We start from the raw sequence: 72089 nt of genomic DNA, 5'->3' as shown, positions 1-72089 counted from the left end.
CGTTGTGTTTGATGAAACTAACGGCTCTCAAGAAGAGCAAGTTGATCTTAATGAGATAGGTGATGAAGAGGCTCCGTGCATAGCGCTAAGGAACATGTCCATTGGAGATGTGTGTCCTAAGGAATCTGAAGAGCCTCCAAAAGCACAAGATCAACCATCCTCCTCCACGCAAGCATCTCCACCGACTCAAAATGAGGTTAGAGCTCAAATTGATGAAGTAGAAGATCAAGCAAATGAGCCACCTCAAGATGATGGCAATGATCAAGGGGGAGATGCAAATGATCAAGAAAAGGAGGATGAGCAAGAACCAAGGCCGCCACACCCAAGAGTCCACCAAGCAATACAACGAGATCACCCCGTCGACACCATCCTCGGCGACATTCATAAGGGGGTAACTACTAGATCTCGTGTTGCACATTTTTGTGAACATTACTCGTTTGTTTCCTCTATTGAGCCACACAGGGTAGAGGAAGCACTACAAGATTCGGATTGGGTGGTGGCGATGCAAGAGGAGCTCAACAACTTCACTAGAAATGAGGTATGGCATTTAGTTCCACGTCCTAATCAAAATGTTGTAGGAACCAAATGGGTTTTCCGCAACAAGCAAGATGAGCATGGTGTGGTGACAAGGAACAAAGCACGACTTGTGGCCAAGGGATACTCCCAAGTCGAAGGTTTGGATTTCGGTGAAACCTATGCACCCGTAGCTAGGCTTGAGTCAATTCGTATATTATTGGCCTATGCTACTTACCATGGCTTTAAGCTTTATCAAATGGACGTGAAAAGTGCCTTCCTCAATGGACCAATCAAGGAAGAGGTCTATGTTGAGCAACCTCCCGGCTTTGAAGACAGTGAGTACCCTAACCATGTTTATAAGCTCTCTAAGGCGCTTTATGGGCTCAAGCAAGCCCCAAGAGCATGGTATGAATGCCTTAGAGATTTCCTTATTGCTAATGGCTTCAAAGTCGGAAAGGCCGATCCTACGCTCTTTACCAAAACACTTGAAAATGATTTGTTCGTGTGCCAAATTTATGTTGATGATATTATATTTGGGTCTACTAATGAATCTACATGTGAAGAGTTTAGTAGGATCATGACACAAAAGTTCGAGATGTCTATGATGGGGGAGTTAAAGTATTTTCTAGGATTTCAAGTGAAGCAACTCCAAGAGGGCACCTTCATTAGCCAAACGAAGTATACTCAAGACATTCTAAACAAGTTTGGGACGAAGGATGCCAAGCCCATCAAGACACCCATGGGAACTAATGGGCATCTCGACCTCGACACGGGAGGTAAGTCCGTGGATCAAAAGGTATACCGGTCGATGATAGGTTCTTTACTCTATTTATGTGCATCTCGACCGGATATTATGCTTTCCGTATGCATGTGTGCAAGATTCCAAGCCGACCCTAAGGAATCCCACCTTACGGCCGTAAAACGAATCTTGAGATATTTGGCTTACACACCTAAGTTTGGGCTTTGGTACCCTCGGGGATCCACATTTGATTTGATTGGTTATTCGGATGTCGATTGGGCGGGGTGTAAGATTAATAGAAAGAGCACATCGGGGACTTGCCAGTTCTTGGGAAGATCCTTGGTGTCTTGGGCTTCAAAGAAGCAAAATTCGGTCGCTCTTTCTACCGCCGAAGCCGAGTATATTGCCGCAGGCCATTGTTGCGCGCAATTGCTTTGGATGAGGCAAACCCTGCGGGACTACGGTTACAAACTAACCAAAGTTCCTCTTCTATGTGATAATGAGAGTGCAATCCGCATGGCGGATAATCCCGTTGAGCATAGCCGCACTAAGCACATAGCCATTCGGTATCATTTTCTTAGGGATCACCAACAAAAGGGAGATATCGAGATTGCATACATTAATACTAAAGATCAATTAGCCGATATCTTTACCAAACCACTTGATGAACAAACTTTTACCAAACTTAGGCATGAGCTCAATATTCTTGATTCTAGAAATTTCCTTTGCTAATTTGCACACATAGCTCATAAGTATACCTTTGATCATGTCTCTTTTATATATATGCTATGACTAATGTGTTTTCAAGTGTATTTCAAACCAAGTCATAGGTATATTGAAAGGGAATTGGAGTCTTCGGCGGAGACAAAGGCTTCCACTCCACTCTACTACTCATCCTTCGCCGACGCTCCGCATCATCTCTCCATCTTTGGTGAGAGTAGTTCTAGAGGGCTCTAATGATTCCGTTTTTGGCGATTCATGCCAAAGGGGGAGAAAAGTAAGAGACCAAAGCAAAAGGACCGCACCACCACCAATTTCAAAAACTTCGTGTTTCCAAGAATACTATCAATTGGTATCCTATTGTGTTCAAAAGGGGGAGAAAGTAGTATTTCAAAAAGGATATATCAAAACCCTCTTGAACACTAAGAGGAGGATCTCATTTAAGGGGAGTTTTGTTTAGTCAAAGGAAATGCATTTGAAACAGGGGGAGAAAATTTCAAAACTTGAGAATGCTTTGCAAACTCTTATTCATTTACCTTTGACTATTTGCAAAAGAACTTTGAAAAGATTTACAAAAGATTTTGCAAAAACAAAACATGTGGTGCAAGCGTGGTCCAAAATGTTAAAAATAAAGAAACAATCTATGCATTTCTAGTAAGTATTTATATTGGCTCTATTCTAAGCAACGTTTGCACTTACATTTACGCAAACTAGTTCAATTATGCACTTCTACACTTGCTTTGGTTTGTGTTGGCATCAATCACCAAAAAGGGGGAGATTGAAAGGGAATTAGGCTTACACCTAGTTCCTATATAATTTTGGTGGTTGAATTGCCCAACACAAATCGTTGGACTAACTAGTTTGCTCTAGTGCATGAGTTATACAGGTGCCAAAGGTTCACACTTAGCCAATAAAAAGACCGAGTATTGGGTTCAACCAAAGGCAAAGGGACAACCGAAGGTACCTCTGGTCTGGCGCACCGGACTGTCCGGTGTGCCACCGGACATGTCCGGTGCACCAGAGGTCTCCAACTCCGAACTGCTCACCTTCGGGAAATTCCAGAGGCAACTCCGCTATAATTCACCGGACTGTCCGGTGTACACTGGACATGTCCGGTGCTCCACGGAAGAGCAGCCTCTGGAACTCGCCAGCCTCGGGAATTCATTTCGGCCACTCCGCTATAATTCACCGGACTGTCCGGTGTACACCGGACTGTCCGGTGTAACAGCGGGGCAACGGCTACTACGGCGCCAACGGCTACCTGCAGGTGCAATTAATGCGCGCCAGCGCGCGCAGAGGTCAGACACGCCCATGCTGGCGCACCGGACAGTCTACAGTACTTGTCCGGTGCGCCACCGGACATCCAGGCGGGCCCAGAAGTCAGAACTCCAACGGTCGAACCCAACGGCTTTTGGTGACGTGGCTGTCGCACCGGACATGTCCGGTGTGCACCGGACTGTCCGGTGCGCCATCGAACAGACAGCCTCCACCAACGGTCAAGTTTGGTGGTTGGGGCTATAAATACCCCAACCACCCCACCATTCATTACATCCAAGTTTTCCACTTCCCAACTACTTACAAGAGCTCTAGCATTCAATTCTAGACACACCAAAAGAGATCAAATCCTCTCCAAATTCCACACAACGCCCTAGTGATTAGAGAGAGTGATTTGCTTGTGTTTCTTTCGAGCTCTTGCGCTTGGATTGCTTTCTTCCTTCTTGATTCTTTCATTGCGATCAAACTCACTTGTAATTGAGGCAAGAGACACCAAACTTGTGGTGGTCCTTGTGGGAACTTTGTGTTCCAAGTGATTGAGAAGAGAAAGCTCATTCGGTCCGAGGGACCGTTTGAGAGAGGGAAGGGTTGAAAGAGACCCGGCCTTTGTGGCCTCCTCAACGGGGAGTAGGTTTGAGAGAACCGAACCTCGGTAAAACAAATCCGCGTGTCTCACTTCATTATTCGCTTGCGATTTGTTTTGCGCCCTCTCTCGCGGACTCGATTATATTTCTAACGCTAACCCGGCTTGTAGTTGTGATTATTTTTGAGAATTTCAGTTTCGCCCTATTCACCCCCCCTCTAGGCGACTTTCAGTAGTCACTTGTTCTCTCTCCATCCAAGCATATGGGAGATAGTAGAGAGTGGAATGCAATTTGATAGTAGTGATAGTCCCATGTTTATCAATGAGCAAATTCACAAAAATGCACAAGCTACTACTGTTCTTCTAGCATCATTGTGCAGGGATGAATACCATAAGGTGAGCGGCTTGGATAACGCCAAGCAGATTTGGGACACCCTCAAGATCTCACATGAGGGGAATGACGTCACCATGCTCACCAAGATGGAGTTGGTGGAGGGCAAACTTGGGAGATTCGCAATGATCAGGGGCGAGGAGCCAACCCAAACGTACAACTGGCTCAAGACCCTCGTCAACATAATAAGGAGCTATGGAAGCACGCGATGGACGGACCACGATGTCGTCCGCCTAATGCTAAGGTTGTTTACTGTCCTTGATCCACATCTTGTGAACAATATTCGTGAGAATCCTAGGTACACCAAGATGACGCCCGAGGAGATCCTTGGAAAGTTCGTAAGCGGGCGGATGATGATCAAGGAGGCAAGATACGTTGACGATGCGTTGAATGGCCCAATCCAAGAGCCTCAAACCATTGCTCTCAAAGCAACGAGAAGCAAGGAGGCGCTACCTAGCAAGGTGGCACAAATTGAGGTGGCCGGGCTTAATGATGAAGAAATGGCCCTCATCATCAAGCGATTCAAGACGGCACTAAGGGGTCGCAAGGAGCATCCAAACAAGACCAAGACAAAGGGGAAGTGCTCATGCTTCAAATGTGGTAAGATTGGTCATTTTATCGCTAACTGTCCCGATAATGATAGTGACCAGGAACAAGGGAACAAGAGGGAAAATAAGAAGGCGTACAAGAAGGCTAAGGGCGAGGCACACCTGGGAAAGGAGTGGGACTCGGATTGTTCATCATCCGAATCCAACAACGAAGGACTCGCCGCCACCGCCTTCAACAAATCGGCCTTCTTCCCCAACGAGTATCACACCTGCCTCATGGCAAGGGAAAAGAAGGTAAGCACTCGTGATACTAGTACCTACGCTTCCTCAAGTGATGAAGAATCTAGCGATGATGAAATAGACTATTCATGTTTATTCAAGGGCCTAGATAGAACTAAGGTTGATAAGATTAACGAATTAATTGATGCCTTGAATGATAAAAATAGTTTATTAGAAAAGCAAGAGGATCTTTTGTATGAAGAACATGATAAGTTTGTAGAGGCACAAAAATCCCTTGCTTTAGAAATAAAAAGGAATGAAATGCTTTCTTGTGAATTGTCTACTTGCCATGACTCTATTTCTAGTTTAAAGAGCATAAATGATGATTTGAATGCTAAGTTAGAAATAGCTAGTAAAACAAACTCTCGTGAAGAACAAGTTGTAGTTTGCAATAGGTGTAAATTTTTTAATGTTGATGCTTGTAGCGAACACCTAGTTTCAATTTCTAAATTGAATGATGAAGTGGCTAGTCTTAATGCCCAACTTAAGACTAGCAAGAGTGATTTTGATAAACTAAAATTTGCAAGGGATGCCTACACGGTTGGTAGACACCCCTCAATTAAGGATGGGCTTGGCTTCAAGAGGGAAGCCAAGAACTTGACAAGTCATAAGGCTCCCATCTCCATCAAGGAGAAAGGGAAGGCCCCTATGGCAAATAGTGTGCAAAAGAACCATGCTTTCTTATACCATGATAGGAGATATTCTAGGAATGTTCATCATGATAAAAGTTGCAATAATATTGTTTCACATGCTTATGATTCAAATGCAATGTTTGCTTCAAGTTCTTCTATGATGTATGATAGAAGTTTGGCTAGGAAAAATGTCATTCATCATGTGCCTAGGAGAAATACTCATGTGCCTAGGAAAACAAGTAATGAACCTTCTACAATTTATCATGCTTTAAATGTTTCCTTTGCTATTTGTAGAAAGGATAAAAACGTAGTTGCTAGAAAATTAGGGGCAAAATGCAAGGGAGATAAAACTTGCATTTGGGTCCCTAAGGCTATTTGTACTAACCTTGTAGGACCCAACAAAAGTTGGGTACCTAAGACCCAAGCCTAAATTGCCTTGCAGGTTTATGCATCCGGGGGCTCAAGCTGGATTATCGACAGCGGATGCACAAACCACATGACGGGGGAGAAGAGGATGTTCTCTTCCTACGTCAAGAACAAGGATCCCCAAGATTCAATCATATTCGGTGATGGGAACCAAGGCAAGGTGAAAGGGTTAGGAAAAATTGCTATTTCATCCGAGCACTCTATTTCTAATGTGTTCTTAGTTGAGTCGCTTGGATATAACTTGTTGTCTGTGAGTCAACTTTGTAATATGGGATATAACTGTTTATTCACCAATGTAGATGTGTCTATCTTTAGAAGAAGTGATGGTTCATTAGCTTTTAAGGGTGTACTAGATGGCAAACTTTATTTAGTTGATTTTGCAAAAGAGGAGGCCGGTCTAGATGCATGCTTAATTGCTAAGACTAGCATGGGCTGGCTGTGGCATCGCCGTTTAGCACATGTGGGGATGAAGAACCTTCACAAGCTTCTAAAGGGAGAACACGTGATAGGTCTAACTAATGTAACTTTCGAAAAAGATAGAGCTTGTGCAGCTTGTCAAGCAGGTAAACAGGTGGGAAGCTCTCATCATGCCAAAAATGTGATGACAACATCAAGACCCCTGGAGTTACTTCATATGGACCTCTTCGGACCCGTCGCCTATCTAAGTATAGGAGGAAGTAAGTATGGTCTTGTTATAGTTGATGACTTTTCCCGCTTTACTTGGGTATTCTTTTTGCAGGATAAATCTGAAACCCAAGGGACCCTCAAGCGCTTCCTAAGGAGAGCCCAAAACGAGTTTGAGCTCAAAGTGAAGAAGATAAGGAGTGACAATGGGTCCGAGTTCAAGAACCTTCAAGTGGAGGAGAATCTTGAGGAGGAAGGAATCAAGCACGAGTTCTCTGCTCCCTACACACCACAGCAAAATGGTGTGGTAGAGAGGAAGAACAGGACACTACTAGACATGGCGAGGACGATGCTTGGTGAATTCAAGACGCCCGAACGGTTTTGGACGGAAGCCGTGAGCACGGCTTGCCACGCCATAAATCGGGTCTACCTTCATCGCCTCCTCAAGAAGACTTCGTATGAGCTTCTAACCGGTAACAAACCCAATGTGTCTTACTTTCGTGTATTTGGGAGCAAATGTTATATTCTAGTGAAGAAGGGTAGAAATTCTAAGTTTGCTCCCAAAGTTGTAGAAGGGTTTTTGTTAGGTTATGACTCAAATACAAAGACATATAGGGTCTTCAACAAATCATCAGGTTTGGTTGAAGTCTCTAGCGACGTTGTATTTGATGAGACTAATGGCTCTCCAAGAGAGCAAGTTGTTGATCTTGATGATGTAGATGAAGAAGACGTTCCAACGGTCGCAATGCGCACCATGGCGATTGGAGATGTAAGGCCACTAGAACAAAAGGAGCAAGATCACCCTTCTTCCTCAACAATGGTGCAACCCCCAACTCAAGACGATGAACAGGCTCATCAAGAGGAGGCGTGTGATCAAGGGGGAGCACAAGATGACCATTTAATGGAGGAAGAAGCACAACCGGCACCTCCAACCCAAGTTCGAGCGACGATTCAAAGGAATCATCCCGTCGACCAAATATTGGGTGACATAAGCAAGGGAGTAACTACTCGTTCTAGATTAGTTAATTTTTGTGAGCATTACTCTTTTGTCTCTTCTATTGAGCCTTTCAGGGTAGAAGAGGCCTTGCTAGATCCGGACTAGGTGTTGGCCATGCAAGAAGAGCTCAACAACTTCAAGAGAAATGAAGTTTGGACATTGGTGCCTCGTCCCAAGCAAAATGTTGTGGGAACCAAGAGGGTGTTCCGCAACAAACAAGACGAGCACGGGGTGGTGACAAGGAACAAGGCACGACTTGTGGCAAAAGGTTATGCCCAAGTCGCAGGTTTGGACTTTGAGGAGACCTTTGCTCCTGTGGCTAGGCTAGAGTCAATTCGCATATTGTTAGCCTATGCTACTCACCATTCTTTCAGGTTGTTCCAAATGGATGTGAAGAGCGCTTTCCTCAACGGGCCAATCAAGGAGGAGGTGTACATGGAGCAACCCCCTGGCTTCGAGGATGAACGGTACCCCGACCACGTGTGTAAGCTCTCTAAGGCGCTCTATGGACTTAAGCAAGCCCCAAGAGCATGGTATGAATGCCTTAGAGACTTTTTAATTGCTAATGCTTTCAAGGTTGGGAAAGCCGATCCAACTCTTTTCACTAAAACATGTGATGGTGATCTTTTTGTGTGCCAAATTTATGTCGATGACATAATATTTGGTTCTACTAACCAAAAGTCTCGTGAAGAGTTTAGCAGGGTGATGACTCAAAAGTTTGAGATGTCGATGATGGGCGAGTTAAGCTATTTCCTTGGGTTCCAAGTGAAGCAACTCAAGGATGGAACCTTCATCTCCCAAACGAAGTATACGCAAGACTTGATCAAGCGGTTTGGGATGAAGGACGCCAAGCCCGCAAAGACTCCAATGGGAACCGACGGACACACCGACCTCAACAAAGGAGGTAAGTCCGTTGATCAAAAGGCATACCGGTCTATGATGTTACTTTATTTATGTGCTAGTAGACCGGATATTATGCTTAGTGTATGCATGTGTGCTAGATTTCAATCCGATCCAAGGGAGTGTCACTTAGTGGTCGTGAAGCGAATTCTTAGATATTTAGTTGCTACGCCTTGCTTCGGGATCTGGTATCCAAAGGGGTCTACCTTTGACTTGATTGGATATTCAGACTCCGACTATGCTGGATGTAAGGTCGATAGGAAGAGTACATCGGGGACGTGCCAATTCTTAGGAAGGTCCCTGGTGTCGTGGAGCTCTAAGAAACAAACCTCCGTTGCCCTATCCACCGCTGAGGCCGGGTATGTTGCCGCAGGACAGTGTTGCGTGCAACTACTTTGGATGAGGCAAACCCTCAGGGACTTTGGCTACAATCTGAGAGTGCTATCCGCATGGCGGATAATCCTATTGAACACAGCCGCACAAAGCACATAGACATCCGACATCACTTTTTGAGAGACCACCAGCAAAAGGGGGATATTGAAGTGTTTCTTGTTAGCACCGAGAACCAGCTAGCCGATATCTTTACCAAACCTCTAGATGAGTCGACCTTTTGCAAGCTGCGTAGTGAGCTAAATGTCTTAGATTCGCGGAACCTGGATTGATTTATAGCATACATATGTTTTATGCCTTAATCATGTTTCTTAATGCATTTTGTTGTTTATTTATGGTGCTCAAGTTGTACAAGCACTCCCCGGACCTCACAAGTCCATTTGCAAGTGATGCACAGATTTAGGGGGAGATGTGCTACAACTTGACCCTTTGAGACTAACTGTGTGCTTGAGTTTGCTTAATTTAGTCTCAAAGGAGGTTTGAAAGGGAAAAGGTGGACTTGGACCATGCAAGACTTCCACTGCACTCCGATGAAAGAGTAACTAATTCCAAGTTCATCTCTGTACTCTTATTGCCTTTTTACTCTTAGTTGAAGATTTTTGTGAGGCAATGAGGTTAAAGGGCCAAGATTGATCCTGTTTTGGTGCTTGATGCCAAAGGGGGAGAAAATAAGGCCAAAGCAAGAAATGGATCAGCTACCATTTGAGAATTTTGAAAATAGTAGAATAGAGATTTTGATTTGTCAAAAATCTCTTGTTTGTCTCTTATTGTCAAAAGTTGGTCTCTTGTGGGGAGAATGGTCGATTATGGGAAATAGGGGGAGTTTTTGAAATCTTTGATCAATTCTTTTTTGAACAACTCTCTTTATGCCTCAACAAGTGTGTTTGACTTAGAGATAGGGAATTGAGTTTGATTTGCAAAAACAAAACCAAGTGGTGGCAAAGAATGATCCATATATGCCAAATTTGAATCAAAACAGTTTTGAGTTCTCATTTGTATTGATGTTGCACTTCCTTTAGTTGCTTTTTATTGTGTTGGCATAAATCACCAAAAAGGGGGAGATTGAAAGGGAAATGTGCCCTTGGGCCATTTCTAAGTATTTCGGTGATTGAGTGCCAACTCAAGTGGACTTGTGTTAATCTAGGCAAAGTGATGGACAAAATGCAAATCAAGTGAAAAAGGTATGTTTCTAAGACTTAGTACATTGTTTTGGAGACTAATGTATTGTGTCTAAGTGCTGGAAACAGGAGAAATCAAGTTGTAAAAGAGATGGCTTTATTCAGCCAAAGACAGCTCGGTCTGGGTGCACCGGACTGTCCGGTGGTGCACCGGACAGTGTCCGGTGCGCCAGGCTAGCGTCTGTCAACTGGCTGCTCTCGGGAAGCAATTAACGGTGTACGACTATAAATCACCGGACTGTCCGGTGGTGCACCGGACTGTCCGGTGAGCCAACAGTCGGCCGGGCCAACGGTCGGCCGCATAATCCGCATGCGACGCGTGGCAAGAGCCAACGGTCAGAAGGGGCACCAGACTGTCCGGTGTGCACCGGACAGTGACCGGTGCGTCAACGGCTCCAAAGCGCCAACGGTCGGCTTCGCCAAAGAAGGAAAGAAATCCGCACCGGACAGTGTCCGGTGGTGCACCGGACTGTCCGGTGCGCTAGGCGACAGAAGGCAAGAATTGCCTTCTTGAAATTCTCTCAACGGCTCCTAGCTGCCTTGGGGCTATAAAAGGGACCCCTAGGCGCATGAAGGAAAACAGCAAGCATTCTTTGAGCATTGTTGATCATTCACACTTCATTCTTGCGCACTTGTTCGACATTCTTAGTGATTTGAGCTCCGTTCTAGTGAGAACCTCGATATATTATCTTGAGCTCAAGTCTTGATCTTGTGTGTGTGTATTTGCTGTGTATTTGAGTGTGTTGCTTCCCTCCCTTACTCTTGTGCTTCATTGTGATTCTTATTGTAAGGGCGAGAGACTCCAAGTTGTGGAGATTCCTCGCAAACGGGAAAGAGTAAAGTAAAGAAAAACACCGTGGTATTCAAGTTGATCATTGGATCACTTGAGAGGAGTTGAGTGCAACTCTCGTCCGTTGGGACGCCACAACGTGGAGTAGGCAAGTTCTGTACTTGGCCGAACCACGGGATAAATCCTCGTGTCTCTTGTGCTTGTCCTTATTGTGTCTATTGTGCTTCACAAGAGCTCTCCTCTCTACTCACTTGATTTCATTGTTCTAAATCTTAATCAAGTTTGTGGTGTTAAGTTTTAAGTTTTACAGGATCACCTATTCACCCCCCCTCTAGGTGCTCTCAGATTTTAATGTTGATGCTTGTAATGAACATTTAATTTCCATTTCTAAATTAAATGATGAAGTGACAAGTCTTAATGCTCAACTTAAGACTTGCAAAAGTGACTTTGATAAATTAAAATTTGCTAAGGATGCCTACACGGTTGGTAGACACCCCTCAATTAAGGATGGGCTTGGCTTTCGAAAGGAAGCCAAGAACTTAACAAGCCAAAGGGATCCCATTCCCGCCAAGGAGAAAGGGAATGCCCCTATGGCTAATAGTGCTCAAAGGAATCATGCTTTCATCTATAGTGATAGAAAATTTTCTAGAAATGCTCATAGGAGTTATGCTTATGATTCACATGCTATGATTGCTTCAAGTTCTACTTTTGTGCATAGTAGAAATAGGCCTAGGAAGGGAAATGTCATTCATCATGTGCCTAGGAAAATGCATAATGAATATGCTACTGTTTTTCATGCCTGCAACACTGATTTTGTGCTTTCATATAAAAATAAGAAAGTTGTTGCTAGGAAGTTGGAGGCCAAATGCAAGGGAGATAAGACTTGCATTTGGGTCCCAAAGGACATTGTAACTAACCTTGTAGGACCCAACAAGAGTTAGGTACCTAAAACCTAAGCCTAAATTGTCTTGCAGGTTTATGCATCCGGGGGCTCAAGCTGGATTATCGACAGCGGATGCACAAACCACATGGGGGGGAGAAGAAGATGTTCACCTCCTACGTCAAGAACAAGGATTCCCAGGATACGATTATCTTTGGAGATGGGAACCAAGGCAAGGTCAAAGGCTTGGGCAAGATAGCCATCACAAATGAGCACTCCATCTCTAATGTATTTTTAGTAGAGTCGCTAGGCTATAATCTCCTATCTGTTAGTCAATTGTGCCATATGGGCTACAATTGTTTGGTTACAAATGTTGATGTATCTGTCTTTAGAAGGAGTGATGGTTCATTAGCATTTAAGGGTGCACTAGATGGCAAACTCTACTTAGTTGATTTTTCGAAAGAGGAGGCCGATCTAGATGCATGCTTATTTGCTAAGACTGGTATGGGCTGGCTATGGCATCACCGTCTAGCACATGTTGGGATGAAGAACCTTCACAAACTTCTAAAGGGAGAGCATGTGTTAGGACTAACCAATGTTTGAGCTCAAGGTGAAAAAGATAAGAAGCAACAACGGGTCCGAGTTTAAGAACTTACAAGTGGAGGAGTACCTTGAGGAGGAAGGAATCAAGCACGAGTTCTCCGCTCCCTACACACCACAGCAAAACGGTGTGGTAGAGAGGAAGAACAGGACGCTCATAGACATGGCGAGGACTGAAAGGGAATTAGGCTTACACCTAGTCCCTAATTAATTTTGGTGGTTGAATTGCCCAACACAAATAATTGGACTAACTAGTTTGCTCAAGTGTATAGATTATACAGGTGTAAAAGGTTCACACTCAGCCAATAAAAAGATCAAGTTTTGGATTCAACAAAGGAGCAAAGAGGCAACCGAAGGCACCTCTGGTCTGGGGACACCGGACACTGTCCGGTGCACCAGAGGACTCCAACTCGAACTCGCTACCTTCGGGAATTTCTCAGGCCGGCGCGCTATAATTCACCGGACTGTCCGGTGTACACCGGACAGTGTCCGGTGCTCCAAGGAAGCGCGGCCTCCGGAACTCGCCAGCCTCGGGAACGCGCAGCAGCCGCTCCGCTATAATTCACCGGACATGTCCGGTGTGCACCGGACTGTCCGGTGCATCCTCGGAGCAACGGCTATTTCGGCGCCAATGGCTACCTGCGATGCATTTAATGCGCGCGCAGCGCGCGCAGAAGGCAGGCGCGCCCATACTGGCGCACCGGACATGGAACAGTACATGTCTGGTGTGCACCGGACATCCAGGCGGGCCCACAAGTCAGGAGCTCCAACGGTCAGAATCCAACGGCATTGGTGACGTGGCTGGGGCACCGGACATGTCCGGTGTGCACCGGACTGTCCGGTGCGCCATCGAACAGACAGCCTCCACCAATGGTCAAGTTTGGTGGTTGGGGCTATAAATACCCCAACCACCCCCACATTCATTGCATCCAAGTTTTCCACTTCTCAACCACTTACAAGAGCTAGGCATTCAATTCTAGACACACCAAAGAGATCAAATCCTCTCCAATTCCACAAAAGGCTTTAGTGATTAGCGAGAGAGATTTGCCGTGTTCTTTTGAGCTCTTGCGCTTGGATTGCTTCTTTTCTTTCTCACTTGCTCTTGTGATCAACACTCAATTGTAATCAAGGCAAGAGGCACCAATTGTGTGGTGGCCCTTGCGGGGAAGTTTTATTCCCGGCTTTGATTTGAGAAGAGAAGCTCACTCGGTCCGAGGGACCGTTTGAGAGAGGGAAGGGTTGAAAGAGACCCGGCCTTTGTGGCCTCCTCAACGGGGAGTAGGTTTGCGAGAACCGAACCTCGGTAAAACAAATCCGCGTGTCACACTCTTCATTTGCTTGCGATTTGTTTTGCGCCCTCTCTCGCGGACTCGTTTACATTTCTAACGCTAACCCGGCTTGTAGTTGTGTTTATATTTGTAAATTTCAGTTTCGCCCTATTCACCCCCCTCTAGGCGACTATCAATTGGTATCAAAGCCCGGTGCTTCATTAGAGCCTAACCGCTCGAAGTGATGTCGGGAGATCACGCCAAGAAGGAGATGGAGACCGGCGAAAAGCCCACTACAAGCCATGGGAGCACTTCATCGGAAGAGTCCCGCACCAAGAGGAAGGAGAAGAAGAAGAGCTCCTCCTACAAAGGGAAGGAGAAGAAATCTTCTTCTCACCACAAAGAGAAGAAGGAGAGATCTTCCTCTCACAAGCCGCATCGGAGTGGGGACAAGCACAAGAGGATGAGGAAAGTGGTCTACTACGAGACCGACACCTCATCAACATCGACCTCCGGCTCTGATGCGCCCTCCGTAACTTCTAAACGCCAAGAGCGTAAGAAGTTTAGTAAGATCCCCTTACACTATCCTCGTACATCTAGACATACTCCATTACTTTCCGTTCCATTAGGCAAACCGCCAACCTTTGACGGTGAAGATTATGCTAGGTGGAGTGATTTAATGAAATTTCATCTAACCTCACTCCACAAAAGTATATGGAATGTTGTTGAGTTTGGAGCACAGGTACCATCCGTAGGGGATGAGGATTATGATGAGGACGAGGTGGCCCAAATCGAGCACTTCAACTCCCAAGCCACAACCATACTCTTGGCCTCTCTAAATAGAGAGGAATACAACAAGGTGCAAGGATTGAAGAATGCAAAGGAAATTTGGGACCTACTCAAGACCGCGCACGAGGGTGATGAACTCACCAAGATCACCAAGCGGGAAACGATCGAGGGGGAGCTCGGTCGCTTCCGTCTTCGCCAAGGGGAGGAGCCACAAGACATGTATAACCGGCTCAAAACCTTGGTGAACCAAGTGCGCAACCTCGGGAGCAAGAAATGGGATGACCACGAGGTGGTTAAGGTTATTCTTAGATCACTCATCTTCCTTAACCCCACTCAAGTTCAATTAATTCGTGGTAATCCTAGATATACTAAAATGACCCCCGAGGAAGTTATCGGGAATTTTGTGAGCTTTGAATGCATGATCAAAGGCTCCAAGAAGATCAACGAGCTTGATGAACCCTCCACGTCCGAAGCACAACAGGTGGCATTTAAGGCGATGGAGGAGAAGAAGGAGGAGTCTACACCGAGTAGACAACCAATTGACTCCTCCAAGCTCGACAATGAGGAGATGGCTTTAATCATCAAAAGCTTTCGCCAAATCCTCAAGCAACGGAAGGGGAAGGATTACAAACCCTGCTCCAAGAAAGTGTGCTACAAGTGTGGTAAGCCCGGTCATTTTATTGCAAAATGTCCTATATCTAGTGACAGTGACAGGGGCGAAGACAAGAAGGGAAAGAGGAGAGAAAAGAAGAAGTACTACAAGAAGAAGGGCGGCGATGCCCATGTTTGCCGGGAGTGGGACTCCGACGAGAGCTCCACCGAGTCCTCCTCCGACGAGGACGCCGCCAACATCGCCGTCACCAAGGGACTCCTCTTCCCCAACATCGGCCACAAGTGCCTCATGGCAAAGGACGGCAAGAAAAAGAAGGTTAAAACTAAATCCTCCACTAGATATGAGTCTTCTAGTGATGATAATGCTAGTGATGAGGAGGATAATTTGCGTACTCTTTTTGCTGACCTAAACATGCAACAAAAGGAAAAATTAAATGAATTGGTTAGTGCTATTCATGAAAAGGATGATCTCTTGGACTCTCAAGAGGACTTCCTTATTAAGGAAAACAAAAAGCATGTTAAGGTTAAAAATGCTTATGCTCTAGTAGAAAATTGTCAAAAACTATCTAATGAGCTAAGCACTTGCCGTGAGATGATTGACAACCTTAGAAATAAAAATGCTAGATTAAATGCTAAGGTTGATTCTCATGTTTGTGATGTTTCAATTCCCAATCCTAGAGATAATAATGATGATTTGCTTGCTAGGATTGAAGAATTAAACATTTCTCTTGCTAGCCTTAGAGTAGAAAATGAAAATTTGATTGCTAAGGCTAAAGAACTAGATGTTTGCAATGTTATAATTTCCGATCTTAGAGATAATAATGATATATTGCGTGCTAAGATCGTTGAACTTAATTCATGCAAATCCTCTACATCTAATGTTGAGCATGTTTCTATTTGTACTAGATGTAGAGATGTTAACATTGATGTTATTCATGATCACATGGCCTTAATTAAACAACAAAATGATCATATAGCAAAATTAGATGCTAAAATTGCCGAGCATAACTTAGAGAATGAAAAATTTAAATTTGCTAGAAGTATGCTCTATAGTGGGAGACGCCCTGGCATCAAGGATGGCATTGGCTTCCAAAGGGGGACAATGTCAAACTTAATGCCCCTCCTAAAAGATTGTCCAACTTTGTTAAGGGCAAGGCTCCTATGCCTCAGGATAACGAGGGTTACATTTTATACCCTGCCGGTTATCCCGAGGACAAAATTAGGAAAATTCATTCTAGGAAGTCTCACTCTGGTTCTAACCATGCTTTTATGTATAAGAGTGAGACATCTAGCTCTAGGCAACCAACCCGTGCTAAGTTGCCTAAGAAGAAAATTCCTAATGCATCAAATGAACATAGTCTTTCATTTAAAACTTTTGATGCATCATATGTGCTTACTAACAAATCCGGCAAGGTAGTTGCCAAGTTTGTTGGGGGCAAACACAAGGGCTCCAAGACTTGTGTTTGGGTACCCAAAGTTCTTGTTTCTAATGCCAAAGGACCCAAGACCGTTTGGGTACCTAAAATCAAGAACTAAAATTGTTTTGTAGGTTTATGCATTCGGGGGCTCAAGTTGGATTCTCGACAGCGGGTGCACAAACCACATGACAGGGGAGAAGAAGATGTTCTCCTCATATGAGAAAAACCAAGATCCCCAACGAGCTATCACATTCGGGGATGGAAATCAAGGTTTGGTCAAAGGTTTGGGTAAAATTGCTATATCACCTGACCATACTATTTCCAATGTTTTTCTTGTAGACTCTTTAGATTACAATTTGCTTTCTGTATCCCAATTATGTCAAATGGGCTACAACTGTCTATTCACTGATGTAGGTGTCACTGTCTTTAGAAGAAGTGATGATTCAATAGCATTTAAGGGTGTGTTAGAGGGTCAGCTATACTTGGTAGATTTTGATAGAGCTGAACTCGACACATGCTTAATTGCTAAGACTAACATGGGTTGGCTCTGGCATCGCCGACTAGCCCACGTTGGGATGAAGAATCTTCATAAGCTTCTAAAGGGAGAGCACATTTTGGGACTAACAAATGTTCATTTTGAGAAAGACAGGATTTGTAGCGCATGCCAAGCAGGAGAGCAAGTTGGGTCTCATCATCCACACAAGAACATTATGACAAGCGATAGGCCACTGGAGCTCCTACACATGGACCTATTCGGCCCGATCGCTTACATAAGCATCGGCAGGAGTAAGTACTGTCTAGTTATTGTGGATGATTATTCTCGCTTCACTTGGGTGTTCTTTTTGCAGGAAAAATCTCATACCCAAGAGACCTTAAAGGGATTCTTGAGACGAGCTCAAAATGAGTTCGGCTTAAGGATCAAGAAAATTAGAAGCGACAACGGGACGGAGTTCAAGAACTCTCAAATTGAAGGCTTCCTTGAGGAGGAAGGCATCAAGCATGAGTTCTCTTCTCCCTACACTCCACAACAAAATGGTGTAGTGGAGAGGAAAAATCGAACTCTATTGGATATGGCAAGAACCATGCTTGATGAATACAAGACACCGGATCGGTTTTGGGCCGAGGCGGTCAACACCGCCTGCTACGCCATCAACCGGTTATATCTACACCGAATCCTCAAGAAGACATCCTATGAACTCCTAACCGGTAAAAAGCCCAATATTTCATATTTTAGAGTTTTTGGTAGCAAATGCTTTATTCTTGTTAAAAGAGGTAGAAAATCTAAATTTGCTCCTAAAACTGTAGAAGGCTTTTTACTAGGATATGACTCAAACACAAGGGCATATAGAGTCTTTAACAAGTCCTCAGGACTAGTTGAAGTTTCTTGTGACGTTGTGTTGGATGAGACTAACGGCTCTCAAGTAGAGCAAGTTGATCTTGATGAGATAGGTGAAGAACAGGCTCCATGCATAGCGCTAAGAAACATGTCCATTGGGGATGTGTGTCCTAAGGAATCCGAAGAGCCTCCACATGCACAAGATCAACCATCCTCCTCCACGCAAGCATCTCCGCCAACCCAAAATGAGGACGAGGCTCAAGTTGATGAAGGAGAAGATCAAAGAGATGAGCCCCCTCAAGATGACGGCAATGATCAAAGGGGAGATGCAAATGATCAAGACAAGGAGGATGAAGAACAAAGACCGCCACACCCAAGAGTCCACCAAGCAATCCAACGAGATCACCTCGTCGACACCATTCTCGGCGACATTCATAAGGGGGTAACCACTCGATCTCGGGTTGCACATTTTTGTGAGCATTACTCTTTTGTTTCCTCTATTGAGCCACACAGGATAGAGGAAGCACTTCAAGATTCGGATTGGGTGGTGGCGATGCAAGAGGAGCTCAATAACTTCACTAGGAATGAGGTATGGCATTTAGTTCCACGTCCTAATCAAAATGTTGTAGGAACCAAATGGGTCTTCCGCAACAAGCAAGATGAGCATGGTGTGGTGACAAGGAACAAAGCTCGACTTGTGGCCAAAGGATACTCCCAAGTCGAAGGTTTGGATTTCGGTGAAACCTATGCACCCGTAGCTAGGCTTGAGTCAATTCGTATATTATTAGCCTATGCTACTTACCATGGCTTTAAGCTTTATCAAATGGACGTGAAAAGTGCCTTCCTCAATGGACCAATCAAGGAAGAGGTCTATGTTGAGCAACCTCCCGGCTTTGAAGACAGTGAGTACCCTAACCATGTCTATAAGCTCTCTAAGGCGCTTTATGGGCTCAAGCAAGCCCCAAGAGCATGGTATGAATGCCTTAGAGATTTCCTTATTGCTAATGGTTTCAAAGTCGGAAAGGCCGATCCTACACTCTTTACTGAAACTCTTGAAAATGACTTGTTTGTATGCCAAATTTATGTTGATGATATTATATTTGGGTCTACTAACGAGTCTACATGTGAAGAGTTTAGTAGGATTATGACACAGAAATTCGAGATGTCTATGATGGGGGAGTTGAAGTATTTCTTAGGATTCCAAGTGAAACAACTCCAAGAGGGCACCTTCATTAGCCAAACGAAGTACACTCAAGACATTCTAAACAAGTTTGGGATGAAAGATGCCAAGCCCATCAAGACACCCATGGGAACCAATGGGCATCTCGACCTCGACACAGGAGGTAAGTCCGTGGATCAAAAGGTATACCGGTCGATGATAGGTTCTTTACTCTATTTATGTGCATCTCGACCGGATATTATGCTTTCTGTATGCATGTGTGCAAGATTCCAAGCCGACCCTAAGGAAGCTCACCTTACGGACGTAAAACGAATCTTGAGATATTTGGCTTATACTCCTAAGTTTGGGCTTTGGTATCCTAGGGGATCCACATTTGATTTGATTGGTTTTTCAGATGTCGATTGGGCGGGGTGCAAAATCAATAGGAAGAGCACATCGGGGACTTGCCAGTTCTTGGGAAGATCCTTGGTGTCTTGGGCTTCAAAGAAGCAAAATTCGGTCGCTCTTTCCACCGCTGAAGCCGAGTATATTGCCGCAGGCCATTGTTGCGCGCAATTGCTTTGGATGAGGCAAACCCTGCGGGACTACGGTTACAAATTAACCAAAGTCCCTTTGCTATGTGATAATGAGAGTGCAATCAAGATGGCGGATAATCCCGTCGAGCATAGTCGCACTAAACACATAGCCATTTGGTATCATTTTCTTAGGGATCACCAACAAAAGGGAGATATCGAGATTTCATACATTAATACTAAAGATCAATTAGCCGATATCTTTACCAAGCCTCTTGATGAACAATCTTTTAACAAACTTAGGCATGAGCTCAATATTCTTGATTCTAGGAACTTCTTTTGTTAAATTGCACACATTGCTCTTCTATATACCTTTGATCATGTCTCTTTCATATGCTATGACTAATGTGTTTTTCAAGTCTATTTCAAACCAAGTCATAGGTGTATTGAAAGGGAATTGGAGTCTTCGGCGAAGACAAAGGCTTCCACTCCGTAACTCATCCTTCGCCGTCGCTCCAAGAGACTCTCCATCTTTGGGGGAGAGAGCAAAAGGACTTCGTCTTTGGTATAATCTTAACTCATTTATTTATGACCAAAGGGGAAGATAGCACTTCGTGGGCTCTAATGATTCCGCTTTTGGCGATTCATGCCAAAGGGGGAGAAAGTAAGGGCCCAAAGCAAAAGGACCGCACCACCACCAATTTCAAAAACTTCGTGTTTTCCAAAAATATTATCAATTGGTTTCCTATTGTGTTCAAAAGGAGGAGAAAGTAGTATTTCAAAAATGATATATCAAAACCCTCTTGAACACTAAGAGGAGGATCTCATTTAGGGGGAGTTTTGTTTAGTCAAAGGAAAAGCATTTGAAACAGGGGGAGAAAATTTCAAATCTTGAAAATGCTTCTCAAAATCTTATTCATTTGCCTTTGACTATTTGCAAAAGAACTTTGAAAAGGATTTACAAAAGAGTTTGCAAAAACAAAACATGTGGTGCAAGCGTGGTCCAAAATGTTAAATAAGAAAGAAACGATCCATGCATATCTTGTAAGTATTTAGATTGGCTCAATTCCAAGCAACATTTACACTTACATTATGCAAACTAGTTCAGTTATGCACTTCTATATTTGCTTTGGTTTGTGTTGGCATCAATCACCAAAAAGGGGGAGATTGAAAGGGAATTAGGCTTACACCTAGTCCCTAATTAATTTTGGTGGTTGAATTGCCCAACACAAATAATTGGACTAACTAGTTTGCTCAAGTGTATAGATTATACAGGTGTAAAAGGTTCACACTCAGCCAATAAAAAGATCAAGTTTTGGATTCAACAAAGGAGCAAAGAGGCAACCGAAGGCACCTCTGGTCTGGGGGCACCGGACTGTCCGGTGTACACCGGACAGTGTCCGGTGCACCACCGGACAGTGTCCGGTGCACCAGAGGACTCCAACTCGAACTCGCTACCTTCGGGAATTTCTCAGGCCGACGCGCTATAATTCACCGGACTGTCCGGTGTACACCGGACAGTGTCCGGTGCTCCAAGGAAGCGCGGCCTCCGGAACTCGCCAGCCTCGGGAACGCGCAACAGCCGCTCCGCTATAATTCACCGGACATGTCCGGTGTGCACCGGACTGTCCGGTGCATCCTCGGAGCAACGGCTATTTCGGCGCCAACGGCTACCTGCGATGCATTTAATGCGCGCGCAGCGCGCGCAGAAGGCAGGCGCGCCCATACTGGCGCACCGGACATGGAACAGTACATGTCCGGTGTGCACCGGACATCCAGGCGGGCCCACAAGTCAGGAGCTCCAACGGTCAGAATCCAACGGCATTGGTGACGTGGCTGGGGCACCGGACATGTCCGGTGTGCACCGGACTGTCCGGTGCGCCATCGAACAGACAGCCTCCACCAACGGTCAAGTTTGGTGGTTGGGGCTATAAATACCCCCAACCACCCCCACATTCATTGCATCCAAGTTTTCCACTTCTCAACCACTTACAAGAGCTAGGCATTCAATTCTAGACACACCAAAGAGATCAAATCCTCTCCAATTCCACAAAAGGCTTTAGTGATTAGCGAGAGAGATTTGTCGTGTCCTTTTGAGCTCTTGCGCTTGGATTGCTTCTTTTCTTTCTCACTTGCTCTTGTGATCAACACTCAATTGTAATCAAGGCAAGAGGCACCAATTGTGTGGTGGCCCTTGCGGGGAAGTTTTATTCCCGGCTTTGATTTGAGAAGAGAAGCTCACTCGGTCCGAGGGACCGTTTGAGAGAGGGAAGGGTTGAAAGAGACCCGACCTTTGTGGCCTCCTCAACGGGGAGTAGGTTTGCGAGAACCGAACCTCGGTAAAACAAATCCGTGTGTCACACTCTTCATTTGCTTGCGATTTGTTTTGCGCCCTCTCTCGCGGACTCGTTTACATTTCTAACGCTAACCCGGCTTGTAGTTGTGTTTATATTTGTAAATTTCAGTTTCGCCCTATTCACCCCCCCCCTCTAGGCGACTATCAAGGACGATGCTTGGAGAATTCAAGACGCTCGAGCGGTTTTGGTCGGAGGCTGTGAACACAGCTTGCCACGCCATAAACCGGCTCTACCTTCATCGCCTCCTCAAGAAGACCTCGTATGAACTTCTGACTGGTAACAAACCCAATGTCTCATACTTTCGTGTATTTGGGAGCAAATGTTACATTTTGGTGAAGAAAGGTAGAAATTCGAAATTTGCTCCCAAAGCTGTAGAAGGGTTTTTACTAGGTTATGACTCAAATACAAAGGCGTATAGAGTCTTCAACAAATCATCGGGTTTGGTTGAAGTCTCTAGCGACGTTGTATTTGATGAGACTAATGGCTCTCCAAGAGAGCAAATTGATCTTGATGATGTAAATGAAGATGATGTTCCAACGGCCACAACACGCACCATGGCGATTGGAGATGTGCGACCACAGGAGCAACAAGAACAAGATCAACCTTCTTCCTCAACCATGGTGCATCCCCCAACTCAAGATGATGAACAAGTTCCTCAAGAAGAGGCGTGTGATCAAGGGGGAGCACAAGAAGAACAAGTTATGGAGGAAGAAGCACCACTGCCCCTCCAACTCAAGTCCGAGCGACGATTCAAAGGAATCATCTCGTCGACCAAATTTTGGGTGATATAAGCAAGGGAGTAACCACTCGCTCTAGATTAGCTAATTTTTGTGAGCATTACTCGTTTGTCTCTTCTATTGAGCCTTTCAGGGTAGAAGAGGCCTTGTTAGATCCAGACTGGGTGTTGGCCATGCAGGAAGAGCTCAACAATTTCAAGCGAAATGAAGTTTGGACCCTGGTGCCATGTCCAAAGCAAAACGTTGTGGGAACCAAGTGGGTGTTCCGCAACAAGCAAGACGAGCACGGGGTGGTGACAAGAAACAAGGCTCGACTTGTGGCAAAAGGTTATGCCCAAGTTGCAGGTTTGGATTTTGAGGAAACTTTTGCTCCTGTGGCTAGGCTAGAATCCATTAGAATATTATTAGCCTATGCCGCTCACCACTCTTTCAGGTTGTTTCAAATGGATGTGAAGAGCGCTTTCCTCAATGGGCCAATTAAGGAGGAGGTATATGTGGAACAACCCCCCGGCTTTGAGGATGACAGGTACCTAGACCATGTGTGTAAGCTCTCTAAGGAGCTCTATGGACTTAAGCAATCCCCAAGAGCATGGTATGAATGCCTTAGAGATTTCTTAATTGCTAATTCTTTCAAGGTTGGGAAAGCCGATCCCACTCTCTTCACTAAGACTTGTAACGGTGATCTTTTTGTGTGCCAAATTTATGTCGATGACATAATATTTGGTTCTACTAATCAAAATTCTTGTGAGGAGTTTAGTAGGGTGATGACTCAGAAATTTGAGATGTCAATGATGGGCGAGTTGAACTACTTCCTCGGGTTCCAAGTGAAGCAACTCAAGGATGACACCTTCATCTCACAAACGAAGTATACGCAAGATCTTCTCAAGCGGTTTGGGATGAAGGACGCCAAGCCCGCAAAGACACGTATGGAAACCGACGAACACGTTGATCTCAACAAAGGAGGTAAGTCTGTTGATCAAAAGGCATATCAGTCCATGATAGGGTCTTTACTTTATTTATGTGCTAGTAGACCGGATATTATGCTAAGTGTATGCATGTGTGCTAGATTTCAATCCGACTCAAGGGAGTGTCACCTTGTGACCGTTAAGCGAATTCTTAGATATTTAGTTGCTACGCCTTGCTTCGGGATCTGGTATCCAAAGGGGTCTACCTTTGACTTGATTGGATACTCAGACTCTGATTATGCTGGATGCAAGGTTGATAGGAAGAGTACATTAGGGACGTGCCAATTCCTAGGAAGGTCCCTAGTGTCTTGGAGTTCTAAGAAACAAACCTCCGTTGCCCTATCCACCGCTGAGGCCGAGTATGTTGCCGCAGGACAATGTTGCGTGCAACTACTTTGGATGAGGCAAACCCTCCGGGACTTTGGCTACAATCTGAGCAAAGTCCCACTCCTATGTGATAATGAGAGTGCAATTCTCATGGTGGACAATCCTGTTGAACATAGCCGCACTAAGCACATAGACATCCGACATCACTTTTTGAGAGACCACCAGCAAAAGTGAGATATCGAAGTGTTTTATGTTAACACCGAGAACCAGCTAGTCGATATCTTTACTAAGCCTTTAGATGAGAAGACCTTTTGCAGGCTGTGTAGTGAGCTAAATGTCTTAGATTCACGTAACTTGGATTGATCTATAGCATAAATGTGTTTTATGCCTTTGATCATGTTACCTTATGCATTTATATGATCTATTGCTTATTTATGGTGCTCAAGTTGTGCAAGAAATCCCCGGATCTCACAAGTCCATGTGTGAGTGATGCACATATTTAGGGGGAGATGGGCTACAACTTGACCCCTTGAGACTAACCATGTGTTTGAGTTTACTTGATTTAGTTTCAAGAGTGAATTGAAAGGGAAAGGTGAACTTGGACCATGCAAGACTTCCACTGCACTCCAATGTGAGGGTAACTAACCCCAAGTTCATATCTATGCTCTTATTGCCTTTTTGCTCTTAATTGACAATTTTAGTGAGGCAATGAGGTTAAAGGGCAAAAAATCATCCCATTTTGGTGCTTCATGCTAAAGGGGGAGAAATTAAGGCCAAAGCAAATGGATCAGCTACCACTTGAGAATTTTGAAAATAGTAGAGTTAGAACTTTTGATTTGTCAAAATACTCTTATTTGTCAAAATTTTGGTCTCTTGTGGGGAGAATGTGTGATTATGGAAAAAGGGGAGTTTTTGGCTCTTAATCATTTTTACTCTTGGATTACCTCTCTTTGTGCCCAAAGTGTGTTTGACTTAGAGATGGGGAAATGAATTTGATTTGCAAAAACAAACCAAGTGGTGGCAAAGAACGATCCAAATATGTCAAATCTTGTCAAAGACTATTTTTGTTCTCAATTGCATTGATGTTGCACCTCTACTTGTTGCTTTTTGATGTGTTGGCATAAATCACCAAAAAGGGGGAGATTGAAAGGGAAATGTGCCTTTGGGCCATTTCTAGTATATTTTGGTGATTAAGTGTCCAACACATATTAAGTGGGTTTTTATATACCAAATGATGAATGAAGTGCAAATCAACAAGAAGGTATGTTTCTAAAGACTTAGTACATTGTTTTGGGTACTAATGTATTGTATCTAAGTGATAGAAACAGAAGAAAAAGGATTGGAAAAGAGTTGGTTGTGCACAGCCAACTGCTGCTCAGCCTGGGTGCACCGGACTGTCCGGTGGTGCACCGGACAGTGTCCGGTGTGCCAGACTGGCTTCCGGCGAACTGGCCGCTCTCGGGAAAAGTTCAACGGCGTACGGCTAAAATTCACCGGACTGTCCGGTGAGCCAACGGCCGCCAGCGCAACGGACGACCGCCAAATCCGCGAGCGACGCGTGGCTCGCTCCAACCGTCGGCAGGGGCACCGGACTGTCCGGTGCGCCAACTGCCAACAATCTGCAACGGTCGGCTGCGCCCGATTTGGAAGGGAATCAGGCACCGGACATGAACAATGGCTGTCCGGTGGCACATCGGACTGTCCAGTGCGCCACCTGACAGAAGGCAACTTTGGCCTTCCAAGATTGCCTCCAACGGCTCCTAGCTGCCTTGGAGCTATAAAAGGGACCCCTAGGCGCATGGATATAGTGACTTGAGCCCCATTTGAGTAGAGTACTCCTCAAGTTGTGTTGTGAGCTCAAGTTGTGGCTTGTGTGCGTGATTGTGCTCTTGTGTTGAGTCTTGTGTGTGTTGCTCTTCCCTCCCTTACTTTCGTGCTTCTTTGTGATCATTAATTGTAAGGGCGAGAGGCTCCAAGTTGTGGAAATTCCTCGCAACGGGAGAAAGTATAAGAAAGAAAAACACCGTGGTATTCAAGTTGATCATTGGATCAATTGAAAGGGGTTGAGTGCAACCCTCGTCCATTGGGACGCCACAACGTGGAGTAGACAAGTGTTATACTTGGCCGAACCACAGGATAAATCACTGTGTCTTTTGTGTTGTCTTTCTTTGTGACCATTGTGGTTCACAAAAGCTCGGTCCTTAGCCACTTGTTCCTATTGCACTAACTCTTAACCAAGTTTTTGTGGCTACAAGTATTTGATTTTTACAGGATCACCTATTCACCCCCCTCTAGGTGCTCTTAGGGCTAGATATCGAGCCGACTCAACTCGTTAAGATAACGAGGCACAGAATCAGCTCGGCTCGTTTAACTCGTGAGCCAAAGCAGAAAAATTTCAAAGTAATTTAACAATAGAAAATATTAATTATACTCATAGTTTTACAGACCACATCAGTGTAACATCAAATTAACACAACTTATCACTCATCAATTCACTATTCACACATATGTTCAGCAGTTTAACCCACTTATATTCACATAGACCAATTTAACACGTAGACACAATTCATCGATCATTAGTTTAACTCATAGGTCATAGACATCACACATATGTATAACATGTTCATCAATTATTACGTACATGATATGCATGTAGTTTTGTTTTGCTGAAACGTGATAGCTCGTTTAGCTCACGAGCTGGCTCGTTAACGAACAGAGCTATGATGTCAGCTTAGCTTGTAAAAAAATTCAAACGAGCCGACCATGAACCGAGCGAGCCGACGAGTCAAGAGCATTTCATCCAGCACTAACTCCAACAGACTATCTATGTAGTTTGGCTAGTCAAAGTGGCTAGCCAAATTTGATAGTGAGGGAGCTAATTTGGAGAGTCGAATAGATTGACGAGTTAGATAGCTAGTCTATTAATTGGAGAGTTATTTTTTAGCAGCGAAAATTAGTTTAATGAGCTATTTAGCTAGTCTCTTGAAGATGCTCTAAGTATGACTTTGATTTTTTTTTGAAAAAATAAATAGGACGGTCAAACTTGGTGATAAAAGTTAAACGAATTATAAATTAAAGAGTATAAACCAACCTATAGTTTTCTTGAGGTAAGAACTTCTTAAAATATTCATGGGAGATAGGAGTGATTTAAAATATGATATTTAAAAAAAGTTTATCTCACCTCCATTCTTGTATTAATATTAATTTGTGCTGTTTGTAAATTAGTTCGCATCTAATATGTTCTCTTCTTGTACATATGTTTTCTTTCGTCTTAATTAAAGGACAGAGCTCCTATCATTAAAAAAAAAGGTTACAACCAAGCATTCAAGCCCATCTCGTTTACATATGGGGCACCAACCGAAGTGGCAGCGACGCAGCCCTAAAAATCCATCCAGTCAACCTAACACGGAATGGCAGGCCGCAGGCGTAACTAGTTTTGCACAGAAGGAAGGAACTGGCTTACCCGAGGTCTACACACCATACATAGCTGCACACAACATTGCCTCGCTATTTCCAAAACGTGAACATGACCCCAAAAAAAAAAACTCTATGTGCACGTGGACACGTCCCTCCGGGCCTGTATCTTCTGCTAACAACATGATCGAGCTCATGTTGAGATCACAGATCCTCGTACTAACCACCGATGTGCAGGCAGAGGCAGGAAACCGTTCTTCTGCGACGTCCGAATGAGCGGCGCTTGCTTCATGACAGCCGTAGAGCCATTTCTCGGAGGAGGGCTTTCTTCTGCGAAGCAGTGATTACATGGCTGGACTCTGCATGCTCAAGGACGTCGGTGATCATAGCAGCGGCATGACCCAGTGGCTCTTCAACTGCTCTCCTCAACATAAAAGCCTGAATACAACGAAAACAAAACAAAGTAAGAAAACCCAACCACAAACACTCTGACAATGAACCAGCAATTCAACTTAGGGGGGGGGGGGGTGTTTAGTTTCTAGTCCCTAAATTACCGATAGAGTTTTAATTTCCTTATTTGGCAATTTAGGGAATAAAATAGAGGGACTAAAAATAGTCCGTAGAAACAAAACACCCCCTTATATATTATGTGATTTGCATGGTGAAGAGCAAGGTCAGAGTAAACCTGCCCGTGATGAGATATCTTGAGCGTGCAGGGCTGCTGGACCCAAGGCTCACCGTCGACTTGAACGGGGAAAGGGGCAAACATCTGTATCTTGATCGACTGGCCTTGCGCGATCCTCCGCGCCCGAGAAAGTCCAACCTAGATGCAGTTTAGCAGTTCTTTTTCATTTTAAGTCCCCACCATTCACTCCATCCTTCAAAGGATTCTGAAATATCGTCACTTCACTTACCTGGAGTGTTCCCAGATGCCATGCTCCTGTAATGCTGACCACTTCGAGCATCTTGTCATGGATCGACTGCGGGTCAAAATCTTCGGGATCCTCACCCTCGTTTTGCCACAGGTCAACCCCTCCCATGTAGCTCGGGATGTTCGCGACAAGCACGCCTTCCGAGTCCTGAAGGATCCATAGCCAACTAGTAGTTTAGTGCAACTAACCATGTAGTAATGGCGGTGGTCTACATGTAATTAGTCACAATTCACTCCCGCACAACCTCTGGTATCTCGATCTCGGTGCCATCGACTTCCAACCGAACTTGCCATGGTAAGTCCACAAAAGCCCTGTCAATGATGCTCTTGGCCCCTTCCCTCGCATATAGCACCTTATTTAAGAACTGATGAAGCCCAACAAAGAAACATAAGAGTCATCTTAATATTTAATAACTAAAGATTCTCTTTAAAGCCTCCGCGTTAGTCCTTAATGTCTTACTGAGACGCGCTAGAGGGGGGAAAAAAGACATATCAGGACTGGTTTGGCAGCCCAAAATCCAGCGGGTTTCCTGGCCTTTTCTCCTGGGAGAAAGCCCACCAGAAAATTGTCCTCGGATTATTCATGTGTGTCATTTGGCAGCCCAATCTCGTGCAGATATTCGTTCCATTTTCCCGTCGGAAACAACCCTGGCCTTAGGAGGCCAGGCGATTCTCCGCCGCCTCGTCTCGTCTTCGCTATGCACCAGCACCTCCGTCGCTCCAACGCCCTGAGCGCCTCCGTCGTTTGATTCCGGTTTGCTTCTGGTTTCTGCCGCACAAGGTACGTTTCATTCTGGTTTCTGCCGCACAAGATCCGCTACCTCTTGGACCCGGACATCTACACCGACGGCAGGATCTCCGTGCAGGGCATCGACGTCGTGCTCTTCGCGCCGGACGACGCCAAGGCCACGCAGACCGCCGACCCGAACAGGAAGAAGATCAAGCTCCATGCAGGGCATCACCCAAGGCCACGCAGACCGCCGGACGACTCCAAGGCCGGATCTCCGTGCAGCCGTGCAGGGCATCACCCACAAGAAGAAGATCAAGCTCCGGCGAGGTCAGTACCTACCTACCTTCAGATCTGGACCTGCTCCTTTGTGTCCTAGTCGTACCATTACAGATTGCTCTGTACATCGTAGATTGGCAGTGTTCTGAATATCTATAGCAGGCCTGATACTTCCTATATTTGTTTCATTGCTACATACATATTAATTACACGAACATTCGATCTATAAAAAAAGTACAAGTGATACTGTAATATACGTGAGGAAGTATCGGAGGATACTGCAATCTGAAAAAAATTGAAATATGATACTAAAATATGAGATTTGCAATTCATGTAGATTGATTTGCAATCTGAAAAAAGATTGGGGAGGTGTGTAGATTAATTTCACAACTGATCGCTAGCACCAATCAATGCCAGTTCATCTAGTGGTCAGAATGTATTGGATTTGGAGGAAGGCATATGGGCTTGTCGGTGTCCGTCTGGACATTTCCTATTGACATGGACATTTTCTTCTTCCTGTGAACGCATATCTCCATATTTTTCTTCTATGTTTTTCATTATTCCTAGAGCTAGTTGCCAGTGGCTATATTTTGGAGATAAGGTAGTCAAAGTATGTTAAGTTAGGTGTCATAAGCTTAACATCCACTTGTAGGTTCCAATGATTGGAATTTTTTGCATACCGACTTCTGATTGATTTGTTGCATGTTTGTTTTAACACTATGCTTCCTTGCAGTACCTCTTTCCATCTCCTGTCGCTGCCTCTACCATATCTATCTAAAGGAACAAATTTGAGCGCATCTTCTGTTGACAGTGACTTTAGTTTGCTATTGGTGCTCCAGTAAGAAAAATAGATGTATTTTGTTGATGGTGGCTTCACAATCTGGCACATGACTCATGAAAAGCTTTGTTTGACAAACTATTGTGAAGGAACAAGTATACTGTCTTTTACTACTTCAGTTTGCTTGACAAACTATTGTGATGATGGATAAAGTGTGATGTGATGATGGATAAACCAATTTACTATGCTTCAGTTTACTTTGTTTGATTTTTCCTGATTTTTTGAAGTATTATTTATAGCATCACATAGCTATGGATGAACCATTTTCTGATGATGGATAAAGTTCTCATCCAATATAGTAGTATAGAGTTGCTGCTGGCTATGTTTTGGGACTAAAACAGCTTTGGACTAAATCCTTGGTTGCCAAAGGGTGGCAGGAAATTATATCCTAGTGGGGAAAATCCTCCATGGAAATCGAGGTGCCATTTAAATCTCATTGGTGGATTTTTTTTCCATGGGTTTTTTCCCTATTGCTGCCAAACCAGTCCTCATAGAAATTTTTCTCATATGGAACGAAAATAGCCAACCATTAATTGTAGTAGACTCGGACCATCATTGACAATAATACATATTTTGTATTTCAAAGATACTTGTCCACTTTTGACATTCTGAAAGGAACCTCCTAAATTTATATCGAAATTACCAAATCTGCCATTTTGAAAATACCCTAAAGTGAACCCCCTAAATCTTCCATCTAAATTACTCACCTATATCATTGTGAAAGATGATTTGAACTATTCGCTAAATTTTCATCTAAGTTGCCCCAATTTTAATGTTATTAAAATAACCAAAAGTAAGCTAATAATTCTACATCTCAATATATATCCCAAAGTCCTCCTACATATGCTTCTAGGTTACCCACTTCTACATTGTTGATATAGAACTAACTCAAGGTAAACATGCATGATACATACGACCATTGCATCATGCGGACCACATCATATCAATTTCCATGTCAAACACAGCTCAAACTAAGGTACGGAGGTGCTACGCAAAGGGGAAAGCACGTATGGGGATGGAAAAGCATATAGAATAGATGGTACAAGTCCAGAATTGAATAAAGATAAAAGTATCTATGAATATTTCGTCATAATATGAACGATAGAGAGCAGAGATACGCTATTCTGAATAGCACTAGGAACAAATTTTATCCACAAACTTCTAACAATTATGTCCTTTTAAAATTATTAGCCCGTGTAGAAGCAACACATTGCTTGATGGGCTAGTTATGATAATCACCCACTCAACCAAAAGCTGAAGGTATCACACTGAAGCGATCAGATTGCCTCAGTCAACACTGTCAATTCAAGTCCAGTTCAATTGGTTCACCATTAAGCACTACTATACTCAACAATGACATGTAGTTTAGGCATGAACCAATGGCACCCAATACTCCAATATGCCTACAAGCACCTCAAAACTTAAAAGGTTCTACAAGCTAATTCACATATTTACAGGAGATATAAAAGTTAAATCTTCAGAAGAAATTTCGAGCAGCAAGCATCCACAAGCCCTAACTTACATCTGATAACATCAAATTAACACCACATTTCAAGTAACAGGCAGCTGTACTACTTTTGTTTCTTAAACAATAAATGTGAAAAGTGACCACTTCACAAGTATAGATTTGTGAAGAAGCTAAACATTAAAATTAATGGCCAACTACTGTATGTTGCTTATGATGGGTACAGTACAAACATTACCTGACTGTAGAATTTCTCAGGATTTCCCTCACGGAGATTATGAATGTCAAGGGCAACTTTTGCATCACAACCGATACCTGTCACCATAGTAAGCTAAGGTTATTCGACAAGGAGCGCCGATAAACGAAGTTTCTGTGTACCTACCGAGATAGTTGTTCATGTACTTTACTAGAAGCACATTCTTTGATTTCTTATCTTCTACTGTCACCTTCCATCTATCAAGGATAGTGACTGCTGCATGCTCTATGTCATGTAAAATTGTGCAAAGGCCACCTTGCTTCTCAACAGCACCTAGGCCACCTCCCCATGATAAAACTCTCGAAAGATCATTGCCAGTGCCAGCTGGAAGAATTGCAATGGGTGGAGGTGATTCATAATTTTGCTTATCTATCGCGTCAAGAACCCAACCAACAGTACCATCACCACCACACACAAGTATTCTGAAATGTGGTACCTTTCTGAACAAAAATAATCCTGTTTCTGGCCCTTGTGAAGAACTTAATTCAAAAACCTAGATGAATGATATGAAACATTAGAAACACAGAAATCATAAATATCTGAAGCATTTACTAAGGTGGGTGCTAAAATACATATGAAAACAGAACATTTTTTCCCGAAAGGCCAGCAAGAGTTTTACTGAATTATATTAGAAGGATATAAGACAAAAGGATTGCAGGCAAACCCCCTTTGACAGTATCTACATGACTGTACCCCATGGCCTTACAAGCCAGGTTGGACCAAAAACACATCACTAGGGAAAGAGCCCTACCCGCAGAAAGACCACAGCCCCATACTCCACGGCCTTACAAGGCAGGTTGGACCAAAAACACATCACTAGTGAAAGACCCCTACCCGCAGAAAGACCACAACCCCATACTCCACGCCCTTACAAGGCAGGTTGGACCAAAAACACGTCAACTAGTGAACCACTACCCGCAGAAAGATGATGGCCTGGAGGCCCAACCCAGAACCAAAAACAGAACACTAGCCTTCAAATTCCAAGCACGTTGACAGCTTCTGTTCAGCTGTGTGCCTACGTTTTAGTAGGATGGAAAACAAGTCTCCTACACATGATCCAACAGCAGAAGATGTAGGCAAACGGTGTTGCTTCTTCAAAGGGTTCAAGTTTTTACACACTGTAGATGCAGTAAATTATACTAACTGAATTACCTAACATCCAAAAAAAAATCTAGGCTTACCACTCCCTCTTTACCATGCGGTTACTACTTACTACTGATTAGCACAGAGAAGATGGATTTTATTTTTAAGTGAAGCCATCACTAGAAACATGACAGAAGGTTGATTATGATGATTTCCTCACATAATATGAACTGATCCAGCACCAAGTGGATGATTTTAAGTAATTGCATGCACCCAACTAGTGATGCAATGAGCATATTCTACAAAATTGAATATATTGGTAGCATACCATGTTGCCTAGCTGAGAAGTGACTCGACTTAAAGTAAAGTTTTGTGTGAGAAGTATCATGACCTGCACCGGATTCAAAAGAAAATGTAGCTTGTGCTTGAGAAGATCTCCGCGCTGAGCCCCACTTTTCTTGTTGATAAAAATTAGAAGGGGTCTGGAATCAGCAGGCAATTCAGACAATGCGTACTTAAGTTTAACTTCACCGGTCTCATCATTACCGAGCCTTCTGGACTCCGATATGAGTTCTCTACCATCACTCTCACTGCTATCATGCTCATTCTCAGGACTCCTTTGAGCACTGTCGCCAATTGTTTTTAATTCTCCAGCCCTCTGGTTTGAGTTCAACGTGGTATCACTTGATGAATCATCGTTGCTGTCAGATGAAAATCTGTTCTGATGCTTCTCCTTTTTAGTTCGGTTTAAACGCCCCCGCACAGTGGTTGCAAACTCATTTGCTCCATGAGTTATAGAACTCAAGATGCTACCAGGTTTGCTAATGGCCCGGACAAAAAGTGGCGACAGAATAAGGCGCTTGAAGGGACCAAGGTCGCAAATTTCACCGGTTTCAGTAGCCATGGCAGACTGGCAATCAGCATGCACCAATCGTTGGCACCACATGCAGCAGTATATGGGAGGACCTCCCAGAAAAGACTCACTGCATAACTCCTCACAGTAACTACAGTACTGGCCTTCTTCGGATTGGTCAGCTATGTCTGTCCAGAGTACAGTCCATTGATGGACCACATGTTTGAACCCAAACATTGAGATGCATTTGCAGTCTTTCTGAGAATTTGAAGAGCATATTATGTGCGCAGCTGCACCGCAAACATTGCAGCGGTGAACCATATTTTCTGATGTCATCATCTGCCCAAGGGGCTGAGCAGGTGAGATAGATTCCAAGCATACACAGCACATCATTCCTTTTGCACGAATCAATGATTCTGTGTTCCAAACATGTTCAGCAGTAGGAACCTCATGGTTTCTTTCAAAATTCTTCCTCTTCGATCTGGCAATTATTTTCATCCAGCTTAAACTGATCTTTCGCCGCCACACTGAAAAGAAATGAAAAAATGTCCAAAGACCGACTAGGCCAACAGTGAACCAAGCAGCAAGTGGTATCCAGAACTCTGATGGAGTAGGGGCTCTACTGTACCAGTGGAACTTGTGCATTTCCAGCTGGTCTTGCAACCAGACCATTATCACAATGGATGGGCCAAACAATATTTTATTCTTGAATCGTGGACATGGACCATAAGAAACTATAGCCTTTCAACCATGGCAATCTTGATCAGAACATTAGGGACAAGGTCAATCACATGGAAGCATGTGAATGTCTCCTGCAATTGAACCACATGAACAAAAAATCACAGATATATTTTTTGAACGCAATGGCTTGAATTCTGGCTGTCAACTAAAAAGGAAAGAGTTCAAATATGAGCAAAAAACCACAGATATGAGTACGACAAAGTGTAAAAAACATGATCAACAGGGCAAACAGTCATGCTAGGCAAAAAGCCTTTATGCCATAAGTGGTTAAAGCTTAAAAGTTGTAACAAACACATTAGCTTGACCATGGAATTGCTTAAAACCATATACAGTAGTCAGTAGGTGTGAGCCAATTTCGATCAAGGATAGACTAAGCTCGCATTCACCTTAATAGGCAGCCTAGTGAATTAGGCATTACCTGTGGTTCATAGTTCATAAGTTGAGCAGTTATAGTCTTTTTTTCGCGAGCAGGCCGAAGCTAGTATGTTAAAAAAAATATAACAGAAGCCAGTATTCCATTAAGAGGACAGTAGGGTTTTAACATTACAAGCCTGACGTCCCACTAACACCAGCCCTTCCCTCTGTCAGAGAGGCGAGTGACACAGGGCCGGACAAGGCGCACAACCAAACTACTGGGATTACATTTTTTTTAAATGTTGGACAGCAGACAGACTTCAAAAAAGAGGGCTTGACTTTCCCAAGAATTGTGTCCTTTGTGATAAGAAGAAACTGTGCAGCATATCTTAACTAACTATGTCTTTGCAAGGCGGTTATGGCATGCTACCTTATCCCAAATTGGCCTTACTGCTGTGGTACCTAAGAGAAGAGATGTCTACTTTGTTGACTGGTGGAGGAAAGCTTCTTTAAAAATTCCCAAAGGCAAAATAAAAGGATTCCATAGTGCTGTCATCCTTGGAGCGTGGAGCTTTGGAAGCTTAGAAATAGGTGTGCTTTTTATGAGACTCGACCTTGCCTTCAATCCCTAGAGGAGGGGTTCAGAGAAGAGTGGCAGCTATGGGTTTTGAGGGTTCAATAGTGCTATCATCCTTGGAGCGTGGAGCCTTTGGAAGCATAAAAATAGGTGTGGAGAAAAATACTTGGATTACATTGAGCAGGAATAGTCATACATACATATACTTAGGGTGGTAATGGGCTCTAAATTTTAGAGTATATAAAACTTATGGATCAAATCAGATTAGAAGAGTCGGGCTCTATTCCTATTTATTTTTAAACTAATAAAATTTATTAAAAGTCATAAGAAACATTTGGATCGTGCCACCCCTACGCATACTTGACGCACTATCATAAGCATAGATTGGTGAATGGTGCGTGATAATTACTAAGCAAGCAAAGCAATCTTACGTATATATGAAGCTGCAATAGATACCAACACAGTCATAGTACTTGAAAAGTCATATGAAGCCGAGATACACGGGTTATATACGAGAAATTATATATATATATATATATATAAGTTTATAATATGCTATATACTATTGAAAGCACATAGCGATGAAGCAACAAAAATCTAAAGCTACATGTGAGAACGCAAGAAGTAGTGCTCCTCTTATACACGTCAGTTGACCTCGCAGAGCATGAAGAATCATGGGGAAAGAGAGGAGGGAAGTAACAAACTCCGAAGTCCTATCTTTCCAAGGAAAATAAACTAATTTTCTTTGGAAAAATGAAAATTCCGGAAAATGAGTTTCCCAAACTAGAGAAGAACGAATCTGCGCGGTATCATTTGATCTCCGCAAGAAGCGACCGAAATGGAACCCAGAAATTGACGGGACGGAAAGGAGCAGAGCACCCTCAACTCACAGAATGAAATCATGGATAGGAGAACTGGAAGGAGCGTCGCCTAGCCCTGCTGGCTCCCTGGTCCCTGCCGCGCCCGTCTGTCTCCCTCCGTCGTCCCCGCGCTCCGCGGCCGCTACGTAGTCTCCTTTATGGCTCGCTCCCTGCAGGCTGCAGCTACAGCCTACAGGACGGAGCAGAAGATTGCAGTTGCGATGGACCGAGGCGGAGGTGTATCCGTGTATTCCTCCGGATGCTTCCACGTGGGACCCCGGAATATATTTCGCCGTCGGCGCGGTGACTGGGCAGCGCCGACGGTGGCGATGTGCACACGCGCCATGGTTTGATCCCTTGACGCATGGGGTTGGGGCCGGGCCACCGGTAGAGATGGCGATGGATCCCGGCGGGGACTAAATATTTTACCGATATTTTTCTTATTAAACAAAAACTTTATCCAATAAGTAAACAAGTATTAAACGTGTATCTGTTAACTCGTGGATATAAAATACCTAATATAAACCTTCACCCATATTCGTTGTTTCTTGTGCAACTGTGAAATTAGATATTATTACTATAAATCTAATTACAATCTTAATCATGTAGTTTAATTTTTGCATCCTCCTATGTCTATATTGTTCGAAATTAAATGGCGTGATACTTGACTATGGCACATGATTTTATTTAAATCTAATGTTTAGCATCTAGTATTTTTTAAAGTTCATTAAATTTGTTGAATGATGCAGGATATATGATATATGTCTAATCTACGTGGATGAGGATGACTCGACGTGTGATCTATACCTACATGGGTATGAAGGTAAATTCATATCCACCAGTAAATATGTGTATGTATTTACGAATCGCCCTTTCTAGCCACCGATGTTCACCATTACGTTTTTAATATAGAAAATTTCATTTTCTATCAAAAATTGACTTTTGTATTTTTAAATTCGAAACCGAGATCTCCAAGATTCGCTTCTCAGTCAGCAGTGAAATAGGAAATTTCACCGAATTTCAGTGATCTCCCTACGAGAAGCGGAAGCAGAGAAGATACCTGTTGTTTTCGTATTACGGCCGCTTGGGTACGCCAGCCTAACAATCCACAACGGCTCCTACGTTCCTCTATTTCACCTTCTAAAATTTACATTTTTACCGCCCTCTAAAATATTATATCCTTTAAATCCTAGTTCACGCAACAATTTTCTCTAAATTGATCCCCTATATACAATACATCATATTCTTAATACATTTTAAATTATTATTTTTTACGCATGAATTAATCATAGTCTAAGATATATCTCTATCTCTTCTATATTATAACATCAGTTTCAACAGTCGTCCCACATTATAATTTTACAAATAATCTCTCATATCTATTTCAAATTAACCCGCTGCATATTTGTCGCTTCCGCGCACACGCCAGGCGTCATCCTGCTTTTTTTCTCTCTCCCCCTTATGCCTCCGCCTCTGCGCCACCCCATTATTGACAGAGAGCGTGGGAGCAGACGTCACCTCCCCGTATTCGTCCGACACTAGCCCCGATAGCGACCGCGCAGTGGATATTGCACGTCCACGAGAACGTTTCCACAACATGCGCGCACCATCGTTTTTGCTGTCGTCGGACGTCCCGTTCGTCTTCCCGGCCTTCGCCTTGTTCTTCCTCCCCAAATTGTTGCCCCCGCCCACGGTCGTAGCCGCGAGCCGATCGACGCTCGTCGACGCAGGTACGAGCGAGTCGGTCTTGCTCCTGGCCTTCTTCGTGCGTACCGCCGAGGAGGATACGGTGGCGCTTGTCGCGCTTAGGTTATCTTGGCGATGAGAAGTTCAGGTCTGAGATATTGGACAACCAAGGCATGTAGCGCGGTAGCAGTCGGCATATGCTATAAAGTTGGTGGTGGTGTTGTGTCTCCTCGGCGGGTCCAGGGCTAGGAAGGCACTCGTATTCTCTCGCCCTTCTCAGACTGACGCCTGGTGCGGGTGTCTCTCGGTTTGGAGCTGCTCCGGCTGGGCTTTTTCTCCGTTCGTGTGCTCTCTCCCTATATTTATCTAGCGGTATACTACCTATGTTGCCTCCAGATGCCTAGGTCTTCGTCATGTCCTTCTCCAACAACGAACAAGTATGTCCTTCTTTTCCCTTCCCTTCCTGCTCTACGAAACCTTGGAAGTGGGGGAGGCAAGGGATGTGGGTCGCTTATTTGCTGCCTATGATACCCGTTTGATGGCTCAGCATCGTTTGTCTACATGGTCTTTCCCTTACCATGATGTCGACTCGGTATGCTTCTATCACTTCTACGTACCTGTCACCCTTCCTTCTGTCATTGCAAAAAATATTATGTTGTTCTTCTGTTGTTTTGGGTGTTAGTTTTTTATTATGCTAAGGACTGAACATAATTTGGGTATGTTAATACTTTATTTATTGTCTGCACATGGTTTGTGTTCTTCCGATGATGGCTTGTGGATCCTGCAAAATATGTGTTAGGACTTGGAGATCCATGCGGACACTACCATAGAGTGCTCGTCCCTTGTGTTCTTGATTCTTGCATGCATTAGGTCGTTTCTGAGACCATATTGGCGCAATGGACTTCATGGTGTTTGAGGTTGCTGAATTGGATGGAGCAACAATGATTTGTCACGCTAATAATAAAAGAAAAGGTTATTTATTGGTTTCAAACGTTAGTAATTGTTATGAAGTATCATAATCTGTGTGGAGCGCATCCAGTTTTTATTGATGGCTGACTTTGACAACCACTTTATATTTTGATCTATCTTTTTTATAAGTTTGAGTTTATGTGACTTATTTTAGAAACTTGAGCTAACAAATTTCCTCTTATTTGGTCTCTGTATGGTAGAATTATGCCATTCTATAACCTCTATTCGTTCAATCAGTCAGTCGTTGTCAGTCGTTGTGAACTCTCTTCTAATCGTTACTTTTATTGGTCGTATTGTACCAAGACATATTGGATAGAGTAAACAACGACATCAGTTAGTCAAATCAAAAAATATAATGCGGAGAGCGGAGACAATCAATAAAAAAATCTTAAAATCTTTTTGGTGGATAGTTCACGTGGGTGTGGGTCTTGTTGTAAGCCGTCGTAATACACGGTCAACCGACTAGTATATATATATATATATATATATATATATATATATATATATATATATATATATATTAATTATGTGTTTAGTTTATAGTTTAGAGTCTAAAAAGTTTAAGGAGAAAAGAGAAAACACCATATATTTAGGAGTAAGAGAACCTGTCTTTAGGATGCTATTTAGGGAGATTATCCTAAAGTTTTAGGCCTTATTTGGAACTTTGGATGGTCTTAGATTTAAGTGGTTTGAAGAGAATAGAAAGTGTTTAAATTCCTAATAAATTAAATCTCCATTTAATATATTTTAATCCACTTGATCCCACTCATTACTAAAATATCTAAATTAGACATTAGGGACACCGGTGTGAGTAGATGGGCAGTCTTGCGACACACCGTGTACTCCTTGTAACCGATCAATAAAAATGATAAATACGAAAAACATGAAACAAAGAAAAACAATTTGAAAAATAAATAAAATAAACTATAAGAAAGAAAAACGCTGAATGAACACAAAATCATGAAAATATCTAGCCATATGAGAACACCGAATGTATCACAAAAAACATGCAACAAAGGAAAATATAATTAAAATTTGTAACAAAATAAAAAAACTAGAAGGAAGGAAAACAAAGAAGTAATCGTACGAATCATATCGTAAAAATCTAGAAATATATCATACAAAATAGAGAGCCAAGAAAAGGAGGAAAAAAGAAGAGAAATATAATTGAGAAACCCACATACGTACTCCTACTTCTACTTGTTCCATCGTGGAAAACTGGACACGTTCATGTAATCATGTCGCTTGCAGCAGCGTCCGCACACGTGGGCGACGCTCAGTGCAGCACGCGGGATCCCTCCTGGTCGGCGGGCGGGACCGGTCGGACGGGAAAAGTCGCGACCACTGCAGCGCACAAGGGCGAAGGAACGGGACTAGATTTTATATTATAAAATTTAAAAATTAATCGAATTATGACCGGACTATGTTACTATTTATATTTAATTAAAATTAAATAAAGGTTAACGAAGATAAATATTTAAATCATCATTCATTACTAACCCTATCTGCACAACGGAGACAAAGGTAACGGCAACGGGAATTTCCCGTCGAGAAACATTTTTCCATCTTCGTTCCCGTGACGGAAAATTTTCTCACGAAGACCCTAGTCCCTACGAACCCTATCACACGTGTTATTATTTCATTTTTCCATCTTCGTTTCTTTCTCATCCCTGTTTCGGATAAATTCTGACAAAGATTGTGTCCCGTTTAAATTAGTATAATTAGGATGTATGTCTTTTTTAATGCAAAATATTGTGATTTATGCATATTATCTCTACTACTTATTAAATTAGTAAGGGTTAGGCTGCGTCTAGCTAAAATTAAAAACACAAATGATTCTAAGGGGATTCAAACCCGCGACCCCTCAAGCAAATGTGATTGTAGCTACCACTACACCACATGTGTGTTTATGTCTACATCTATGACAGTAAAAACATCTATTACATCTCTCCCGAAGCTCACATACTACCACATGTGTCTCTCATTATAAAGCATGCTACGAGTAAATTTAAATTTTTTATTTTCTAACTCATGCTCGACAATTTTAGTTGTTAATTTAACTATGTGATCATTTTGTTCTTTAATTATGACAAGATGATCATTCATAACATCAATGTTAACATCTCTACATCTAGTGTAAATTGTGACATGCTCAACATTAGATGTAGAAACATTGCAAACATTCAATTTTTCTATCTTAGCATTTAAACTAGCATTTCAGTTCTAAGACAGGAAATTGAATCATTGCAAATATTAAACTCTTTAGATAAATTTTCACATTTTTCTACTTCAAGAGCATTAGCATTTTTAGTAACAAACTTCTTATTTTCCTTAATGAGCAAGTCCTCTTGGCATTCCAGGAGATCATCCTTCTCGTTAATGGTTTCTATCAATTCATTAATCTTTGGTAAGGTTTGCAAAAAGAGAAGTTAAATCATCATTATCATCACTAGAACTACCCTTATCATCGGATGTAGTGTATTTGGGGGTATCTATAGAATGTACCTTCTTCTTCTTGTCATCCTTAGTCATGAGGAATTTATGGCCGACGTTGGGGAAGAAAAGGCCTTTGTTGATGGCGATGTTGGCGGCGTCATCGTCGGAGGAGGAGTCGGTGGAGCTCTCCTCGGAGTCCCATTCCCGCCCCACATGCGCCTCACCACCCTTCTTCTTGTAGTATCTCTTCTTCTCCATTTTCTTCTTCCCTTTCTTGTCGTCGTCCCTGTCACTGCCACTTGTATATGGACATTTAGCAATAAAGCGACCGGATTTACCACACCTATAGCAAACCCTTTTGGAGCGGGGTTTGTAGTCCTTCCCTTTCCTTTACTTGAGGATTTGCCGGAAGCTCTTGATGATAAGAGTCATTTCCTCATTGTCGAGCTTGGAGGCGTCTATTGGGAGTCTACTTGGTGTAGACTCTTCTTTCTTCTCTTTCCTTGGTTTGAATGCAACGGGTTGCACATCGGGTGTGGAGGTGGCGCCTTGCTCCAAGTTGACAATGTGTTTGGAGTATTTGATCATTAGTTCAAAGCTCACAAACTTGCCAATCACTTCCTCGGGGACATCTGTTTGTATCTAGGACCTACACGAATTAATTGAACTTGAGTGCAATTATGAAAAACAAGAGATCTTAGAATAACCTTGACAATTTCATGGTCATCCCATTTAGTGCTCCCGAGGTTGTGCACTTGGTTGACCATTGTTTTGAGCCGGTTGTACATTGCTTGTGGCTCCTCTCCTTTGTTAAGGACGAATGGACCGAGCTCTCCCTCGATCGTCTCGCGCTAGGCTATTTTGGTCACCTCGTCCCCTTCATGCGCCGTCTTGAGGACATCCCAAATTTCTTTGGCATTTTTCAACCCTTGCACCTTATTATACTCTTCTCGGCACAAGGAGGCGAGGAGTATAGAAGTTGCTTGGGAAGTAAAATGCCTTATTTAGGCGGTCACATCGCAGTCGTAGTCCTCGTCGCCCACATGTGGTGCATGCGCTCCAAACTCAACAATATCCCATATGCTTTCATGGAGTGAGGTTAGATGGTGCCTCATTTTATCACTCCACATACAATAATCTTCACCATCAAAATACAGTGGCTTGCCTAGGGGTACCGAAAGTAAAGGAGCGTGTTTTGGAATACGAGGATAGCATAGAGGCATCTTACTATACTTCTTGCGCTCTTGGCGCTTCGAAGTTGTAGGCTCGGCACCGGATGTAGAAGGTGATGAAGAGTTGGTCTCATAGTAGACCACCTTATTCATTTTATTTTTCTTCTCGTCACCCTTTTAAAGTCGCCTAGAGGGGGGTGAATAGGCGTAATCTGAAATTTATAACTTTAAACACACACTACAAGCCGGGGTTAGCGTTAGAACTTAAATCAAGTCTAGGAGAGAGGGGGAAAACAAATCAAATGGAAAACAAGCGAATGAACACAGTGATTTGTTTTACCGAGGTTCGGTTCTAAATAACTTAGTCCCCGTTGAGGTGGTCACAAAGATCGGGTCTCTTTCAACCCTTTCCCTCTCTCGAACGGTCACTTAGACCGAGTGGGCTTTCTCCTTAATCAAACGGGTCACTTAGACCCCGCAAGGACCACCACACACTTAGGTGTATCTTGCTTTGATTACAATTCACTTGGGAACAAGAATGAGGAAGGATGAAAGTCGCCTAGAGGGGGGTGGATAGGCGGAAACTGAAATTTACAAATTTTAAGCACAACTACAAGCCGGGGTTAGCGTTAGAAATAAAACCGAGTCCGAAAGAGAGGGTGAAAAACAAATCAAGGCAAATGAAGCGGATGACACGGTGATTTGTTTTACCGAGGTTCGGTTCTTGCAAACCTAGTCCCCGTTGAGGTGGTCATAAAGACCGGGTCTCTTTCAACCCTTTCCCTCTCTCAAACGGTCACTTAGACCGAGTGAGCTTTCTCCTTAATCAAACGGGTCACTTAGACCCCTCACAAGGACCACCACAACTTGGTGTCTCTTGCTTTGATTATAAGTGTCTTGAGAACAAGAATGGAGGAAGAAGAAAGCAATCCAAGCGACAAGAACTCAAATGAACACGAAAATCTCTCTCTCACAAGTCACTAAGTGTTTGGAGTGGTTTTGATCTCTTGTTTGTGTCTTGGAGCAAAGTCTAGAGCTCTTGTATTGAATGCAATATGTTGGAAACTTGGATGCCTTGAATAGAGGTGGTTGGGGGTATTTATAGCCCCAACCACCAAAACAGTCGTTGCGGAGTGCTGCTGTCGATGGGCGCACCTGACAGTCCGGTGCACCACCGGACACTGTCCGGTGCGCCAGCCACGTCACCCAACCGTTAGGGTTTTGACGGTTTCGACCGTTGGAGCTCTGACAGCTTGGGCCACCGGACAGTCCGATGCCGCACCGGGCAGGTACTGTTCACTGTCCGGTGCGCCTTCTGGCGCTGCTCTGACTCTGCGCGAACTGTCCGCGCACTGTTGACGTTGCAGGCGACCGTTGGAGTCGACCGTTGCGCTTGGGAGCCCTTGCTCTGCTGTCACACTGGACAGTCCGGTGAATTATAGCAGAGCGCGGCCTCAGAAACCCGAAGGTGAAGAGTTTGAAGTCGATCCACCCCGGTGCACCGGACACTGTCCGGTGCGCCAGACCAGGGTTCACTTCGGTTTCTTTTGCTCCTTTCTTTTAAACCCTAACTTTAATCTTTTTTATTGGTTTGTGCTGAACCTTTGGCACCTGTAGAACATATAATCTAGAGCAAACTAGTTAGTCCAATATTTGTGTTGGGCAATTAAACCACCAAAATATTTATAGGAAAAGGTTTGACCCTATTTCCCTTTCAACCTCCCCCTTTTTGGTGATTGATGCCAACACACACCAAAGCAAATATATAAGTGCAGAATTGAACTAGTTTGCATAAGGCAAGTGCAAAGATTACTTAGAATTAAACCAACTTATACTTTCATTAGATATGCATGGATTGCTTTCTTTTATTTAATATTTTGGACCACATTTGCACCACTTGTTTTGTTTTTGCAAATTCTTTTGGAAAATCTTTTCAAAGTCTTTTTGCAAATAGTCAAAGGTATAAGAATAAGATTGCAAGAAGCATTTTCATGATTTGAAATTTTATCCCCCTGTTTCAAATGCTTTTCCTTTGACTAAAACAAAACTCCCCCTGGATGAAATTCTCCTCTTAGTGTTCAAGAGGGTTTTACCATTTGAAAGAAGATCAAATATTTTAGATATCAATTTGAAATCAATTTGAAATTTACTAACCAATTGAAAAATCCTCCTTTAAATATTTCATCATAAGATACCAATTGAAAACTTCATTTTAAACTTTGAAATTGGTGGTGGTGCGGTCCTTTTGCTTTGGTCTAATACTCTCTCCCCCTTTGGCATTAATCGCCAAAAACGGAGTCTTTAGAGCCCTTCTTACTTTCTCCCTAATGGTAAAAATAAATATGAGTGAAGATTATACCAAAGTGGAGAGCGGTGCGGAGTGACGGCGACAGGTAAATAATACCGATAGAGTGGAGTGGAAGCCTTGTCTTCGCCGAAAACTCCATTTCCCTTTCAATCTACGACTTAGCATAGAAATACACTTGAAAGCACATTAGTCGTAGACATAAAAGAGATATGATCAAAGGTACATAAATGAGCTATGTGTGCAAAGTATCAATCAAAGTTCCGAGAATCAAGAATGTTTAGCTCATTCCTCAGTTTGGTAAAGGTTTTCTCATCTAGTGGTTTTGTAAAGATATCGACTAATTGTTCTTTGGTGCTAACATAAGCAATCTTGATATCCCCCCTTTCTTGGTGATCCCTTAAAAAGTGATAGCGAATGGCTCTGTGCTTAGTGCGGCTGTGTTCAACTGGATTATCCGCCATGCAGATAGCACTCTCATTATCACATAGGAGAGGGACTTTGCTCAATTTGTAGCCATAGTCCCTAAGGGTTTGCCTCATCCAAAGTAATTGCGAGCAACAATGGCCTGCGACAATATACTCGGCTTCAGCGGTAGAAAGAACAACTGAGTTTTTTTTCTTTGAAGCCCAAGACACCAGGGATCTTCCCAGAAACTGACAAGTCCCTGATGTGCTCTTTCTATCAATTTTACACCCTGCCCAATCAGCATCGGAATATCCTATTAAATCAAAGGTGGATCCCTTGGGGTACCAAAGACCAAACTTAGGTGTATGAACTAAGTATCTCAAGATTCTTTTCACAGCCCTAAGGTAAACTTCCTTAGGATCGGCTTGGAATCTTGCACACATGCATACGGAAAGCATAATATCCGGTCGATATGCACATAAATAGAGTAGAGATCCTATCATCGACCGATATACCTTTTGATCTACAGATTTACCTCCCGTGTCGAGGTCGAGATGCCCATTGGTTCCCATGGATGTCTTGATGGGCTTGGCATCCTTCATTCCAAACTTGGTAAGTATATCTTGAATATACTTGGTGTGGCTGATGAAGGTGCTCTCTTCGAGTTGCTTCACTTGAAATCCTAAGAAATACTTCAACTCCCCCATCATAGACATCTCGAATTTTTGAATCATAATCCTACTAAACTCTTCACAAGTAGATTTGTTAGTAGACCCAAATATGATATCATCAACATAAATTTGGCATACAAAAAAATCATTTGCAATGGTTTTAGTAAAGAGTGTAGGATCGGCTTTACCAACTTTGAAGCCATTAGTGATAAGGAAATCTCTTAGGCATTCATACCATGCTCTTGGGGCTTGCTTGAGCCCATAAAGTGCCTTTGAGAGTCTATACACATGGTTAGGGTACTCACTATCTTCAAAGCCGGGAGGTTGCTCAACATAGACCTCTTCCTTGATTGGTCCATTGAGGAAGACACTTTTCACATCCATTTGATAAAGCTTAAAGTCATGGTAAGTAGCATAGGCAAGTAATATGCGAATTGATTCAAGCCTAGGTACGGGTGCATAGGTTTCACCGAAATCCAAACCTTTGACTTGTGAATATCCTTTGGCTACAAGTCGGGCTTTGTTCCTTATCACCACACCATGCTCATCTTGCTTGTTGCGAAATACCCACTTGGTTCCTACAACATTTTGGTTAGGACGTGGAACAAGATGCCATACCTCATTCCTTGTTAAGTTGTTGAGCTCCTCTTGCATTGCCAACACCCAATCCGAATCTCTTAATGTGTCTTCCACCCTGTATGGCTCAATAGAAGACACAAAAGAGTAATGTTCACAAAAATGAGCGACCCGAGATCGAGTGGTTACCCCCTTATGAATATCGCCGAGGATGGAGTTCACGGGGTGATCTCTTTGTATCGCTTGGTGGACTCTTGGGTGTGGCGGTCTTTGACCATGTTCTTCTTGATCATCTTCCTTGTCTTGATCATGGTATCCCCCTTGATCATTGTCCTCCTCTTGAGGTGGCTCATCCTCTTGATCTTTATTTTCATCATCTTGAGCTTGATCCTCATCTTGGGTTGGTGGAGATGCTTGCATGGAAGATGACGGTTGATCTTGAGCTTGAGTGGGCTCTTCGGATTCCTTAGGACACACATCCCTAATGGACATGTTCCTTAGCGCGACGCATGGAGCCTCTTCATCATCTAGCTCATCAAGATCAACTTGCTCTACTTGAGAGCCATTAGTCTCATCAAACACAATGTCACAAGACACCTCAACTAATCCAGTGGATTTTTTGAAGACTCTATATGCCTTTGTGTTTGAGTCATAACCAAGTAAAAAGCCTTCCACAACCTTAGGAGTAAATTTAGATTTTCTACCTCTTTTAACAAGAATAAAACATTTGCTACCAAAGACTCTAAAATATGAAACATTGGGCTTTTTACCGGTGAGGAGTTCATATGATGTCTTCTTGAGGATTCGGTGAAGGTAGAGCCGGTTGATGGAGTAGCAAGCAGTGTTGATTGCTTCCGCCCAAAACCGGTCCGGAGTCTTGTACTCATCAAGCATGGTCCTCGCCATGTCGAATAGAGTTCTATTCTTCCTCTCCACTACACTATTTTGTTGATGTGTGTAGGGAGAAGAGAACTCATGCTTGATGCCCTCCTCCTCAAGAAAGCCTTCAATTGGGAGTTCTTGAACTTCGTCCCGTTGTCGCTTCTTATTTTCTTGATGCTTAGTCCGAACTCGTTTTGAGCCCGTCTCAAGAATCCCTTTAAGGTCTCTTGGGTTTGTGATTTTTCCTGCAAAAAGAATACCCAAGTGAAGCGAGAATAATCATCCACAACTACAAGACAAGACTTACTCCCGCCGATGCTTATGTAAGCGATTGATCCGAATAAATCCATGTGGAGTAGCACAAGCGGCCTGTCGGTCGTCATGATGTTCTTATATGGATGATGGGTACCAACTTGCTTCCCTGCTTGACATGCGCTACAAACCCTGTCTTTCTCAAAATGAACATTGGTTAGTCCCAAAATGTGTTCTCCCTTTATAAGCTTGTGAAGATTCTTCATCCCAACATGGGCTAGTCGGCGATGCCAGAGTCAACCCATATTAGTCTCAGCAATTAAGCAAGTATCGAGTTAGCTGTATTAAAATCAACTAAGTATAGTTGACCCTCTAATACTCCCTTAAATGCTACTGAATCATCACTTCTTCTAAAGACAGTAACACCCATATCATAAAAAGACAGTTGTAACCCATTTTGCATAATTGAGAAACTGAAAGCAAGTTGTAATCTACGGAATCTACAAGAAAAACATTGGAAATAGAATGGTCAGGAGATATAGCAATTTTACCAAGTCCTTTGACCAGACCTTGATTTCCATCCCCGAATGTGATAGCTCTTTGGGGATCATCATTTTTCTCGTAGGAGGAGAACATCCTTTTCTCCCCTGTCATGTGGTTTTTGAATCCGCTATCAATGATCCAACTTGAGCCCCCGGATGCATAAACCTACAAAACAAGTTTAGGCCTTGTTCTTAGGTACCCAAACGGTCTTGGGTCCTTTCACATTAGAAACAAGCACCTTGGGTACCCAAACACAAGTCTTGGAGCCCTTGTGTTTGCCCCCAACATATTTGGCAACTACTTTGCCTAATTTGTTAGTTAAAACATAAGAAACATCAAAAGTCTTAAATGAAACATTAGGCTCATTTGATGCAACAAGAGATTTCTTTTTAGGCATTTTAACATGGGTAGAATGCCTAGAGCTAGAAGCCTCATTCTTATACATAAAAGCATGATGGGAAACAGAATGAGTCTTTTAGCATGAATTCTCCTAATCTTATGCTCGGGATAACCAGCAGGATATAAAATATTGCCTTCGTTATCCTGAGCCATGGGAGCCTTACCCTTAACAAAATTAGACAATTTCTTGGGGGCATTAAGCTTGACATTGCCTCCCTGTTGGAAGCCAATGTCATCCTTAATGCCAGGGCGTCTCCCATTATAGAGCATGCTTCTAGCAAATTTAAATTTTTCATTCTCTATCTCATGCTCATTGATTTTACTAGTTAGTTGTGCTATGTGATAATTTTGTTGTTTAATTAAAGCTAGGTGATCATGGATAGCATCAACATTAACATCTCTACATCTAGTGCAAATAGAATTATGTTCAACAGTAGAAGTAGAGGGTTTGCAAGCATATAATTCATCAATCTTAGCATGTAACATGGCATTCTCATTTCTAAGATTGGAAATAGAAACATTGCAAACATCTAAATCTTTAGCCTTAGAAATTAGCTTATCATTCTCAATCTTAAGGCTAGAAATTGATTCATTCAATTTGTCAATCTTAGCAATTAAACTAGCATTATCATTTTTAAGATTGGCAAATGAATCATCACAAACATTTCTCTTTTCAACCTTAGCAAGTAATTTGGCATTCTCAGTTCTAAGGTTAGAGATAGTGTCATGGCAAATGCTAAGCTCCTTAGATAAATTTTCATTTTTCTCTACTTCCTGAGCATAAGCATTTTTAACTTTAACATGCTTTTTGTTTTCCTTAATAAGGAATTCCTCTTGGCTATCCTAGAGTTCATCCTTCTCATGAATAGCTCCTATCAATTCATTTAATTTTTCTTTTTGTTGCATGTTAAGGTTGGCAAAAAGGGAAAGCAAATTATCTTCATCATCACTAGAACTACCCTCATCACTAGATGTAGTATACTTGGGGGTGGTTCTAGCTTGTACCTTCTTTTTCTTGTTGTCCTTTGCCATGAGGCACTTGCGACCGACGTTGGGGAAGATGAGGCCTTTGGTGACGGCGATGTTGGTGGCGTCCTCGTCGGAGGAGGAGTCGGTGGAGCTCATGTTGGAGTCCCATTCCCGACACACGTGGGCATCGTCGCCCTTCTTCTTGTAGTGCTTCTTCTTTTCCTTCCTCCTTCCCTTCTTGTCATCGCCCCTGTCACTGTCACTAGAAATAGGACATTTTGCTATAAAGTGACCCGACTTACCACACTTGTAGCACACTTTCTTGGAGCGGGGTTTATAATCCTTCCCCCTCCTTTGCTTGAGGATTTGGTGGAAGCTCTTGATGATGAGCGCCATTTCCTCGTTGTCGAGCTTGGAGGCGTCGATGGGGAGCCTACTTGATGTAGATTCTTCTTTCTTCTCCTCAGTCGCCTTAAATGCGACGGGTTGCACCTCGGGCGTGGAGGTGCCGCCTTGCTCGACAATTTGTTTGGAGCCTTTGATCATCAACTCAAAGCTCACAAACTTTCCTATCACTTCCTCGGGAGACATTAGCTTATATCTAGGATCACCACGTATTAATTGAACTTGACTAGGATTACGAAATACAAGTGATCTAAGAATAACCTTGACCATTTCATGGTCATCCCATTTGGTGCTCCCGAGGTTGCACACTTGGTTAGCCAAGGTCTTGAGCCGGTTGTACATTGCTTGTGGCTCCTCTCCTTGGTTGAGGATGAATCGACCGAGCTCCCCCTCGATCGTCTCCCGCTTGGTGATCTTGGTCACCTCATTCCCTTCGTGCGCGGTCTTTAGTACGTCCCAAATCTCTTTGGCACTCTTAAGCCCTTGCACCTTATTGTACTCCTCTCGACATAGAGAGGCGAGGAGTATAGTGGTGGCTTGGGAGTTAAAATGCCGGATTTGGGCGACCTCGTCTGAATCATATGCTTCATCCCCTATGGATGGTACCTGCGCTCCAAACTCAACAATGTCCCAAATGCTAGCGTGGAGTGAGGTTAGGTGATGCCTCATTTTATCACTCCACATACAATAATCTTCACCGTCAAAAACCGGTGCTTTGCCTAATGGGACGAAAAGTAAAGGAGTGTGTTTTGAAATGCGAGGGTAGCGTAGGGGGATCTTACTAAACTTCTTGCGCTCATGGCACTTAGAAGTGACAGACGGAGTGTTGGAGCCGGAGGTGGATGGCGATGAGGAATCGATCTCGTACTAGACCACCTTTTTCATCTTCTTTTTCTTGTCGCCACTCCGATGCGACTTGGTATGTGAAGGGGCTCCCTTCATTTTGTTGTCGAACTCCCCCGATGGAGCCTTCCCATGGCTTGTAGACTTGTCACCGCCGGTCACGATCTCCTTCTTGGCGTGTTCTCCCGACATCACTTCGAGTGGTTAAACTCTAATGAAGTACCAGGCTCTGATACCAATTGAAAGTCGCCTAGAGGGGGTGGATAGGCGGAAACTGAAATTTACAAACTTTATGCACAACTATAAGTCGGGGTTAGCGTTAGAAATAAAATCGAGTCCGAAAGAGAGGGTGAAAAACAAATCAAAGCAAATGAAGTGGATGACAAGGTGATTTGTTTTACCGAGGTTCGGTTCTTGCAAACCTAGTCCCCGTTGAGGTGGTCACAAAGATCGGGTCTCTTTCAACCCTTTCCCTCTCTCAAACGGTCACTTAGACCGAGTGAGCTTTCTCCTTAATCAAATGGGTCACTTAGACCCCTCACAAGGACCACCACAACTTGGTGTCTCTTGCTTTGATTACAAGTGCCTTGAGAACAAGAATGGATGAAGAAGAAAGCGATCCAAGCGACAAGAACTCAAATGAACACGAAAATCTCTCTCTCACAAGTCACTAAGTTTTTGGAGTGGTTTTGGACTTTGGAGAGGATTTGATCTCTTGTTTGTGTGTTGGAGTAAAGTCTAGAGCTCTTGTATTGAATGCAATATGCTGGAAACTTGGATGCCTTGAATAGAGGTGGTTGGGGGTATTTATAGCCCCAACCACCAAAACAGTCGTTGGGGAGGGCTGCTGTCGATGGGCGCACCGGACAGTCCGGTGTGCCACCGGACACTGTCCGGTGCACCAGCCACGTCACCCAACCGTTAGGGTTCTGATGGTTTTGATCGTTGGAGCTCTGACAGCTTGGGCCACCGGACAGTCCGGTGCCGCACCGGACAGGTACTGTTCACTGTCCGGTGCGCCTTCTAGCGCTGCTCTGACCATGCCCGAACTGTCCGCGCACTGTTCACGTTGTAGGCGTCCGTTGGAGTCGACCGTTGCGCTTGGGAGCCGTTGCTCCGCTGGCACACCGGACAGTCCGGTGAGCCAGCGGACAGTCCGGTGAATTATAGCGGAGCGCGGCCTGAGAAACCCAAAGGTGAAGAGTTTGAAGTCGATCCACCCTGGGGCACCGGACACTGTCTGGTGGTGCACCGTACACTGTCCGGTGCTCTAGACCAGGGTTTACTTCGGTTTCTTTTGCTCCTTTCTTTTAAACCCTAACTTTAATCTTTTTATTGGTTTGTGCTGAACCTTTGGTACTGTTGGGCCTATGCTTCGTCGCCGAAGGTCTTACAGGAAGAAGCGGTCTTCGGCTGAAGCTGTTTGTATAAGATGGCCGAAGGTTCCTCTTCGTGAAGCTTCGGTATTACAAACCGACTTAAAGATAGAATGACCTTTTAGTCCATAAAGGTCTGAGTCAATGTTGTAAGCTTTCATAAGGGGCATACTTGTAATTTCTCACAGGCTGCGTCCTGTGCCTATAAATAGTGAACAGTATTCCTTTACTGTTCACGCATTCTGGTGATTGCAATCGCATCTTTTGGAATCCAATCTTTGCCAGGGCAGAGGTATTATTGTATTCAATGATTCGATATATCAAGTAAATATAATATAATATAATCTATGAGTTATCTCTCCTTTTTATACCCTTTATTTTACGTTGTCTTACAATATTTATTGAAATTTTATTACGAAGCCTTAAGCTTCGTAATCATACTCTCGTTTACCTTCGTCCAAGGCCCATTATCCTCAAGGGAATAATGTTTCATGGACGAAGGATGTTAACATTTAACACTTTATGTTGCCTTGTTCTTAATTCATAGCATTTAAGAGCAAGTCCCCAACATTGGCGCCCACCTCCGGTGAACTCACTTCCACTTTTTGAGCTGATGGCTTCGTTCAACGACCAAGCTGGAGCTGCTTCAGACCCGAAGCTGGTGCTCCCGATCACAGGTGGCTCGTCCTCAGAGCCAGCTAACAAGAAACTAAAGAAGGAAGCACAGAGAAGGGTACAACATGTCGGGGTGCAAGGACCCTTCATCAAGTCAAGATGGTCTCACATTCCTATTACCTTCTCTCAAGAAGACCTTCAGCTCAAGGATTACCCACACAACGATGCCATGGTTATCTCTTGTGTTATCAAAGGATTTCTGGTCCACAATGTCTTGGTTGACACAGGCAGTGCAGCTGACATCATATTTGCTAAGGCCTTCAGACAAATGCAAGAGCCAGAAGATAAGATTCATGATGCTACATATCCTCTCTGTGGCTTCGGAGGAAGACAGATTGTAGCACTGGGCAAGATTACCATGTCAGTGACCTTCGGGTTCATCAACAACACTAGAACTGAGCAAGTTGTGTTTGACATTGTTGACATGGAATACCCTTACAATGCAATTATTGGTCGTGGCACCCTCAATGCTTTTGAAGCAATTCTTCACCCTGCCTATCTTTGCATGAAGATACCTTCGGATCAAGGACCCATCGCTATTCATGGAAGCCAGGAAGCTGCCAGAAGGGCCGAAGGAAACTGGACTGATTCAAAAGCAATCCATAACATAGATGGAGCTGAAGCTTGTGAACAATACAAATTCAGAAGGGAGAAGGCAGCTTCAGCAGATCAGCCGAAGCCCATGCTCTTATGTCAGGATATAGCAGAGCAGAAGGTGCTGTTGGGCTCTCAGTTATCCGAAGAACAAGAGAAAACCTTGATAAGGTTTTTGTTCAACAACAAAGATGTTTTTGCATGGTCAGCCAATGATCTCTGCGGAGTTAATAGGGATGTTATTGAGCACTCGCTCAATGTCGATCCATCCTTCAGACCCAGAAAGCAAAGGCTTCGAAAAATGTCAGATGATAAGGCCGAAGGTGCTCGCAACGAAGTTAAAAGACTCCTCAGTGCAGGAGTTATCAGAGAAGTAAAGTACCCAGACTGGCTAGCTAACACTGTTATGGTAAGAAAGGCCAATGGCAAGTGGCGAATGTGTATCGATTTTACAGATCTTAACAAGGCTTGTCCGAAGGATGAATTCCCGTTGCCAAGGATAGACCCTTTAATTGATGCAGCAGCTTCTTCAGAGCTCATGAGTCTGTTAGACTGTTATTCAGGCTATCATCAAATCTGGATGAAGAAGGAAGATGAGCCGAAGACTAGCTTCATAACTCCAAGTGGCACATATTGTTATCTTCGGATGCCTGAGGGGCTCAAAAACGCTGGAGGAAGTTTCAGCAGAATGACTGCAAAGGTTCTCCAGTCTCAGATAGGCAGAAATGTGCTAACTTATGTTGATGACATCATTGTAAAAAGCACGAAGCAGGAGAATCATATTGCTGACCTGCAGGAGACCTTCGCCAGTTTCAGACAAGCTGGCTTAAAGTTGAATCCAGAAAAATGCGTCTTCGGAGTAAAGAAGGGGAAATTTCTAGGATGCTTGGTTTCAACAAAGGGAATTGAAGCTAATCCAAGTAAGATTGAAGCTATACTTCGGATGGAGCCACCAACTACAAAAAAGGGGGCTCAAAGATTGACAGGAAGGTTGGCATCTCTTAATAGATTCATATCCAGATCAGCAGAGAGAAATTTACCATTCTTCGAAGTGTTGAAGTCAGCCGAAGTCTTTCAATGGGGACCAATCCAGCAGAAGGCCTTCGAAGAGCTGAAGCAGTATTTGATAGATCTAACAGCACTAACTCCACCTACGCCAGGGGCTCCTTTATTATTATATGTGGCAGCTTCGCACTCAGCGGTAAGTGCAGCACTTGTCCAGGAGAAGCTTGATGGCCAAGTCAGGAGGCAGGTCCCAGTATATTTTGTATCTGAAGTTCTTAGTATATCAAAGAAAAACTACACAGAATTAGAGAAGGTGTTATATGCTGTTTTGATGGCATCCAGGAAGCTTCGGCACTATTTTCAAGCTTACAACATAATTGTTCCTTCTTCACAACCTCTGAAGGATATTATGAGGAACCGAGAAGCTACTGGAAGGATTGGAAAATGGGCTGCAGAGCTCAATGAATTTTGTATTGAATATGTTCATAGATCTTCGATTCAGTCCCAGGCGTTAGCAGACTTCATTGCTGACTGGACGCCAGGGGCTCAGGAGGAAGAAACAAATAAAGACGCCGAAGCATGGACAGTGTTTTGCGATGGGTCCTGGGGAACCTTCGGAGCGGGAGCGACTGCTGTGTTGGTTTCACCTTCCAAAGTTAAAACTTGTTATGCGGCAAAGCTTGATTTTAGTTGCACAAACAACATTGCCGAGTACGAAGCCCTGCTTCTGGGTCTTCGGAAGCTAAAAGCAATGGGAATCAGAAGGGCCATACTTAAAACTGATTCCCAAGTTGTTTCGGGTCATATCGACAAGAGTTGCAAGGCTAAAGATCCGAAGCTTGAAAAGTATCTGGATATGGTTCGAAGAGTTGAAGCTTCCTTCGAGGGATTTTCTGTCAAAAATATCCCTCGAGGACAAAATGAGCATGCTGATTTGCTAGCTAAGTCAGCAGCACAGGGGCTGCCCTTACCTTCGGATGTGTTCTTCGAAACAATAAAAGCACCTTCGGTGGAACTTCTTGAAAGAGCAGTCCTCAATATATCTCCTGTTTATAGCGAAGATTGGAGAACTGAGATCATCTCTTATCTTCAGGGTAAATTCCTTTCAGATGACGAAGCTTATAACAGGAGGATAGAGGCAAGAGCTCGTCCATATGTCATGATAGAAGGGGAGTTGTACAAGCATGGAGTTTGTGCTCCGCTACTCAAGTGTTTATCTAGAACCGAAGGTATAGAGTTAATGAAAGAAATACATGCAGGCCTGTGTGGATCTCACATTGGATCTAGGCCGTTACTTGGAAAAATTTTCTGCCAAGGGTTTTATTGGCCGAAGGCAGCTTCGGATGCAGCGGAATTAGTTCAAAAATGCGAAGGTTGTCAAAAATGTGCAAGAGATCAAAAACAACCTTCGTCCTTAACACAGCTCATACAACCCACTTGGCCATTGCAAAGGTGGGGCCTTGACTTGTTAGGTCCGTTACCACCGGCCCAAAGGAACCTGAGATATGTTGTAGTAGCTGTGGAATATTTTTCTAAATGGATTGAGGCAAAGCCTTTAGCCACAATAACTTCGGCCACCGTCCAAAAGTTTTTCTGGCAGAATATTGTTTGTCGTTTCGGGGTGCCAAAGGCTATCACTGTGGATAATGGAACACAGTTTGACTCCGAAGCTTTCAGGGATTTCTGTGACCAAATTGGTACGAAGATCCATTTTGCATCAGTCAGGCATCAGGAGTCAAACGGACTCGTGGAAAGAGCCAACAGCATTATAATGACAGGAATAATGAAGTTAATCTTCAATCAACCCAGGGAAAGTGGCCAGATCAGTTAACCAAAGTGGTGTGGAGCCACAACACAACAACATCAAGGTCTACAGGCTTTACTCCATTCAAGTTGTTATTCGGTGACGAAGCAATAACTCCGGAGGAAGCTAAAACCGGATCAATAAGGGTAGTAGCTTCGGCAGAATCAGATTCCGAAGCTGTTTATTCTGTAGAAAAGGATGCTTTAGAAGGGATCAGGCTGCAAGCCGTGAAGAACATCAATAAATATCAAGCCGAAACAATCAAATGGCGAGATAGAAAGGTTCGGCTAAAAAATATTGAGCCAGGACACTTGGTGCTTCGGAGAGTGGCCAACCCAGAAACAGTGGGCAAGTTGCAGTTGAAATGGGACGGACCTTTCTTAGTAGCATCTTCGTCAAGACCCGGTTCATACAGATTGAAGGATATGGACGGCAACGACATTCCTAGATCTTGGAATGCGGATGAGCTTCGGCGATATTATGTGTAACTTGATGTAATTTTTTATGTTTTTTCTTTCTTATGGCACCCTTTTCCTTTCTAAAGGGGGAGAAATGTTTTTAATGGGGCCATCACATGTAATTTCCTTTTTTAGTTCTATAAGAGCAAAATCCCCCAAGGAATGTAAATGTAAAAGCTGAGAGCGCACCATCGAGTGCCAAAAAGTAAAAGCGAAGAAGCTCCAAAGTCGTTCCTAAGGGAATGCAGAGCTTACAGCGAAAAGTCAACGCTGATACCGCCAAAAGTAAAGGCGAAGAAGCTCCAAAGTCGTTCCTAAGGGAATGCAGAGCTTACAGCGAAAAGTCAACGCTGATTCCGCCAAAAGTAAAGGCGAAGAAGCTCCAAAGTCGTTCCTAAGGGAATGCAGAGCTGAGGTGTGATTGTTTTTAAGGAAATAATGGCTATGAGTGTGGCTTCGGATACGTGTTTGGCCATTCATTTGCACATCACATTACATCATATCATTTGCATTCATAAACATTCATCCAGGCATATGTAGGATAATCATCTTCATGGCATAAGTGGTTGCTTCGGCAAAAAGAAAAAAAAAGGGGGAAGAAAGAGCTTCGTGTACAAAAAGGAGAGCTTCGGAAAGAAGGAAAATGTTGTTTTCTATGCTTCGCTGCGTACGAAAAGAAGGGAAGGTGTTTTTTCGCCTTCGGCTCAAAAAAGAAAATTTCGTCCACATCAAAGCACTTCTCATACATCAATGGAAGGATAAGGATATATCACAAGGTATGAACAGAATTCATTAAAGACAAGTTTTAGTTACATTTACAAAAGTTATCTCAAAAGTTTCTCAAGTACTGTCTACAGTCTACTATCTAATCTCCAAGGAGCTTCAGCTTCGGCGTCATTTTTAATCATCGGCTTCGGCTTCGTCATCCTACATGAATAAGGTCGTTGTAAGTCAAAATCGAGCTTGCAGGAAAAGGTAAGCACAAGGTATGGTTTCTTACTGGTTCAAGGTGGCTACGAGCTTCGTCTCCAGCCTTTTCTCGCCCACATTTTGTCCATATCATTTTTACAAATCTATTAGAGATACTTCGGGCGAGATCAGGAATGTCATCTAGGATTGATGGTGATAAAGTGAAATTTGGCCTATTGACAATCTTTCCATGATCGCAGCCAGCTTTCAGGAAAGCTGCAGCAGTGCCCCGAGAAGCCACCCAGGCACAGAAGTCACCGTGCCCAGCTATGACTTCGTCGAGCTCGTCAATCTCACCCTCAATATGTTCGAAGGTTTTCGGTAGATCTTCAGCTGAGGGGGTGAATTTTTCACTGCTGGCTCCAACTGAGTGAAAAATCTTTCTTAATCGTTGAATGCATTTGTTGCTAAATTCCAAACATTTTTCTTGAAGGCTCGTCAATAGTTTTCTCAAATCTGAATTTTGTTGAGCTTCGGCTTCAAGTTTTGCATTAAGATCTTGTTTTTCTCGTTCGAACTGCTCAGACTGGCGGAGAAGCTTCGTGTTCAGTTCTGTTATTTTTGCTTCAGCTTCCGCCAATAAACCTTCGGTTGCCTGGAGCTCAAAGTTCTTTTTCTCGAAAGCATCTGATTGCTCCTTTATTCTGCTTTCCAAATTTTCAATTATAACTTCGTGCTCCTTATCTTCAAAATCTTGCTGCATTTGCAAGGCTTTGCTCAACAACATACTCTGCACGAAAACAACCTTCGTCAGACATGTTTTCATTATTAGAAATAATAAAAGTTAAGGGAAAAGTAGTTCACCTTGAAGTTGGAATAAAATAAACTACCAACGATATGTTGTCGTCGGTAGCGGCTAATGTCTGTTTCTAGCTTCGGAAAGCCGATACTCTTGGACAGAGTACCGATAACTTTGGCTCCGGTTTGATCTCGAATACAATCTAATTTTTCATCATCAACGCCTCCGAAGAGGAGTGCTCCAGGTTTGTATCCGCAGGATTTGGCATACTCTCTAAGCTCTTCTATCTCAGTTTTTGATAGTTTTTCCCCAACTAAATTCTGGAACATGAAGGCTTCGTTTTCTGAAGCTTCATCAACAATTTCTTTCCCTTTCTCCGACGCTGCGGTCGCGGCCTCTTCGGCGGCGGTGGTAGCTTCTTCTGCAGCCATGTCTAGCAGTATTTTGTCAATGTGTTCGATTGTGCTCTCCAGGTTCAAATCTTCAGCTGAGGCAGCTTCGGCAGCTGCGACCTCCGAAGGTGTAATTTCAATATCTATCCCTTCCGGAGCCGCTGGTGTTTTCTGAGCTGAAGCTCTTGGCGGTGTCTTGTCAATTACTTCTGTCACAGTGATAATTCTTTGTCTCTTTGCTTTGATTATTTTCTTCGATTTTTCGGGCTCCTTGTCCTTCTGAAAAAACTTTGTCAGTTGGGGCCCCAGTGGACTTAGCTTCGCAGGTAAGGATTCAGTCATTACCTTCAGAATTTCCTCAACGTCAACGGCAGAGGGTGATGCGGGGGTTTCTTCTTCGTCGGATATTTTACGCTTCGGAGAAGACGCTTTCTTCCTCTTCGGAATTTTCTTCTTTGGTAGTTCTTTTTCATCTTCATTTAAGGCTTCAGTTATCCTTTTCCTTTTTTGGCCTCCGGCACCTTTGTTCAGATTTTCGTAATCAGGGTATTCGAAACCCAGGGCGTCCAGCACTCGGTTTAGTCTTCGCTTCGGACGGGTGCCGAAGGCTGCGGTCATCAACTGATCTTCTTTTTTAGAATAATTGCCAAGTATTTCATTGCACATCACTTCAATTGTATTCAGCCACTCTTGGCAAGGTGTTTTAAAGCATTTCTTAAACTTGAAGTAGTAAGGTAAACGCACGAGTTCACCTTCTTTCTTCTCCCCCTTCAGCTTCGGCATTTCCCACTCTTTTACACTAGGAAAAACCTTGAAAGCCAAAAACTCCTGGACCAGGTCCCTTGTACTGATATGCTCTGGAATTATTTTGAATTCATACATTGCTTTTTGAGTTGGACCCTCTGGTGTCATGTTGCAGTGGGGGCGGGTTTCTCCGAAGATTAGTTCAAGTGGACTTTGCACAAGCTTTTCCTTATCGTCATCAACCTTGACATAGAACCACTCCGATTTCCACCCTGCTGCCCATTTGCTTCGGTAGCTGATCACAGGAAACTTCGTTGTTCTCCGATAAGCAAAATTATAGCAACCAAAATTGTCATGTAATCCATCCTTTCTAGCCTTCGTCTGATAGTGCAGCTCGTGAACTCGGCAAAAGCTGTCCGCAAACGGTTCCACCGCTTGGCTTCGGAGTGCCCAGATATAAACACTAAGCCTAACGATAGCGTTAGGGGTCAGCTGGTGAAAATAGATTCCGAACCTCTTCAGTACCTCTGCAATAATCCCATGTAGGGGGAATCTTAATCCAGCCTTTAGGAAGCTCTTAAAAATAACAATTTCATCCTTCTCCGGTTTTGGGGTAGTCTCCTCTCCCCCGAAGCGTAATAGCTTCTTCTGATTTTCAGTAAAAAAGCCTGACTTTACCATCTTGGACAGATCAGCCTTCGAAACAGTAGATTTCCCGAAGTCCAAATGGCTGGGCTTGCTTGGCATGGCAATGCGATAATCATCTTCGGGATCAGTTTCCTCAATATCTTCTTCTTCTGCTTCAGCGATTGCTTGTTCTGCTTGTTCTGCATCATCACTAGGGATCTTTTCCGAAGTCACCAGCCCGGATCGTTGCATGGCTTCGGAGATGGGAACAGTCTCCGAAGCTTCAGTTTCGCCCCCCTCACGCTCAACCCTGGCGGTAGAACGCACTCTGGCCATTTAATTATGAATATGTGGAAATTTAACACTTTCTTCTTCCGAAGATTTTTCTGACGAAGCAGGCTTCAAACTGGAGCTTCGTTTGATTCCGACAGACAAGCTTCGGCGATGGTTAAAAATTTTGGCAGCAGAACAGTGCAAATAGCAATGAATGCTGTGGTAACTTCACACCTACTCATCTGTTTATATAGTACTGCAGGAAAGAAGGCGAAGCGCCAGGATTTTTACACCAGGCGGAAACCCGCTTGCACTCGCTGTGCGGTGGACCGCAGAGACCAAACAGTAACTCTGCAACGTGGGACCGCTACGCGCTGGGAAATTGAATCGTTTCTCGACAACGAGCTCAGGGAAGGTGTTTTTTGGACCTTCGGCTCCCCGAAGCCTAAGAGACTTTTTTCACGGATCAAGCTCGTTACGAAAAACGATCTAGCACCGCGAAAGGGGCTACTGTTGGGCCTATGCTTCGTCGCCGAAGGTCTTACAGGAAGAAGCGGTCTTCGGCTGAAGCTGTTTGTATAAGATGGCCGAAGGTTCCTCTTCGTGAAGCTTCGGTATTACAAACCGACTTAAAGATAGAATGACCTTTTAGTCCATAAAGGTCTGAGTCAATGTTGTAAGCTTTCATAAGGGGCATACTTGTAATTTCTCACAGGCTGCGTCCTGTGTCTATAAATAGTGAACATTATTCCTTTACTGTTCACGCATTCTGGTGATTGCAATCGCATCTTTTGGAATCCAACCTTTGCCAGGGCAGAGGTATTATTGTATTCAATGATTTGATATATCAAGTAAATATAATATAATATAATCTATGAGTTATCTCTCCTTTTTATACCCTTTATTTTACGTTGTCTTACAATATTTATTGAAATTTTATTACGAAGCCTTAAGCTTCGTAATCATACTCTCGTTTACCTTCGTCCAAGGCCCATTATCCTCAAGGGAATAATGTTTCATGGACGAAGGATGTTAACATTTAACACTTTATGTTGCCTTGTTCTTAATTCATAGCATTTAAGAGCAAGTCCCCAACAGGCACCTGTAGAACATATAATCTAGAGCAAACTAGTTAGTCCAATATTTGTGTTGGGCAATTCAACCACCAAAATATTTATAGGGAAAGGTTTGACCCTATTCCCCTTTCAAACGAAGAAAGCGATCCAAGCAACAAGAGCGCAAATGAACACGAACACACACTCTCTCAAGTCACTAGGTGGTCGAAATGAATTTTGGACTTGGAGAGGCTTTGATCTTTTGATTTGTGTCTAGGAGTGAATGCACTAGCTCTTGTATTGAATGAGAACTTCAGAAAACTTGGATGCTTGGAGTTGTGGTGATTGGGGGTATTTATAGCCCTCAACCACCAAGAAGCTGTTGGGGAAGGCTGCTGGCGATGGGCGCACCGGACAGTCCGGTGCGCCACCAGACAGGTCCTGTTCACTGTCCGGTGCGCCGCCGCGTCACCCAACCGTTAGGGTTCTGGAGCTGTCGACCGTTGGAGGCTTTGTCCTCTTGCGGCACCGGACAGTCTGGTGCCACACCGGACAAGTCCTGTTCACTGTCCGGTGCGCCTCTGACCCTGCGGCTCTGACTCTGCACGCACTGTTCCTCTGTCAGCCCCTTTTGCAGTCGACCGTTGCGCGAGTTAGTCGTTGCTCCGCTGGCACACCGGACAGTCCGGTGAATTATAGCGGAGTGCGCCTACTGAAACCCGAGAGTGACTGGTTCAGCCCTGTACGGACCTGGGGCACCGGACATTGTCCGGTGGCGCTCCGGACAGTCCGGTGCGCCAGACCACAGCACACTTCGTTTCTTTTGCTCCTTTGAATTGGATCCCTAACTTGAATATTTATTGGTTTGTGTTGAACCTTTATGCACCTGTAGAACATGTATTCTAGAGCAAACTAGTTAGTCCATTTATTTGTGTTGGGCATTCAACCACCAAAATTAATTGTGGGAAACGGATAACCCTATTTCCCTTTCACCCTTCCTATATGACTTGATGGAGGAAGCAGATACTTCCTTGTGCTTGTCGCCGACCTCCTTTGACGGAGTCCGTTCATCGTTCTACCTTCCCGAGCCTTCGGGCTTTTCGCCGGTGACCATCTCCTTCTTGGCGTGTTCTACCGACATCACTTCGAGTTATTAGACTCTAATGAAGCACCAGGCTCTTTGAAGCCCATGACACCAGGGATCTTCCTAGAAACTGACAAGCCTGTGATGTGCTCTTCCTATCAATTTTACTCCCTGCCCAATCGGCATCGGAATATCCTATTAAATCAAAGATGGATCCCTTGGGGTACCAAAGCCCAAACTTAGGAGTGTAAAATAAATATCTCATGATTCTCTTCACAGCCCTAAGGTGAACTTCCTTAGGATCGGCTTGGAACCTTGCACACATGCATACGGAAAGCATAATATCCAGTCGAGATGCACATAAATAGAGTAAAGATCCTATCATCGACCGGTATACCTTTTGATGTACGGATTTACCTCCCGTGTCGAGGTAGAGATGCCCATTGGTTCCCATGGGTGTCTTGATGGGTTTGCCATCCTTCATCCCAAACTTCTTAAGTACGTCTTGAATGTACTTTGTTTGACAGATGAAGGTGCCCTCTCGGAGTTGCTTGATTTGAAATCCAAGAAAATAATTCAATTCCCCCATCATAGACATCCCAAATTTTTGTATCATGATTCTACTAAACTCTTCACAAGTTGATTTGTTAGTAGACCCAAATATGATATCATCAACATAAATTTGGCATACAAACAAATCTTTTGCAACCGTTTTAGTAAAGAGTGTAGGATCGACTTTTCCGACTTTGAAGCCATTATTGATAAGAAAATCTCGCAGGCACTCATACCATGCTCTTGGGGCTTTCTTGAGCCCATAAAGCGACTTTGAGAGTTTATGTACATGGTTAAGATACTCACTATCTTCAAAGCCGGGAGGTTGCTCAACATAGACCTCTTCCTTGATAGGTTCATTGAGGAATGCACTTTTCACGTCCATTTGGTAAAGCTTAAAGCCATGGTAAGTAGCATAGGCAAGTAATATACAAATTGACTCAAGCCTAGATACGGATGCATAAGTTTCATCAAAGTCCAAACCTTCGACACTGTGCATAGCTAGTCATCAGCATCGAGCGGGTTGCTAGATCCAGCGAACGTGGGAGGCTTGAGCCTTAGGAACTCTCCCATTCTGTCCTGAGGTCTTCCTCCAATCTGGCGCTGATTCTCGAGGCTTCTAATGAGGACCTCAATGAGTCTGGTTTGGTTGGCCAGAACTTGGGCTAGGTCTAGTGGCAGCTCTGGAGGCGCAGGGAGGTGGGTCTCACTCCCTTCTCCACCGACTTCCCCTTCGATACCTAGGGGAGTCATTGCTCCAATTCTCGAGGCGGTAGGTGTGGTTTTATCCGAGGCCATTTGCTAGAGGGGAGAAAGGATTACTACTATGCATATGCCATCATTTTTTTCTCAAACATGTTATTTTATTCAGCACTCCCGTTCATTACTAAGAGCACCTAGAGGGGGGTGAATAGGTGATCCTATAAAATTCAACACTAAATAGCCACAAAACTTAGTTATAGGAGTGTTAGTGCGACTAAGTAGTTGAGAAGCGAGTTCTTGTGGACGAAACAATCACAGAGAGATCAACACAAGACACACGATTTTTATCCCGTGGTTCGGCCAAGTAACACTTGCCTACTTCCACGTTGTGGCGTCCCAATGGACGAGGGTTGCACTCGACCCCTTTCAAGTGATCCGATGATCAACTTGAATACCACGGTTTTTCCTTTAGATGCTTATTCCCATTTGCGAGGAATCTCCACAAGATTGGAGTCTCTCGCCCTTACAACAAAGATTACAATGAAAACATGGAGTAAGGTTGGGATGAGCAACACACACAAGACACAAATCGCAGCACACCCACGCACACAAGAGAAGGCTTGAGCTCAAATGACAACACAGGGAGTCCTTGACTAGAATGGAGCTCAAATCTCTAAGACAACGAAACGAATGCGCGGGAACAAAGTCTGGATGCCTTAGGATGCTTAGTGAATGCTTGTGTCACTCCTCCATGCGCCTAGGGGTCCCTTTTATAGCCCCAAGGCGGCTAGGAGCCGTTGAAGATCAACAAGGAAGGCTATCCTTGCCTTCTGTCGGGTGGTGCACTGGACAGTCCGGTGCACCACCGGACAACTACTGTAGCCTGTCCGGTGCCGATCTCCTTCCTTTTCTGGCACAGACGACCGTTGCAGCTCCAGGCCAGTTGGCACACTGGACAGTCCGGTGCCCCCTGTCGACCGTTGGTGCGGGCCACGCGTCGCCCGCGGATTGCGCGACCGACCGTTGCGCTGGCGACCGTTGGCTCACCGGACAGTCCGGTGAATTATAGCCGTACGCCGCCAAACTTTTCCCGAGAGCGGCCTGTTCACCGGAGACCAGCCTGGCGCACCGGACACTAACAGTCCAGTGTGCCAGGTTGAGTTGGACTTCGGCTGCCCCAGCCAAGTCTTTTGCAATTCTTTTCTTTTCTTCTTTTCTCTGTTTCTAACACTTAGACAAATATATTAGTATACAAAACCAACTACTAAGTCTAGAAACATACCTTGTTATATGATTTGCACTTCTTGCTTGTTTGGCACATAATAACTCACTCACTATGTGTTGGACACTTAATCACCAAAACATTATAGAAATGGCCCAAGGGCACATTTCCCTTTCAATCTCCCCCTTTTTGGTGATTTATGCCAACACATCAAAAAGCAACCAAAACAAGTGCAATATCAATGCAAATGAGGACCAAATTGTTTTTACTATAATTTGGCATATTTGGATCATTCTTTGCCACCACTTGGTTTGTTTTTTCAAATCAAATTCATTTTCCTATCTCTAAGTCAAACTCACTTGTTTAGGCATAAAGAGAGATAATCCAAGAGAAAAATTGATCAAGTGCCAAAAACTCCCCCTTTTCCCATAATCATAAATTCTCCCCCATAAGAGACCAAATTTGGCAATAAGAGTATTTTGGACAAATCAAAAGTTCTAACTCTATTGTTTTCAAAATTCACAAGTGGTAGCTGATCCATTTGCTTTGGCCTTAATTTCTCCCCCTTTGGCATTAAGCACCAAAACGGGATCCTTCTTGGCCCTTTAACCCCATTGCCTCACAAAAAATGTCAATTAAGAGCAAAAAGGCAATGAGAGCATAAGTATGAACTTGGAGGTGAGTACACTAATACCGGAGTGTAGTGGAAGTCTTTGCATGGTCCAAGTTCACCTTTCTCTTTCAATGCACCTTTGAGACTACATCAAGTATACTTAAACACAAAGGTTAGTCTCAAAGGGTCAAGTTGTAGCACTTCTCCCCCTAAATATGTGCATCATTCACACATGGACTTGTGAGGTCCGGGGATCCCTTGCACAACTTGAGCCCCATAAATAATCAACAAATCACAAAAATACATGAAGTAACATGATCAAAGGCATAGAACACATGTATGCTATAGATCAATCCAAGTTACGTGAATCTAAGACATTTAGCTCACTACGCAACCTGCAAAAGGTTTTCTCATCCAACGGCTTGGTAAAGATACCGGCTAGCTGATTCTCGGTGCTAATATGGAAAACCTCGATATCTCCCTTTTGCTGGTGGTCTCTCAGAAAGTGATGCCGGATGTCTATGTGCTTAGTGCGGTTGTGTTCAACAGGATTATCCGCCATGCGGATTGCACTCTCATTGTCACATAGGAGTGGGACTTTGCTCAAATTGTAGCCAAAGTCCCGGAGGGTTTGCCTCATCCAGAGTAGTTGCGCGCAACACTGTCCTGCGGCAACATACTCGGCCTCAGCGGTGGATAGGGCAACAGATGTTTGTTTCTTTGAACTCCAAGACACCAGGGACCTTCCTAGGAATTGGCACGTCCCTGGTGTACTCTTCCTATCAACCTTGCATCCAGCATAATCGGAGTCTGAATATCCAATCAAGTCAAAAGTAGACCCCATTGGATACCAGATCCCGAAGCAAGGCGTAGAAACTAAATATCTAAGAATCCGTTTAACGACCACAAGGTGACATTCCCTTGGGTCGGATTGATATCTAGCACACATGCATACACTAAGCATAATGTCCGGTCTACTAGCACATAAATAAAGTAATGACCCTATCATAGACCGATATGCCTTTCGATCAACGGACTTACCTCCTTTGTTGAGGTCGACATGCCCGTCGGTTCCCATAGGTGTCTTCACGGGCTTGGCGTCCTTCATCCCAAACCGCTTGAGAAGATCTTGAGTGTACTTCGTTTGGGAGATGAAGGTGCCGTCCTTGAGTTGCTTCACTTGGAACCCAAGGAAGTAGTTCAACTCGCCCATCATCGAGATCTCAAATTTTTGAGTCATCACCCTGCTAAACTCCTCACAAGACTTTTGGTTAGTAGAACCAAATATTATGAGATCGACATAATTTTGGCACACAAAAAGATCACCATCACAAGTCTTAGTGAAAAGAGTGGGATCGGCTTTCCCAACCTTGAAAGCATTAGCAATTAAGAAATCTCTAAGGCATTCATACCATGCTCTTGGGGCTTGCTTAAGTCCATAGAGCGCCTTGGAGAGCTTAAACACATGGTCGGGTTACCTGTCATCCTCAAAGCCAGGGGGTTGTTCCACGTATACCTCCTCCTTGATTGGCCCGTTGAGGAAAGCGCTCTTCACATCCATTTGAAACAACCTAAAAGAGTGGTGAGCGGCATAGGCTAATAATATTCGAATAGACTCTAGCCTAGCCACAGGAGCAAAAGTCTCCTCGAAATCCAAACCTGCGACTTGGGCATAACCTTTTGCCACAAGTCGAGCCTTGTTTTTTGTCACCACCCCATGCTTGTCTTGCTTGTTGCGGAACACCCACTTGGTTCCCACAACGTTTTGCTTTGGACGTGGCACCAGGCTCCAAACTTCATTTCTCTTGAAGTTGTTGAGCTCTTCCTGCATGGCCAACACCCAGTCCGGATCTTGCAAGGCCTCTTCTACCCTGAAAGGCTCAATAGAAGAGACAAACGAGTAATTCTCACAAAAGTTAGCTAATCTTGAGTGAGTAGTTACTACCTTGCTTATGTCACCCAGAATCTGGTCAACGGGGTGATTTCTTTGAATCGTCGCTCAGACTTGAGTTGGAGGGTCCCGTGGTGCTTCTTCCTCCATTACTTGTTCTTCTTGTGCTCCCCCTTGATCACGCGCCTCTTCTTGATGAACCTGTCCATCATCTTGAGTTGGGGGATGCACCATTGTAGAGGAAGATGGCTGATCTTGCTCCTGTTGTTTCTGTGGTCGCACCTCACCTATCGCCATCGTGCGCATTGCAGCCGTCGGAACATCATCTTCATCTATGTCATCAAGATCAACTTGCTCTCTTGGAGAGCCATTAGTCTCATCAAGTACAACGTCGCTAGAGACTTCAACTAAACCTGATGATTTGTTGAAGACCCTATACGCCTTTGTATTTGAGTCATATCCTAGTAAAAACCCTTCTACAACTTTGGGAGCAAATTTGGAATGTCTACCTTTCTTCACCAAAATGTAGCATTTGCTCCCAAATATACGAAAGTAAGAGACATCGGGTTTGTTACCGGTAAGGAGTTCGTAGGAGGTCTTCTTGAGGAGACAATGCAGATATAGCCAGTTTATGGTGTGGCAGGTTGTGTTCACAGCTTCCGACCAAAACCGCTCGGGCGTCTTGAATTCTCCAAGCATCATCCTCGCCATGTCGATGAGTGTCCTATTCTTCCTCTCTACCACACCGTTTTGCTGTGGTGTGTAGGGAGCGGAGAACTCATGCTTGACGCCTTCTTCATCAATATACTCCTCCACTTGCATATTCTTGAACTCGGACCCGTTGTCGCTTCTTATCTTTTTCACCTTGAGCTCAAATTCGTTTTGAGCCCTCTTTAGAAAGTGCTTTAGGGTCCCTTGGGTTTCTGATTTATCCTGCAAAAAGAACACCCAAGTGAAGCGGGAAAAATCATCAACAATTAGAAGACCATACTTACTTCCCCCGATGCTAAGGTAGGCAACGGGTCCGAAGAGGTCCATGTGAAGAAGCTCCAGTGGTCTTAATGTTGTCATCATATTCTTGCTGTGATGAGTCCTTCCCACCTGTTTCCCTGCCTGACAAGCTGCACAAGGTCTATCTTTCTCGAAGCAGACATTGGTTAGTCCTAACACATGTTCTCCCTTTAGAAGTTTATGAAGGTTCTTCATCCCAACATGTGCTAGACGGCGATGCCACAGCCAACCCATGCTAGTCTTAGCTATTAAGCATGCATTTAGATCGGCCTCCTCTTTCGAAAAATCAACTAAGTAGAGTACCGTCTAATACACCCTTAAATGCTAATGAACCATCACTCCTTCTAAAGACAGAAACATCAACATTTGTAAACAAACAATTGTAGCCCATGTGGCACAATTGACTTACAGACAGGAGGTTGTAACCAAGCGACTCTACTAGAAATACGTTTGATATGGAGTGCTCGTTGGTGATGGCTATCTTGCCCAAGCCTTTGACTTTGCCTTGGTTCCCATCTTCAAATATGATCGTATCCTAGGAATCCTTGTTCCTGACGTAGGAGGTGAACATCTTCTTCTCCTCTGTCATGTGGTTTGTGCATCCGCTGTCGATAATCCAGCTTGAGCCCCCGGATGCATAAACCTGCAAGACAATTTACGCTTGGGTTTTAGGTACCCAACTCTTGTTGGGTCCTACATGGTTAGTTACAATAGCCTTTGGAACCCAAATACAAGTCTTGTCTCCCTTGCATTTGGATCCCAACTTTCTAGCAACTACTTTTTCATTCTTACATACAAGCGCAAATGAAGTATTGCAAGCATGGTAAATAGTGGAAGGTTCATTGCACATTCTCCTAGGCACATGAGACACAACATTACTTTTTCTAGGCTTACTTCTACCATGCACAAAAGTAGAGCTAGAAGTAAACATAGCATGTGAATTAAAAGCATCATAACTCCTATTATAATGAGCATTCTTAGAAAATTTTCTATCATAAATGTAAGCATGACATTTTTTAGAACTACTAGCCATAGGAGCCTTCCCTTTCTCCTTGTTGAGAACGGGAGTCTTTTGGCTTGTTAAGTTCTTGGTTTCCTTTCGAAAACCAAGTCCATCCTTAATAGAGGGGTGTCTACCAATTGTGTAGGCATCCCTAGCAAATTTTAACTTATAAAAATCATTTTTGCAAGTCTTAAGTTGAGCATTATGACTTGCCACTTCATCACTCAATTTTGTAATAGCAATAAGATGTTCATTACATGCATCAACATCAAAGTCCTTACATCTATTACAAATACTAACATGCTCTACACATGAACTAGATTTATTAGCTTCCTCTAGCTTAGCATTTAAATCATCATTCAAAATCTTTAAACTAGAGATAGATTCATGGCAAGCAGATAATTCAGAGGATAACATTTCATTTCTCTTAGTTTCTAGAGCAAGAGATTTTTGAACACTAACAAATTTATCATGCTCTTCATACAAAATATCCTCTTGCTTTTCTAAAAGTCTATCCTTTTCATTTAGAGCATCAATTAATTCATTAATCTTTTCTACTTTAGCTCTATCTAATCTTTTAAATAGACTAGAGTAATCTACTTCATCATCAGAGGAATCATCATCACTAGAAGTAGAGTACTTAGGGGAATCTCAAACACTTACCTTCTTCTCCTTGGCCATGAGGCAAGTGTGGCGTTCGTTGGGGAAGAGCGAAGACTTGTTGAAGGTCGTGGCTGCCAGTCCTTCATCGTTGGAGTCGGATGAAGAGCAGTCAGAATCCCATTCTTTGCCAAGGTGCACCTCGCCCTTCGCCTTCTTGTAAACCTTCTTCTTCTCCCTCTTCCCATGCTTTTCTTGTTCCTGGTCATTATCATTATCGGGGCATTGTGCTATGAAATGACCAGTCTTACCGCATTTGAAATAGGAGCGCTTTCCCCTTGCTTTGTTCTTGTTGGGGGTACTCCTTGCGTCCTTTCAGTGTGGTCTTGAAGCGCTTGATGATTAGGGCCATCTCATCTTCGTTTAGCCCAGCAGCCTCAACTTGTGCCACGTTGCTTGGTAGCGCCTCCCTGCTGCTTGTTGCTTTGAGAGCAACGGGTTGAGGCTCATAGACGGGTAGAGGGCCATTAAGAGCATCATCCACGTATCGCGCTTCCTTTACCATCATACACCCGCTCACGAATTTTCCCAGTATCTCCTCGGGCATCATTTTGGTGTACCTGGGATTTTCACGAATAAGGTTTACAAGATGGGGGTCAATTACCATGAATGACCTTAGCATAAGTCGTACGACGTCGTGGTCCGTCCATCTTGTGCTTCCATAACTTCTAATCTTGTTGATGAGGGTCTTGAGCCTGTTGTTGGTCTGCGTTGGCTCCTCTCCCCTGATCATTGCAAATCTCCCCAGCTCGCCTTCCACCAACTCCATTTTGGTGATCATGGTGGCGTCGTTTCCCTCATGAGATATCTTGAGGGTGTCCCAGATTTGCTTGGCGATGTCCAAGCCGCTCACCTTGTTGTATTCATCCCTGCACAAAGATGCTAGCAAAACAGTGATAGCTTGTACATTCTTATGAATTTGCTCATTAATAAACACAGGGTTATCCGTACTATCGAAATGCATTCTATTTTCAACTATCTCCCAAATACTAGGATGGAGAGAAAATAAGTGACTACGCATTTTCTGACTCCAAAAAGAGTAGTCTTCTCCATCAAAGTGTGGAGGTTTACCAAGTGGAATTGATAGCAAATGAGCATTAGAATTGAATGGAATACGAGAATAATCAAATGAATAGTTTTGATTAACCGGTTTCTTTTTAGACGAGTCATCGTCGTCGTCGTCTCTTGGTGAAGAAGAGGAGGCGTTGCTGTCGTAGTAAATGATCTTCTTGATGCGCCTCTTCTTATTCCCATCCCTCTTCTTGTGACTCGATCCTGAGTCAGTGGGCTTGTCGTCCCTTGGCTCGTTGAAGAGAGACTCCTTCTCCTTGTCATTAACCACCATCCCCTTTCCCTTAGGATCCATCTCTTCGGGCGATTAGTCCCTTAGATGAAGAGAACGACTCTGATACCAATTGATAGCACATAGAGGGGGGTGAATAGGTGATCCTGTAAAATTCAACACTAAATAGCCACAAAACTTAGTTATAGGAGTGTTAGTGTGACTAAGTAGTTGAGAAGCGAGTTCTTGTGGACAAAACATTCACAGAGAGATCAACACAAGACACACGATTTTTATCCCGTGGTTCGGCCAAGTAACACTTGCCTACTTCCACGTTGTGGCGTCCCGATGGACGAGGGTTGCACTCAACCCCTTTCAAGTGATCCGATGATCAACTTGAATACCACGGTTTTTCCTTTAGATGCTTATTCCCGTTTGCGAGGAATCTCCACAAGATTGGAGTCTCTCGCCCTTACAACAAAGATTACAATGAAA

At 43.7% G+C, this 72089-nt stretch overlaps 1 protein-coding gene and 1 pseudogene across 7 annotated transcripts; one reads left to right on the top strand and one right to left on the bottom strand.

Annotated features, from left to right (window-relative positions):
* Positions 1–27240: 27240 nt before the first annotated feature.
* Positions 27241–36733, bottom strand: LOC103636484 (diacylglycerol kinase 1). 6 transcript variants are annotated; one of them, XM_008658849.4, is made up of 9 exons: positions 36378–36599; positions 34444–34627; positions 33354–34342; positions 32006–32372; positions 31862–31938; positions 28560–28679; positions 28298–28462; positions 28069–28206; positions 27245–27821 (listed from the first exon to the last, which is right to left on the bottom strand). In XM_008658849.4, the coding sequence occupies exons 3-9, from the start codon at positions 34311–34313 to the stop codon at positions 27672–27674; spliced, it is 1977 nt and encodes a 658-aa protein (XP_008657071.1). In that variant the 5' UTR covers positions 34314–34342; positions 34444–34627; positions 36378–36599; the 3' UTR covers positions 27245–27671. The 6 variants fall into 6 exon arrangements, 5 of the variants coding, with proteins under 5 accessions (XP_008657053.1, XP_008657071.1, XP_035819921.1 ...); XM_035964028.1 differs by having other exon boundaries at positions 28073–28206; XR_002266139.2 differs by having other exon boundaries at positions 27280–27821; positions 28560–29605; positions 32006–32203; ... (1 more) ...; positions 33354–34627; positions 36378–36733.
* On the top strand, positions 28933–30336 carry LOC103636477 (LOC100304417-like pseudogene; annotated as a pseudogene). The gene is made up of 3 exons (NR_135672.1): positions 28933–29095; positions 29181–29371; positions 30054–30336. The product of NR_135672.1 is annotated as a protein-like pseudogene (transcript).
* Positions 36734–72089: the final 35356 nt, after the last annotated feature.

Source organism: Zea mays, chromosome 1 (assembly GCF_902167145.1).
Source record: "Zea mays cultivar B73 chromosome 1, Zm-B73-REFERENCE-NAM-5.0, whole genome shotgun sequence".
Taxonomy (NCBI): Eukaryota; Viridiplantae; Streptophyta; class Magnoliopsida; order Poales; family Poaceae; genus Zea; species Zea mays.
Note: the sequence above shows the minus strand (reverse complement) of the source record. Positions and strands in the feature narration are given on the sequence as shown.

Coding starts and splice junctions, on each gene's coding strand:
- LOC103636484 (XM_008658831.3), bottom strand. CDS start 34,487: ATGGTCTGGTTGCAAGACCAGCTGGAAATGCACAAGTTCCACTGGTAC. Junction 32,373..33,353: donor TTCTTTTGAATCCGGTGCAG/GTCATGATACTT, acceptor TCATTCATCTAG/GTTTTTGAATTAAGTTCTTC. Junction 28,207..28,297: donor GGCATCTGGGAACACTCCAG/GTAAGTGAAGTG, acceptor AACTGCATCTAG/GTTGGACTTTCTCGGGCGCG.